Below are 72,089 nucleotides of genomic sequence, written 5' to 3'. Positions count from 1 at the left end.
GATGGGAAGATGAAAACAGGAATGCAGAAGCTCAGGGATTTGGGGGTTTGTTCCTGTGTTGTGTGGCTAGGTCGTGTTGCTACAAAGGGAGTAAAACATCTGAGAAGAGTGAAATGACTGTCTTTAACTCCAAGCTGAATCACAGTGCAAGTGCTCCTACTGCTCATTGCCAGGTGGCTTTAGAAGTCCATCACCAGCGCAAAGGGAATCACAGAAGACAGGTTTACACTGAGTGAAAGATTACTGATGGAAGACTTTGCACATACACTATAAAAATGCTTTCAAAGTGATTTGCAGTAAAGCTTGTGCAGAATCCTGCTGTTGAGTGCAGCTGTCATAGAGAAGGATGATGGTATTGGTTCTGGAGGGGGATAGCTGGACTGCTAAGTGAAATTTAACCAACTGCTGATCTCCCTGGCTGACATGAAGGAAAGTAATTTAGTCTGGAGTCAATGAATCTCATTTACAGCTGGGTGAAGTAAATTAATGCTTTTGAGATTCCTTTCTCTGAATTGTTAAAAAAACTGAACAAAAATAAAACCTTAATTTTTATCACCTTAAGAAGTCCACTGAACTTTGCTTTTCAATTATCCTTTCAGCAAAATGTGATAACTCTGTCTAGTTGCTTCCCTGAACAGTTGTGAGAATAAGTTATTGTTCCTAAACATCTTGCAAGCTGAAAAGGGATGAAAAAGGGAACAGTCAATGTTAACATTTAGGAAAAGGAGAGCAGAAGAGGGAAAAGGTTACAGGTATGCTTTTTACTGTTTCCTCACCCAATATAGCAGTCACTTCAGAACAAAAGAGGCCAGGCACATGAAAACAATTCTGAGACACTTCTGTCAGGATTTGCAGGCCAATACTGCAGCAATATCTGCTCCTGGGTCTTCAGGATCATCTCTCATCATACGGAAAATGCACATGAGAGTGGGGGTTGATTTACAAGTGCAGGAAGAGAAGGCTAATCATTTATTGTTGCTTAACATGGGCTCAGGCAGTATTCTTCCCAGGCCTTCTTGAACACACCCTGGTACCTGGGAACACTTTCATATGGAACAGTTATGAAATACTGTGGCTGATGTAGTTCTGATAAGAAGCTGTAGCAATATTTATAAACTGCTGAGCTCTATAGATAGCAATACACTTGGTAACAGGAAATGGGACATGGTTGCTTCACCTGTGCAATTAGTGAAGCAAGTCTCTGCATGTTCATATACTCTTATACAACATGAACTCAATAGCAAGACCCTATTAGCACTTGGGCTCATCAAAATGCCATGGAGATAGTAAAGTATCAGAAGGCACTGTGCAAAACTAAAGAGCTTAGAAGGCACTGCCTTCTTACAGTAAAATTCTCTAAAACCTGTACTGCTGTGTAAATAATTACAGCACTGAAAATGCTTGACTGTTGGTATGAATGGTATACATTATTCTCAAGTTGGGATTGCTTTTTGCATCCATACAGAAAGGTTTTAATTTTCTAAAATGCCTTTCAAACTAAGGACCTCTGTGAATGCTGGGCCTCTGCCTAAAATCAAAACCAAATAAAGCAAAATAAATATAAAATAATTGAGAGAAATTAAATTAGAGAAATTAGTCACAGCATCTTGTGTCAAAGTTTTGCTCATGTCCCTCAGCAAACAGATTTCATTTACTTTTTCCCAAGCACTAAGTTAAATTGGTTATAAATAGCATTTTCCCAGCTCCCTCTCCCCTAAATTCCAGATCCAAGGAATTTAATCTGATTGGAATCAAAATCCATGGTCTCAGTGGCCATAAACTTCAGATCAATGTGGTCAGGTTTTGTTTAATCATTACCAAATTTCACACCATTTGAATCCATGTGATCTGAAGTGAGTCAAATTAGCTTTTTTCCTGAGAGTTAAGATTTCAAAACATGTTGCATAAATATGATTGTCTTACTTTTAAGAAGTTTTGTCAGAAATCTACTGTGTATATAGAAGGGGAAGGCAATGGAGAGTTAGCACCAGAATATCACTGACCATCTGCTGGCGTGGGGGGGGGGGGGGGGGGGGGGTGCTTAGCACACAGTGGAAGAGGGAGATGGGGGAAAATTTTGATAAGTTTCTAAAATCTTTAAATGTATGACTCTAAAGACACAGAGACCACATAATTGTAGGGTTCATGGTTAACATTAGTAATAGGGAAAAGCTTCTGTAAGATGACAGCAAGTGTGATCTTGGTGATGGAAACTACTGCCCTGACAACATGAATAGAAACAAAGCTCTACTCGTCTCTGTACTGGCTGCAAATAAGTATAGCATTTTAGTCCTGTCTGTTGTGCAGAAAAAAGGAGGTTTTCTAGATCTCATATACCTAAAAATACAGAATAAAAAAAATTAAGAAGTCATGTAAGTGGATATAAGTTGGAAGAAAAAGTTGGGAAAACATGTTGAACCTTGGGAAAGGAGGAAGAGGTTTATTTTCTGTCCTGTGTATTGCTGATGGCATGGTTGGCACTGTGTGCACTGTAATCACAGCCATTAGAGATACACAAGTGTTTGCTGCAGATACTCTCAGTAAAGTTCTTAGCTAGTAATGACTTCTACTAGTGTTTCCCTTTATTACATGTCAGCAGAAATATACTATTCTATGGACCAAACATTCCTGCGCATTGCTGTGCCAGCTGGCCGCTAATTCATTTCAGTGAGAAATCCAACTTGCAAAACATGATCAGGGTGTCTCTCCTTGGTAAGCTGCACACACAGTGCTTATTGCAAGCTGGACACACACATGGGCTTTGACAGAGTGCCACAAAACCACACACCACTTAGGTATGTTTCCAAACACTCTTGCCACCTATTTTTCTGTACTGCATTATTAGAACATATTCTGGTGACTGTCAAGGTTTATGAAGGCCTGCACATCTCTGACTTGATCCCCTTTTTCTGTTGCTGATCCAGGCTGAATTATTTCTTTTTTTTTTTTTCATTTGGTTGGTCTGGGGTTTTTAACCTCAGCTTTTTGTTTTACTTACCACAATACCATTTCATCCTCTTTTTTGTTATGGGGTCCCTCTTCTCAGATATGTGAGATCTTTTCTCCTTTACAGCAGATTTGAAGCAAAAGTGATAATAAAGGGGAAACTGCTGTATCTATCCAGGAGAGAATTTTTTTCCATGCAGGCACCTCAGAAGACAGAGTGTTCTCTGAGCCACAGACCTCCTCAGAAACCTACTTTGTGGGAAACAAAGCTTGGGATGGTGAAGAAGCTGGAACAAGCTGCATGTGCTGAGAAGGGTCTAAGCAGATGTGTAACTTGTAGAAACATGCCAGAAGGCTTTCTGGAGTTCAGCTAGTCCTCCAGGACTAAGTATCTGGAGAGCTTACAGCTACCATGATCATCTTTTTGCATGGCCTACATATATGGTAGACAATCTCAAACCTGTATTTTAAGTATGACTTACCATGTACTTCATTTTACTGTCATTTGTATCACTAAGGCTTGAGTGCCTTAATAGCTCTCTTTAGAAGTCAAGGGTCTGAAAAGACATCTCAAATAGGTAGTAAGAGAGATGAAGTTGGACTGAAATGAAAAAATTACTCATAAAACAAAGTTTAGGCAGTGGAGGCTCCTGACTACTGAACACACAGAGAGCACAAAGCAAGTGGATGGCTGGAAATTTTAGCATCAAGTTATACTGAGTAGTGAGAGCACAAGAATCTATGTGCTGTGTCAGTAAATGCACATAAAAGGTTCTAAAAGTGAGCATTGGAACAAGGGCAATGCTCCGGCAGCTGGGTTGCTGAGAAGACATAGGTATGGAGGTTCTCCAGCCTATGAAGATCAAGATAGCACTTTGAACATCTGGCTCTTCATTCCTTTATCACTGTTCCAGGCATTTACATCAAGCACAGCAAATAAATTATGCCAAGTCTCTTACAGACTTTTAGAGTACTCATTCTCATATTTTAAAGTATGCCTTACCTTCCCTCTTACTTCAAGCCCATTTCAGCCCATTTCTCCAGGAACAGATCTTCAGCTGTATAATGGGAGTGATCTTCTGAAGGGAGAGAAAGAAGGGCAAATTCAGAGCAGAGTGTCCACTACAGATGTGGGGCAGCACAGCCAGGGTGCATGGCAGAGGAAGGCCCTTTGAAGTCAGATGGGCACTCTCCTCTTTCACTCATGTGTGAAAGGATGAGGTTCATAAAAAAGAGAATTACAGGTTCACAGATTCAATTAGAAGTGCATAGCACACAAAAATGCAGAAGGTATTCAGGGAGCATTTACTTTGCTCAGGGACATCCAGATATTAAGTGTATTGAAGCCAAAATTGAATCCACAGACAGTAATCTATATATGGCACAGCAAAAATGTGTGGCATTTGCAGTATCAGTGTCACCTCTCATATTACCTTTTTGCTTTGGAGATGTTCTTATGGAGCCCTTTGCCACCAAATATGAGCCCAGTACTTGGGTGGAAAGGTTTTTTAACATGTTGTTTCCTTTGTGGTTTAAAGAGGATATAACGTATCTCTGAATCTCTGTACAATAGACTGATCTGGGGCTTTACACTGGGAAAATGGATGTTAGAACAGATTCCCATTCAGAAAAAAATGGGTGGATTAGAAAAATAGGAGAAGTGAAGCAAGCTTTGGGACTAAAGGGGGAAAGTGTTTGAGATATGAATATCAGAAAATAATAGTAGTATTTAGATACTAAATAAAGAAACTAAATAAACTTACTAAATAAAGAAATATACTAGAACAAAATTATTCTTCATAATTTATTTATTCTTCATAATTATTCTTCTTTAGTGTCTTGAAAAACAAGCCTTAATTCATTGGAGCTGGCAGAGAGGAACCAGTCTAACGTTACCAACTCTCTTAGAAAGTATAACAAAGAAAGAAAGATTGTCTTTCAATGAAAACCTTTCGCAAAACACTTTGGTAACCTTCAGAATCAGAAAGACTGTTGTAACAAATATTTAGTATTCTTTATGTCCTGAAGCCATTTTTTGCTGTTTACAAAGCTCTCTAAAGTTGCTGAGGATCATTTCACTGTTCTACCAACACATCCACTGAAATTGCCTTTACTTTTAAGTTGATAACAAATAGAAGATCTTGGTAATGTGCCCAATAAGAGGGACACAGAGGTTACTTTCTTAAGGAGAGCATGGTTTAAAATTAAGCCCTAATTTAGGGACATCTTAAAAAGTGATTTTGTACCTTACATAGCAAAATAATTTTGTAATTTTTGAATCATTTTTATTTCTGGGTACATGGCAACTACTTGCATTCTTATATGCCAAAATTATCACAGCAAAATTGATTCAGCTACTGCACTTAAATATGTGCTTTAAGCTCTAGTATTTTATATTTGTTCCATTGCTCAAGAGGGACTATGAATTGGATTTCTATATATGAATGAACATCTTTATACTCCACGGTATTACAATTAAATGTTTTAGCTGTAATCTTAATTTCTCTTATTTATTGCGCCATCTTTGTTTATTGCCTTTGTAGAATCATGACTAAAATCTGACAAGAAGCTGCCTGAGGAACAGTCTGGTCTCTTTGTAGTACTACAGAGTATGCAACTTAGAGCAGAAGTGAAATGAAATTCTACTAAAAAATCTAGAATATTTTGCATATAAGTACCCATAATTTTATTACATTTGCTCACATAGTAAAATGCTCACACAGTGAACATTTTAAAATTGCATTAATTGGAAATTGTAGCATTGGGAATGATTTTCCTAGCTCTCATAAATATGGGTAAAAATTATAAACATATATATAATAATGTTGGTATTCACTGTGTCAAAGGAAATAATCTGTTAGCAAAATTTCAATTTCATAAGTATAGATAAAGTAGGAAAAGATAAATATAAATTAATTTGGCATGATCAGATGTGAAACACCATATATTTCAGATACCACAGTGCGATTCAGGAGAGCAAAAATTGGATTTGTTCTTTTTCAGTCCATGCAAAGTATGGGCACTGAGGTTTCTTTAAAACTTCAGAACATTTCTAGGAGAAATAATGAAAATTTCAATAATTACTTGGACATGCAGCATGGACTTACTTTAATATCTAGAAGTGGGTCTTTTTAATGTTGGGTCAGACTTTAGGCTGGTAGAGGTGAATATAGTTCCATTGCAGTCAGGGTTAAATACTAGGATACCAAAAAAAGCATCCTGGGCTGCATTATGAAGAGCAGTGCCAGCAGGTTGAAGGAGGTGACTCTGCCCCTCTGCTCAGCCCTGGTGAGGCCTCACCTGGAATGCTGTGTCCAGCTCTGGGCTCCTCAGTAAAAAAGAGAGGCATGGAGCTCTTGGAGTGGGTCCAGCAGAGGATATGAAGGTGATTAAGGGACTGGAGCATCTCTCTTATGGGGAAAGGCTAAGAGAGTTGGCCATGTTCAGCTTCAAAAAGAAGTGACTGAGAGAGGGCCCCATCAAGTATTTGAAGGAAAGGTATTAAGAAGCTGGATCCAGGTCCTTCTTAGTGGTGCCATGCAGTAGGACAAGGGGCAGTGGGAATAAATGAGGAATATGAGAAAGGACTTTTTTACTGTGTGGGTGATCTTGCACTGCAACACATTGCCCAGAGAGATTGTGGAGTCTCCCCCACTGGACATTTTCAAGAACCATCTGAATATAATCATATGCCATGTGCTTCGTATGACCCAGCTTGAGCAGGGAGCTTGGAAGAAATGACCCACTGTGGTCCCTTCCAACCTGACGCATTCTGTGATTGCGTGAACTGTTAGTGCATTGCATCAGTGTGGAGTCAGCTTTGGGACACCAATTAGGACAGTTGCTGACATGTTGCTTACTCTTTTGCTTTAGCAATACTTTGTCATGGGCTACATATTTAATGCATAATAGCATGTATGAACATATATTACCAACCTATCCACCCCATAACCCAAGTGCTGATATCTGTCCTTTAAATAAGAGGGTATTTACTAATGTGGTAAAACATAGTGAAGTAATTTCTTTTGCATTTCCCAGAATAAGACAAATGCTATGGAAGTAGTCACAATCATAATTTAACATTCCTTAATTAATTGGCTTTGTCTGTCACATCATTGTCACATTTCCTTGATATTTAACTGTCTCCATACAAGGTGGAATACATGTAGGCAAAGGTACAGAAGAATATTTGGGAGTACTTTTGCTGGAGCCTTAACTCTAATGCAGCTACAACCTTTAAGTACCTAAGTGTAGACTTGTACCACTGTGCCAAACTCTGCCATAGGACTCCAGTGGTCTGTGCTCTCACCCCTTTAAGTTTCCATAAAGTTTCTCAAAGAGGTTGCATTCAGATCCCGTGTGATATGCTTGCTTCCCATGAAAGGTCTGACACCTGCTCCTTATTCCTTAGGGATGAAGAGAAGGACTGCAGTCAATAAATCCCAATTTCTTTGGCACACAGCCCTCTAACCAAAGAGTAATTTGCCATGTAAATGTCTGGATCAGCCAGAGGAGTTTTTTCCTAGCCTTTGGAAAAGCTGATTACTTCATGCCAAGCATAGCTGTATTGCTCAATGAGAGTTTGTTTATCAGCCCCACTCTCTACACAAGTAGCTAACTGTGAAAAGACTCAGTGGTGAATAAGTTCCTGCTGGAAATAGTCTGGAGTTTCTTTCAAAGCCACACCTGTTCATGTGATACAAGCCTCTTAGCTGAGCTGCTTGCTCTCTCATGGCATTGAGAAACAGAATGTCACAGCCCAATGAAAAGCAAATGCATATTGGGCATACAAACACATATGCAAGCAAGGAAATGGCTTTAGCCTGCAGAGAAATATTGCCCATTTAACCATATCTAATGTTTGTACTCTCTCTCACACACAAAACATTTGATGCCAGAGTATTATTTCTACTTGCTTGAGAGGGAAAAGGAATGAAAGGGCAAAGGACAGGTTACTATGAGAGGGTGCATAAAATATTTCTGATTCAACTGTGATGAAGTCAGCTGAAAACAAAACGCCTACTGGTTTTCACAATTGATCAGGACCTCACAGTTGTGATACTCAGAAACAGAATATAGCCTTTCCATATTCAAACTTACAAAAATTACATGCCTGAAAAGAACCTTTAACTGTAATAAAAACCAGAACAAGTCACAAATAAATGGATGAGAATATATATTCTTGTAATAGTCCCTTGGAGTCCTTGGAGGATGCAGTAATTTATAGACTCTTGCTTCCTAGTTATCAAAATCAACTGTCACACCTTGCACTGACACCATGGGTTTGGAATACATGATGCAATGCAACAATGGCTCATGATGACAAGCATGCAGAATTAACCTGTTCCCTGTATTACAGCTGATCCACCCAGTTATGACTCACTGGTAAAGGACTGAACTTTTTGTCCTGAGGCAAAAGGGCACAGCAGCTGTGTCTCCCAGACACAGTGCCAATGCTTTCATGACATCTTCAAGTACACTCAAGATAAGACTGATCCAAGAGCAGGTTTTTTGTACCACAGGGATTTTTGGCACAACAGGCAAGTAGCAGGCTTGCAGACAAACAAGACAGATCAAAACCCCTGTGGCTTTCGCTTTCGCTCTCTGGGCTGAGGTCTCAAACTTAAATGAAACTGGGGCAAATTACCCAATCATTTGTTTGTTCACTTTTGTCAGTATCTGAAACAGATCACGATCCTGAACAAGGTTGTCCTGGTATAGGGCAAAATAGGGAGGAAATTCGGGGTGAAATTTTGATGGATACTGCAGCTGTTCCCACTGTTTCATCCTTGGTGTCCAGATTGATATCAGTAACCCTAACACAAAAACAACCAACTGCTTATACTTCTGTTCCTGGCAAGACTCTACTCTTACAAATATATGCAAGGCTGAAGATAGACACTGGTGGTTGCTAAGACCAGTTGATTCCAGAAGTAGGTGAGTCAATATTCCATTTCAGGGGCATCCTTTTGGAGAGCATTCTACCATTTATCCACACCGAATCATGTTAATTCCGATCCGTACATCTTTATATAACAGTCACTCTCTGGGTCAACATGAAAACCAAACTGAAGTGAACTGCTGAGTAAAACAGAAGTCACTACCTGAAAAGACCATGAGCTCTAGTAAGCCTCTGTCTCTTCTACTGCTGAGCAGTCCCCAGCATGAAACTAGTTCACACAACACCTAACGACTTAGTATTTGCAACAAACTAAAACAGGTTCTGCTTAGAGAAGGGAAAATGTACATAGAATTTGTTAATTCACTATTTAAAAAATAGAGTTATTTTTTCAGAGCTGACTCCATTGTAAAAAATCAAAATAATTTCCTCAGCAGTTTTCCTCACATTTTTAAGGTTTAAGTCCTCTCAAGGACAATGTAACAGCACAAGTAAGGATGATCTTTCCTTTGCAAAGAACAGGAAAATGCTATGGAAATACTGAATGTTTTTAGAAACAGAAATTCAGATAGCATCATTTATATTGGTTATCTAGAGAGAAGCTGAAAACTCAGGTTTCAAACTGTGCCTGTCTAAACTCAATGTATATTAGTCTTCTGAGCCACTTAACAGCTGCTTCACTGTGAAAGTGGTAATTAAATAACCACAGCAAAAATACAAATGAACGACAACAGAGAAAACTTGGCAGACATCTCAGGTCACCCTGATTGCTTCTAACTGGATGCAAATCACTGTGCAAGAGTCTGTAACTGCTGTGGAAAATGGGCAAAGGTCAGAATAGATGATCCCTGTGTGCTGGGTAAGGAACATCCGAGGCACCAATTGCAAACACTCTGCATGAAGGACTGCACTGTTTCAGCTAGTCTTGGCTCACCACACCCTGTGCACTTCCCAGACATGCAGGAGTAGCCACTGAAATTGCGACCTATCAGCCCAGTTCAGCACACAACTGGGAAAATGGCTCTGCAAGTCCTGAGCAAAACAGTTCTTTTATTCTGGAAAAAAACACTTCTCTGTTTGAAATAGCAGGTCTGGACTGTGCTATAAACATGTAACACAATTTGAAACAGTGGAGCTTCTCAGGTCCAGGGGCCTTGCAACTCTTTTAAAGAAATGCAAGTACAGCTTTTGCAGGATGTATACCTGTATTAGACATGGTAAATAAGAGATGTTCCCAAAAAAGAGTTGGGAAAACTTGCTCAATGTGGTTGTGAAATATATTTTCACAGTGGCTTTTATCATGTTCCTGTGACCTCTATTATTGAGCTTAGTTTCACAAAATAAAAGAATTGAAATATCAGAAAGCATTGTGGTAAGATGGAGGAGCAGCAATAACAGCTAAATGAGTAACTCTGAAATCATTCATATCTGATTGAAATATTGTGTTAACAACTATTTAGAAACAACTGTTTATAAACCACTTCAGGAATAGTGTTTGGAATAGCTTTTTAAAATGATGTTTTTAAAATGCCAGACAAACTTTTCCTCTTGACAATTTTAACGGTGCATCTTTGTCTTTAGGTTACGCTATCTTCAAGTTCTTTCAGCAGCAGCCAGGCAGAAATTGAAGAAGATGTCCCTTTCAAACAGTGCTATAAAACTGTGACTCTTTGTGATGAGAACCAAGTACATGGCTAGAACAGATGTCTCAGTGCACTCTGGCTCCTTACACATAACCTTTCTGTCCATCTTCAGTCTGTACCTCCACTCATATTGTGGGAAACTGCATGTAAATACTCACAGATATCAGAAAGCAGATCCAAGCACTCCATAAATGAGTGCAGAGTGATTCCTGGATGCTTGACAATTCTGTAGTGGTTGGGAAAGATTCAAATACAAATCATATCTTCGCAGCCATTTGGGAAAGAGGCATTCCTTAGGGATGCCTCTGACGAAGCTAATGGTGTATGCTGTAATTCCAGCCCTTGAGACATGTGTAGGAAACCCTGTGAGATATCTTGGACTGTATTCAATCACAAGTTATCTTGTCGTCAGTGTGTTAATGTCGACTTGAGAAATTGCCGGGCACTCAGCTTCAAGGCAGGGCTGATCCTGATTTCTAAGACAAATATCTTTCTAAAGCACTTACTCCCTCCGCCGTCTAAGCTTTGATAAGTAATGACCAAAACATCTTTACAATTTTGCTCACCTGTCTGGCCAAGGCAGTTTTGCTTCCAGGCCATCATGGCTGTAGTAGTGAGAAAGGACTATGAGCTTTTCAGCTGCTCCTGGATCTGCTTTGACTGAGCTCAGGAACCAGCTCAGTCATTGGCCACCATTTTTGTACCATGGTGCTAGTGTTGGGGCCCAGGAGTTTCTTAAGGACTAATCTCAGTGTCAGTATCCATAGATCCATTTAAATGTATTATTTGTGCCTATATGTATTCTTGGAGTATCAAATACTTGTTCTTGGAAGCAACAAACATTACCTTTAGATACAGTGTCCCATTCAGTCATGAAAGATCACTATTTCACTCTTTAGCTCACTTCTGTGCTAGATTCTGTTCCCTGGATTTCACCCTTTTTTGGCTTTTACTCTTGGCTTATAAAAACACTCATGTTTTTGATCCCCAAGGGGGCTCTCTGACCACAATTTCTGTTGTCTTGCTCCCTAACCAAATTCTTTCCCCCAGTTCAAGCCCTTGATGTATGTCTTTGGTTCCTAAGCCCCGAAACAACCTGCCCTTCATTGAGTCCACTAAAACTTGGGAGTAGCTCTTGGCTATCCTTGCTTGGGTTAACAAGAATGCAATGGTTTTGCAGTAAAAAGGGTTGAGAGATGCAAAGAACCCTGAGTGTCTGCTTGGGTCCAACAGGTGGAAAAAGAAACTTGATTACTTGTTCCTAATAGTAGTAGTATACCTTTAACTTGCACTCAGCATTTTTAATTTCCAAGAAGGTTTACATTGCTGAAACTCAGAAACTCTTCTGTAGAATGAATGCGTACTCTTCTGAAAATCATGAAATATGTAGCTAGCTAATAAATTTGTAATTTTGCTTGATTTTTTTCCTTATCTTTATAAAACTGAGATATCCATAGAAGATATTGGCCATTATGAGGAGATGTAAATGGCCAGTTGAGTTCCATGAATAAAACCATGAATAACTTATAGTCTGAGTGAAAAGTCCATGCATAGTGGGTATCCAGCTTGACAATTAACAGTAAGTAATTAAGATACTTGTGAAAAAATCCAATTTTATTCTCAAAACTATTAATGAAAAATGTAAATTTAAAATATTACCCAAATAGATAATTACCTTCTTAATTACAGTAAATTACCTTCTTCCCTCTCTGTGCTTGTACTCAGTATTTCTCTAACATGTTTCTTGGTTAAAAACAACAATTATATTTTGATATATATTCTGCTCAGCATGTGAAATTCCATGTACATAGTGTTTTGGACGAAGAATTATTTGCTCAGCTGGTGGGAAAATACAATGGTTTGGTTATGCTGCAAAACCAGTAGCCAATGGAACCAATAAGCCAATGCATATTCTTCAGGATCGTGTTAAATGCTAACCAAGAAGTGCTGCAAAATAACGAAGTTACTTCCATGTTTGGGTAGTAACACCAGTTTATACAGTAGTCAGCTGTAACTTCAGGGTTTATGACGACCAGAGGAAACCCCAGGACATAAAAACATATGTGCAAATGGGAAGGAACCTTTTATAATAATAATTTCAGGGAAATAATTATCACATGTATGCTTATTCCAGGAAAATCAATTAATATTATGTAAAATTCAGTATAAAAGCAAGACCTTTTCTATACTCAGCTCAGCTGGTGGAGATATCCCATGTGCATCCAGTGCCACAATAAAGAATGTCTGCTTCTTAATGCCACATTGGTAATAAGGAGCTTTATTTTACTAATTTTTTTTGGTAATAATATCTGCAACAGATTTTGTTCTTAAAAGAAACCTGTTTGCTTAATATTCCTTAGAGATATGACTTTTAAAACACTAGTGCTGGTGGAGTCACTGTCCTTGGAGGTGTTTAAGGAAACACTGGATGTGGCACTCAGTGCCATGATCTAGTTGACAAGATGGTGTAAGGTCAGAGGTTGGACTCAATAATCTCAAAGGTCTTTTCCAACCAAGCTGATTCTGTGATTCTGTGGAATATATAAAGATATAGATATAGATAGATTTACTGTTTCTTTTTGTACTTCAGACATGAAAAATATCATAACTACCACACTTTTTCAATCAGATGCTCTCACCCCTGGTCACCACCCTCTTTTTCTCATATGACCTCACAGGGAGAGATTCCTGGCCATCCTCCTTCAAAATACTGTGGCCAGGTGGTTTTGTTTTCCAGGAGGTAAGGATAGTATAATATGCCTAACAAGGAGCATGTAATTTGTTTATAAGACTTTTTAAAAAAAATAAAAATACACTGGTGTGTAGATATGACAATTTTGTGACAGCCTGTATATTGAAAAATGTCTTTTCATCTCAGAGGGATAATGCTTGCTCTGAAAATTTCAAAATAAAAGTGGAGAAAAGAGGAGGTAAAGGAATAAAAAAGAAGCAGATAAAAAATGAAAAAATTACCTGTTAACACTTACTTATAATAAAGCCCCATTGTTCTTGTTCATTGATAATTGTAAATTAAAAGGAGACTCTGGAGTATGTAACAGAGGACAAGCCAGAGCAAACATTTGGAGGTGGGTCTTGGAGAACAAACCCTTACAGAATGTGGCTGCTGAAGTGAAGACTAAGAACTCTGAAGGAGAGTCAGGAAAGAGCAGTAAAGAAATGGAAGATATTCAGAGCATATAGAGGAAAAACGTTGAAATGATCTGTATGAATAAGCAAGGTCTCCTCATCAAAATCAAATATATGATGGAATCTTAGAAGCGGTGGGACCAGCAGCTCTGGAGGAATACTCGCACTCTTTCTGACCACAGAGGGAAAGCCACAGTCCATCTGGAGTTGAATCTGATGAAGAATGTGAAGGACAGTGAAGTACCCTGTAGCAAAAGAAAGATCATAGAAAATTTAGGACCACTGCTTAAGCAGGGAGGATACATGGTGACAAAGGACATGGATATCAATGAACTACTCAGTGCCTACCTTCAGTGGAGGAAGATCAGGAGACCATTCCACCTGACAGATGCATATGAGTGCTGAAGCAGCGTGCCTCTTCTGATTGTCTTTGACACATCAGCAGAACATGGGAGGTTGCTGAGCACTAGGAGAAAGCAAATGTCCCTCCTGTTTACCAGCAGGGCCACAAGCTACAGCCATGAAACTACAGGCTGATTGGCCTCACCTCAATCGCTGGGAATGTGATGGATCAACCATCCTGGAAACCATTTCTAAACAAACAAAGAACAACAAAGTGATTGGGAGTAGTTGGCATGGACTTATGCAGTGGGAATCAACCTTCTATGTAGCTTTCTATGACCAGATTACTAGTTTTGTGAATAAGGGGTGGTAACTGGAAGTTGTGAATCTGAACTTCAGGAAGGCTTTTACCACTTGCTCCCACAATATATTCCTAGACAAAATGACAAGGAATAAACCAGATAGGGGTGTGGTGAAATAAACTGAAAGGTGCCTTGGGCAGCCAGGCTCCAAGCCTTGTGATCAGTGGCAAGAACTCCAGGTGGTGGCCAGTCACTATTGGAATGCACCAAGGGTCAATAGGGGAGGCCAGTGCTGTTTGAACCCTCAGAAAGTTTGCAAATGATACAAAACTGGGAGATGTGGCTGATAACATACATGGGTAGATTGGAATTCAGAGGGATTTTGACAGTCTGGATCGATGGGCTGACAAGAACTACATGGAATTCATGTAGAACTCAAGGAAGAACATTACAAGTCCTGCATCTGGGGAGGAAAAACCCAAGGCAGGAGTACACACTGAGGGATAACTGTCTGGAGGGCAGCTTTGCAGAGAAGGACCGGGGGTGCTGGTGGACACAAAGTTGACCATAAGCAGCAATGCACCCTTTAGAAAAGAAGGCAAACATCATCGTGGCTTTCATTGTTATGTGCATTGCCACTGCATGTAGCAGCATGGAAACAGACCAGCTGAGGGTCACAAAGATGACAGATACTGAACCATCTGACATATGAGCAGTGACAGAAGAGTCAGGATTGTTCAACTTGCAGAAGGCCCTGGGGGAATGTTACCAATGCACACAAATACCTGGTTGGGTGGAGTAATGAAGATGGAGACTGACTCCAAACTCAGCAAATAAGTCTCAATGGCGCTGCTCAAGCAGTAAGCTGGAATAGATGATCTCCAGAGGTCTATTCAAAATCCAACTATTCTAAAATTTTGTAGGTGACTCTGCAAAATTATTTACCTTGGTTATCTAAATGTAACTATTCTCCAGGTATTCCACAATTTAATGCTGAGTGCATAAGCCTAGTTATTTCCAACAGCAATACATGGGAGGTGTATAGGCTAATCAGCCTGGATCAACTTGTCAAGAAAAATACATATACCTGAAACACTGTTTAAATTTTTTTTTTTTAAACTGCTTTCATGTTCTATTACAAAATTATTTCTGAAGATCAAAAGTACTGAGGCTTTATTCCTTTCAGACTTCTACTTTGAGGTTTCACTGCAACCTGTAGCTTTAACTTTTTCAACCCTTCGGCTTAAGAGCACTGGTCTCGGTTTTTTCTGGTGTTTAATTTTTTGAGACACAGTAACAGACAAGACAAAGACTGTGTTATGGGCTAGCCTAGAACTACATTTGTTAAACCTCACAAGCCACTTCACACATGCAGATCAGATTGCCTGTTACTGCCAAACAAAGAGGATACTGGCAGAACTGTCTCTTTTTGGTCTCTCTTTCTTGCCCCTACTAGACAGGTTTTTATATACACAAGTGCTCTAGGACTTAAATATAAGTTCTAAACTCACTTAGGCATGGAGGCTAACAAGCAGGAAGCAATTGCATAGATTTCTGTTTCAAATCCAACTAATAATTGCAAACTTCATTCTTAATCGAAACATTTAAGAGGAAGATACAAGGCAGAGTATTTATGTAGTAAAAAACATGCAGAGCTGTAATACACATATTTCTTTGATTTAATTAAAAGGAACAAAAGTGGATTTTTAATAAAAGAAGACAGACATCTCAGAGTTTAAATTACTAGAACCAAGTTTCAAAGACACACAATCCTTACCAATGCATGTTCCCTTTACAATAAGGTATTTTACAAAGCAGTTTCAGAGTGCAGATGCATAAATGGATCAAATCATTAAGCAAAGAGAAAACTTCCACTGTCTGTCCCCTTACTTTAAATTTTCATAAGGAAAATGACACATAAGCAAGAGAAAGCTAATTTATTCTTGCCTTCTATTTGCCCAGAACCGCAGTGTACCATTCTAAATGGAAACAGTAATAGTAAAGTGAACTGGAGAAAGTGTACTTGAAACACTAATAAAAATTCTGAAATAGCATTTCAGCAGATTTTAAATACAATTTTAACTGAAATCCAGGTGACAAGCTGTCTTGCCATCTGAGGATGGAGACTCAATTTTCTGTCTCCAAAGCTTATGTAAGCAATGGTTTTCAACAGAAACTGATGGTTGAGAAGAAAACTGGGAGGTCTGTATAGGGATAAAACCTTTCATAGGTATACCAGTAAGAAAAACTTTAGTGGTTTTGGTTTCCATAGCCTTCTCAGCATTAACACCAGTATCACTACAGGTTAATCCACTATTGTTCCTTTGTTAACTAATTATATTTATCCCTTTTTATCAGTTCAAGATTACGTGTTTCTATTGCATCATTTTTGTTGTGGGAACAAGTCTCATATCTAGGCCACCTAAAATTTTTATGATGAAGATTTGTATTAAATTAATCTTTTTCAGTCTGCAACAAACTACACTCAAATGCTGTTAAAATTAATAAATATGCTGGCAAAATGATGAATGAACCAAGAACAGCAGCTTTATGGGATATGGGAGGGCTAATTTTTGTTTTTATTTTAAACATAGTACACATTTGCATTAAGTCCCAAGCACTTGATTAAACACCAGGGTGTATCATGCCCCAAGGCACAATGAGGCACCTTTGAGTAGGCAGATTTGTCCTGCTTGAAGAGCACTGCTATCCGTGAATTGCTGCCATGCTTACAGAGGGGAGACCAAGTACATGTCCCTTACTACTGAACTGTCACAACTCCAGGTGGCCCCATGCTTCAGGCAATCTTTACTCTTTGCTCCCCACTAATCTTAATTTACTTGCTGAAAGAATCCATGTGGCAGCAAATTTTACTAGAGAAATTGCTCAGGTTGAAGGCTTTACTATACCTGATTTTCCTCCATTACAATTCTGAAAGTATACTGAAGATTCTGGTTTTAAACCTTACATCAACTTGAACATTGAGTGCTGCAGCTTTTTACCTTAAACACCTCATGAGAGAGTTCTTTCTCCCCATACAACCAGAGGGCAGAATGACATCCCAGAGAGCATGACAGAAAGGTGGATCCTTTTCTAGACAAAGTTATTTGTACTACCTTGGTGTTTCCCCATGGAAGACTGCTTGAGGACTGCTCATTCATCAGTATGGCTAGCTGAAGTACAGGAGTCAGTACCTCTATTTATTTTATTTATGAAGAATCCTCAGCAAAGTTTGTTTGCATGGAGTCATTGACCCTCCCTGTTGCACAATAAGCAGCCTCTCAATCTAATCTCCCAGGCAAACACCTTCTAGGACAAAAAAATAAGCTTTACTGCTTCAGTTTAATAAACTCTGATCATTTGCTTTACTGATAACTGGAGACAGGCCCTCAATCTTCTTCAATTCCCTGTACTGTCATATTTTAAGCCAAGAGAATCTTGTGCATAGGCTGTTTCTGCCTTAGAAGAGAGATGCAAGCCAACCAGGTAAGGGTTATACGAGCTGTATTCCAACAATTAATACCTATCAGCTCTGAATTCTCTGACTCAGCTAGTTTTGTGACTGTGCCAACATTGAGCATGGCAATTCAAATCATGGCTAAAAAATGCCTATAAAGCTCATTGAGGCAATTTTAAATTAATATAAATGTGATCATTAGACTCTAAATGAAGGAACAAATAGAAAAAACCCTGCCACTTTCAGTTACAAATGACATACAAACACAATAGGGGAATTTGAAAATTAAGGTAATTTGTTTTCTTGAAAAGCTGTTTTTAAGGAAGTTATAATAAGAAATCACTGAAGCCAGTGAAAAGGCATGTTGCTGGCCCCATGATTTATTTATGCGGAAACTAACATTAACCAGGAACTACAGACTATACAGGCAGTATTCACACTAGAATGGACTGATACCTCACCTGTTTTTACCAGTTACTAGTAGCTTTTCACTTTTAGTTTTAAATTATAATTTGGTCAATTCCACACCAGATGAGATGCCTTTTTAAGTTGCCTTTAAATTACTATATCCTAACTTCTCACATACAACTAGAGCTAACTTGAAACCCAATTCTTTCTATAGTTATTGTGGTGGCTATAATACTTTTCAAAACAACAACTGAGTTCTCAGCAGAATTTATGAACACTCCTGAACCTACATTAATAAGAGAGAGCTGTGGAGGAAAAAAAAAATAGAGAACATACATACATTGCAATGTTCAGCTTGTGTTATTGGTGAAGACTCCTGAGAAAAAGTACACCTTCTAATGTACAGGTAAACATAGTGTCTTATGTAAGGCTATTCTTATTCTGGCAAGCTCAGTATAGTCAAGGAACAGCCAGTCAAGTCATTTTATCCTCCCACAGCATACCCCAGATTAATGGAGTTAAATTTAAAACAGTTAATGCAATGCATGTTTGCCTATTACACAATAAGAAAAAAAAATAAAAAAAAGATAAATTTATATTTCTGACCCCAGATCAAAAATGCTGAACTGTAAAAGAAAGCAGAAGTGTTGGGAGGTTTCTGCATATGAACCCCCTCAGAAATGGAGAATGGAGCCACATCACAGTAATAGTAACTGCCATTAACACTGTAATGAAATAAAGGCAAGAATAGCTGGCTCAGAGGATTAGGAATGAGCAACTGACTCTTTCATTAACTGGATGCTAACTCAAACGTAGCCAAGGCTGGTAGTCACCAGGTTGCATTAGCACTGCTTGGGCTCCACAGATGGCAGTATGACTGCTGAATTGCCCCAGTCCTTGGAGCAGCTGCTCTGACTCAGAGTTCAGTGCTCCCAGCCACTCACAGGTGCACACCTATGCTAGAAATAGCAATCCTGTCCTACAGCATTCAACATCACCAAGAAAGTGTTTGGACTCAAAAGCAATAAAGAAAAATAACAAAGGCCATGCAGCCCTATATCAGCCCCCCTGTACTAGATCTCCGAATCAGAAAGCAGTTTGTGTTGGAAAACACCTCTGGAGATCATCCCGTCCAACACCCCTGCCAAGGCAGGGTCACCTAGAACAGGTGAACCAGGAACAAGTGGAGGTGGGTTTAGAATGTCTTGGGACAAGGAGACTCCACGACCTCCTTGCATAGACTGTTCCAGTGCTCTACCTGTGTAAAGAAGTTCTTTCTCACGTTGAGATGAACTTCTTGGTGAAACTTCTGATTTAGTTTATGGCCACTGTTCCCTGTCCTGTCACTGGGCCTCGCTGAAAAGACTGGCACCTTGGTGTTGGCACTCCCTTTTGAGATATTTATATCCATTAATGAGATTCCCTCTCAGTCTTGTCTTTTCCAGACTGAACAGCTCCAGCTCCCACAGCCTCTGCTCAGAGATGCTCGGCAACACCGACAATATCTGTCTGCCCCCGATCCCCGCCTCTGTGCGCAAAGGGCTACCATCTCCTCAGCGGCCAACACCAAAGTTGGACGATACGGAACCAGCGCCTCCGCCGCGCCCGCACCCCTGCCCGGCGGCCGGAGCGGGTGGGGCGGGACACCGCCGCCCTTCGCCTGCGGCCGCGGCCCCGCACCTCCCTCGGCGGCCCGAGGGGGACGGGCTCGAGGGGGACGGACCCAAGGTCAGGCGGCAGCGGCGGCGGGCGGGGGCCGGTAACGGATGTGCCCGCCCGCCCCGCCTCCTGCGCTGACAGAAAGGCGGCGGCGGCGGCTCTCGGTGCGCCAGTGGCTGCCGCGCGCAGGCCGGTGCGGAGCAGCAGCGGCGCCCCCAGAGCCCGCCCGCAGCAACCGCCGCCCCCGGGCTGCCCGCGCCCCCGCCTCGCTCCGCTCCGCCGCCGGCTCCTGTCCGGGCCGCCGTGCCCCCCGGGGATGGCGGTGCTGGCCCTGGCCTCGGAGGGACTCGCCATCTTCGGGCTCATCCTCTTCGTCGTGCTCTGGCTCATGCACTTCATGTCCATCATCTACACGTAAGCGCTGGGGTGCGGGGGGATGGCGCTGGCGTTGTTCTGTCACCCACCCGCCATCGTGCCCGGAGCGCCCGGGGAGCGGGCCCCGTCCGCCGCGCCGCCTCCGCCCCGGGCTGGCGGCTCCCCTGCCCCCGGTGTCAGCCGGGGACCCGCCTGCCTGCGGTGTGGCCCCCGCAGACCCCGTCGAGAGACCCGGGGGTCGGGATGGCCGTGCTTAGGGCACGGCTGTGTCCCTGCCGTCGGTCTTCGGGTAGAAACCGTCCTCTGGTTTTCTGCCTCTTGCGCTGTGCGGTGATCTTTGCTCCGTAGCCCTCAGTGCTGCTGGGGAAGGCTTAGTGTTTGTCGTATTCTGATATACACTTGTAAAGTGTGGCTTTCCCGGTGGTAGTGGGTGACTAGGGTGCACAGGACTTACAGAATGTATGATGTTTGACTGCAAAGGCTGTACGGCAGAACAACTAAAAGAGCACAGTACTCTGTGCCAGCCATAAGCACACTTCTTTTTGTATTGAGAAATAATGATAGTGCTAGTAAAACAAGTATACGTAGTGAGTCAGATCCTTCTTGGATAAGTCCAAGTAAAAATGCCTTTAGAGTTTGTGAGCAGTGTTTGCATTTTAGTAACTGACAAAGCAGATAGAACCTGGCAGAGGAATTTTCTATGGGCATGTGGGGAAAGGATTAAGAATGCATCTCTTTCTAGATAGTTGTTTTGCTCTCTTAAGTAAAAGACCATTCTTGCATCACTACTAGGATTAGAAAATACCTGAATTTCTGTTTGCTTTCTTTATGCTTATCTGTTCTCCTTTCTTGCTGCTCTACTGCATCTGATAGGTACCTGTGATAAACCTCAGCCCTTACTGAAAGCAAAGCTCACAGAATGGGTCAGGTTGGAAAAGACCACAGTGGATAATCTGTTTATCTTAAAGTACATAGCACAGGACGGTGTCCAGATGATTCTTGAATATCTCCAGTGGGGGAGACTCCACAAACTCTCTGGGCAGCCTGTTCCAGTGCTCAGTCACCTGCGCAATAAAGAAGCCCTTTCTAATAGGTGGAACTTCCTGTGCACTAGTTTCTGCCTTTTGTCCTATTGCTTGGTACCACTGAGAAGGGCCTGGCTCCGTCTTCTTGCCACCCTCCCTTCAGATGCTCATAGACACTGATTGGGTCCCCTTTCAGTCATCTCTTTTCGACATTGAACAGCCCCAGCTCTCTCAGCCTTTCCTTATATGAGGGATGCTCCAGTCCCTTAATCATCTTCAGAGTTCTGTGCTGGACACTCTCTATTGTCTCTTTTACTGAGGATCCCAGAATTGGACACAGCATTCCAGGTGAGGCCTCACCAAGGCTGAGACAAGGGGCAGGGTTCATCTCCCTTGACTTGCTGGCACTGCTCTTCATGATGCAGCCCAGGATGTCACCACCTTCTTGGCCACCAGGGCACTGCTGGCTCACGGAGAGCTTGTTGTCCACAGGACCCCCAGCTCCTTCTCCACAGAGCTGCTTCCCAGCAGGTCACCCCCAGGCTGTGCTGGTGCCTGGGGTTGTTCCTCCCCAGCTGTGGGACCCTGCCCTTGCCTTGGCTGAATTTCAGAAGGTTCCTCTGTGCCCATCTCTCCAGGCTCTGAGGTCCTTCTGAAGGGCTGCACAGCCCTCTGGGCCATCGGCCACTGCTGCCAGCTTTGTGTTGTCAGTGAAATTGCTGAGGAGGCCTCTGCCCTTCATCCAAGCCATTGATGGATAAATTAAGCAAGACTGGGCCCTCTATTGGACCTTGGGGGTCATCATGAGTGACAGGCCTCCAGCCAGAGCCTGTGCCACTGATTGTGACTCTGGGATCTGCTGTTCAGCCAGTTCTCAATCCACTTCACTCTTCACTCATGCAATCCACACTTTCTGAGTTGAACTTATGGATACCAAAGATTTGCTTCTGCTTCCTTTTCGCTTCTTCTGTGGTTTTGTTGTTGGTTTTTTGTTTGGTTTTTTTGGGGGGGTGTTTGTTTTTTTAAATGTCAAGTCACTAATAAGCTCTAATTAGTTTTATTTTCTTCTACTGTAGTTCAGTTATCCTTAGATCTTATATTCACTTGGACAATTAACTTCTTTCTTGAAAAATACCTGTATGGGTTACCTTGGACCCAAATGGCAGGATTTCACTGGGGGGCAGAAAGGGTGCTTAGTGGGCAAAGAGACTACTTTGGGCATGGCTGATTTTGGTCAGCTTTAAAGATGATTAAAACTGTCCCTTGCATGCTTAAATCTTAACCTGTCAAGTGAGCATGTGTGGTGCTACTGCTCAGAACTCTTTTATTAATAAGTGACAACTGAAATGGGCGGGAGACACAAATGGGGAAGACGTGCAAGAGGATAAACAAGAGGCAGAAGGATGAGATATGCTAAGAGATGTGAGAAGAAAGAACAGGGAAGAGCTAGAGGAAAGAGTACACTTTTGGGCAGACAATGCCACAGGAGCTATGCCCTCAAAGGGACTGCCTCCTGTGGAGGCAGTACTGGAGCAGGGGCACTCCTGAGTGCACTGTGGGCTGCAGGTAAGGCATTCCTGAAGGGACTGTAACCTGTGGGCAACCCATGCTGCTGGAGAGATGCCCTGAGGGGCTACAGCCCCATGGTTGACTCTCCCCTGAGGAGACTGCAGCCTGTGGCAGGCCCATACTGAGGCACAGACTCTGCCAAAGGGATTGCAACCTGTACAGCAGTCACTCGTGAGCAGTCACACCTGCTAGAGCAGAGTAACAGTTTAAGAAAAACCAGTAGTGGAAGAAAACGAGTAAGAAGTAAGGCATGGCAAGAAAAACCATTATGTGCTGACCCTTGCCTCCTGTGTCATCTTGCTGAAGGGCTGGGGAGGGACTGAGGGTAAGGAACCATGCAAATGAGCAGTTCAGATAGAAGGGTGAGGGGGAAATGTTTCTTACTGAAGCAGAGCCTGGGGAAGGAGGACAAAAGGTACTTCCCTAAAAGTTAGGTTGTCTTTTTTTCCTCAATACCCAAATTGATAATTAGTTGCCTGATGATTGCCGGTAGTTTAAATTGAATTGCCTGAGTTGAGGCAGTTTTGCCTGTGGCAGTAATTGGTGGGGCATCCAAGCAGTAGCTGGACCTGGTATGGCCTGCATCTAGAGTATTTGCAGTGGTATGAAATCTGGAAGGATTTATGTTTTTTGTTAATGGGAATTACAAGTGCATAAATTGTATGTTAATAGGTGGAAAACTTGTCAGTTGTGGATGGAGTGGGTAAGAACTGGGGTGATCCAGTCTCAGCCTCTGAGGCCCGTAGTCTGCTTTCTAATAATTCCAGATGGCTCTGGAATTGCCATCTCAGTAGGGCCAGAGTCAGAAGCTGTCTTTGACAGAGTAATGGGCTGATGGCAATGGGGATATTTAGAGTTCAGTTCAGCAAAACAGTGTCCAGTGGTTGGAAGTGAGCAGCTGGTAGCACTGAGGTGACCAAATTGCAAACTGTTCTGGGTTCACAGGCAGCTGTGGAGGAGCTGTCCTGGTTACAGTGATTTGGCAGATCTGAAGAAAAAGGACCGCAGCTTCCCACAGTGTGACCACACAGCTGCCCTCTGAAGTGAAAATAAAGAAGTGGGGGACACCATCCCAAGCAACTGTCCTTGCAGCATCTGTGGTGGTGCTGGGAAACAGTAGGTGGTGGGATTTTGCCGATGGCTGGGGAGGGCACTGTGCTTTTGGAGCGTGTGCCACTTGTTAGCATTGCCCTGTGTGAGGGAGGATGGCTGGGAGGTTGTCTGATGGAGCCGTGCATGAAGGAATTGTCTGCTCCTGCAAGCAAGGTAGTCCTGTGAAGGGAAGGTGAAGGAGGTGATCAGTGGTATTTGCTTTGAATGCTGAAGCGTGTTTAGGGGGAAAGGGCTCCAGATAAATGATGATTGCTGGTGTTATGGCTGAAAATGCTGGTCGCTGGGCACTGTTACTAGTGCCCTCCATCTCATAGAGAGTAGTTTTATTCTGGATGGCAGACACAGCACACTGCACCTCTTCTGAGACCCCTGAGGTAAGAAAGGATCTTCACTTATGGACAGAAACTGCTTTTTATGTTGGAAGATGCTGTATTAAAATAGAATTAGATGATATTTGGCATATAGTGAATAACACATTGTTCCTATTACAGGCAGTAAAGAAGAAGGATGAAAGTAGTCTTCCTGTTTTCTCCTTACAGACAGTATTGTTGGTTTAATTTTTTTGAAGTCATTGAGGTACTGCTTGTACTCAGTCTGCACTGTGTGTAGCCATGCTCTATTGGAGAGTTGGAAGGTCTCATATGTGCCACTGGAGTATTAAGATAATGTTGTAACATGTCAGTAAAGCTGTTGTGGACTAGACAGTCATCCTTCTGTGGTTTCCCACTGGTATTTAGGAAGTTTGATTTAGTAAAGCACTTAGAATGTGTGACTTAAGTAGGTAAATGGAGTTGTTCGAGAAAGTAAGCTTTTTTGTCTTGAAATGCTCTCAGCAGTTGTTGAGATTAAGATCAAGACAATATTTCTTCTGCATTGGTTTATACTGTACTTGCATTCAAAGTTGTAGGCTTTGGATATCTAAGGAATGTTCTTCCATTCTGTATTTGCGAAATCTGATTCTTGCCACCTCCTTCCTCTACTTTGAATGGGTTTGAAACACAGAAACACCTGGGTTAGAAAAGACCTTCAAGATCATTGATTCCAACCTTTGACTGATCACCATCTCATCAATTAAGCCTTAGCACCAAGTGCTATGTCCATTTCTTGAATATCCCTGGGAAAGGTGACACTGCAACCTCCCTGGGCAGTCCATTCCAATGCTTGACAACCCTTTCTGTGAAGAAGTTCTTCCTGATATCCAATCTGAACTTCCTCTGACAAAGCCTAAGGCCATGTCCACTTGTCCTGTCAGTAGTTGCCTAGAAGACACCAACCCCCACCTGGCTATATACCCTGCTTTCAGAGTTGTAAAGAGCAATAAGATGTCCCTGAACCTCCTCTTCTCCACTCTGAACAACCCCGGCTCCCTCAGCTGCTTCTCACAAGACTTACTCTCCAGACCCTTCTTTGGCTTTGTTGCCTGTCTCTAGACAAGCTCCAGCACCTCAGTGTCTTCCTTGTGGGAGGCCCAAAACTGAACACAGGGTACAAGGTGTGGCCTCACCAGTGCCAAGAGGGACAGTCACTCTTGGCAGCCCTGGTCAGCCCTGGTCCTGCTGACCACACTATTTCTGATATAAGCCAGGATTCCATTGGCTTTCTTGGCCTCCTGGACACATATCTGGCTCATGTGCAGGCAGGTGTTGATCAGGACCTCCCAGTCCCTTTCTACTGGGCAGCTTTCCAGCTACTCAGCATGTAGCACTGCATGGGGTTGTCTGACTCCTGAGTATGACCCAGCAGTTCACCTTGTTGAACCACTGCCATGGCTTAAGCCCAGTAGAAATTAAGCACCTGCAGCAGCTCACTCACACCCCCCACTATTTCCACCTTGGTGGAACACCACCTCACAATTGATCCTGGCCTATTGATCCAGATCCCTCTCCAGAGTCTTCTTACCCTCCAGCAAATCAACACTCCTGGCCTATTTAGTCATTGTGAACATACTGTGCACTTGATCGCATTGTCTGGGTCCTCACTAATGATATTAAAGATGTTACATAATGTTTGTCAACTCTCTAAAGCTATTTATCTTTTTGTCTTTATTTTTCTGGTAAAAAAACCTGTACTAATGTGAAGTCATGTTCTGGCTTTGAGTCTTCATTGTTCTTGTCCCACTTGTCAGTGGCAATTCTAATTACAGCACTTAATGGAAATCACTTTTAGGCAGCCACAGTCAGTTGATATTGAGATTGCTCATTTTCTTGGTTCATAGGTGTAAGTGGGAAGGGTAATGCATGACACTTAATTGATAAACATACTGCTGGTTTTAGACAAATTATTTTAAAAAGCATTTAGTTACAGTAGTCAATGGACAAATAATGAATTCTGCATTTATGTGGCATTTTGGATGTAACTTGGCCTTGTCTGCTGAGTGAAAATCAAGACTTTTCAGAAACATATACAGATAATAAAAAACCCAGACGTAACTAAAAGTAATTAATATTGTGTGTATGGACACTAGGAGGAAATTCAGTTTGCACAGATGCATAAAGCTCAAGTTTCCTGAGGTACTTCTGCAATATTGAAAGGCTTAAACATGGCTTCCAAACCGAAGCAAAAACCTCCACATAGCTGATGTTTAACTGCTGCTTTTTTTTAATGTGAAGTTAATACTTTGGTTAATAATTCGTCATTGCATAGTAATTGTGATACTTAATTCTTAAGAAAAAAATAATTTATTTCTCTTGGCCCTGTTTGTCTTGTCAGCCCTTTCTTTTTACACTTTGACCATCTCTCGCTGCTCAGTCTGTAATTTGTGTCCAGGTTTATCCTACTCTAATCTCTCTGCTTCTCATTGTCATCTCACTTTCAACTTTTTGTGTGTTGGTGGGACTGTCTCCTCTTTTAAACTTTCTTGTATTTTCCATTGTCTGGCAATAGACTGGGTAAGATAGCTTTTAAGAGCAGCACTAGTTGCACAATTAGCCATGATCAAGTTGCATTTTCTTTGATTTGTGGAACTGCTGCAGACACATCTTGTTGCAGATAGGAACTAGGTAGGTTGTAGTGTAAATCTAATTTAAAAGGCAGTGTTTAGAGAACTTTCCTGTTACTATCAAGTGTTACCAGGCATAAGTGAACACACACTTTGATAGACTCTAATGGAGATAATCCAGCTACTCCTTTATAAGGTGAGAGGTACCCTTGCCTCCTGATAATAACCAAACTCGGAAAACTGCAAAGTGTGATTGTACTGGAGCTTCTCCAGGAAGTGGCTGGAATATGTCTAGCACATGCAGAATGCTATGTCTGTTTTTGGGTCTGTGACTTAAATGAACTTTTATTCAACTTGAACAACTTGAGCTTAAATGTCTTATGCAGGTTATCTTCCTCAAGGTACGTAGTTTTTCCGGTTATGTAGCTGATGACAATGATGCAGAGTGTTGGTGACTCTAACAACAGATTGTTGTCTGTGATGTTGTATGTATGGAACAGGGAATGAAGCAAATTCATGACCCGATTAGCAGTGTCTTTTTGCAAAAATTCTTTGAGGGTTAAAAGCAAGCAAAAGACATACTTCAGTGTTTGACCATAAACTGGGACATTGGAGAGGCAGGAAAAATTGGAAAGTTATCTGAGGCTTATGTCTGATCTCAGGTGACATTTCATCTTCCTGATTATTCCCTGAGTAACCCTTATCTCCCATAATCTGTGCATTGATGGTGAGCCCTATTTTATGTGGAAATCCCAAGGTGTTTGTGGCAAGTGTTACATCCATAAAACTTCATGTTGTATGGGTTTTCAGCAAGTGGATAACAGCATTGTAGCGACCAAATCTGAAAGATAGCAATGCAAAGATTGGAAGTCAAGTACAGTTACTGGGGAGGAACACAAGAAATTCATAGGGTATGGAAACACAGAAGTCAGAATAAACAGAATATCCTGAGTTGGAAGGGACCCACAAGGATCATAGAAGTTTAGCTCTTCTTCTTGCACAGGACCAGCTTTGAGAGTCACAACGACATGCCTGAGAGTGTTGTGCAAGCACTTCTTTAGCTCCAGCAGACTTGATGCTTTGACTGTGTCCTTGCAGAGGAATCTTTTTCTAATATCCAGCCTAAACCTTCTTTGACCTTCATGCCATTTCCTCAGGTCCTGTCACTGGTAACCACTGAAGTAAGATCAGTGCCTGCCCCTCATCTTCCCCTCAGGAGGAAGTTGTAACTGCAGTGAGGTCTGCCCTCAGTCTCCTCTTCTCCAGGCTGAACAGACCAAGTGACCTCAGCCAGTCCTCAAAAGGCTTCCCCTCCAGACCCTTCATCTTCTTTGTTGCCCTCCAATAGCTTTATATCTTTTTTTTTTTGTATTGTTATGCCCAAAACTGAACACAGGACTTGAGGTGAGGCTGCACCAGTGCAGAGCAGAGTGGGACAATCTCTAACAACTTAGAGGTGAAAGCCATTTTTTCAACACTGAAGGAAAGTGGAGTGCTTTAGTTGGGAAATGCCAGTTGAAGGTTAAGTTCCATCTCTTGCTTGAAGCTGAAACAAATTTTCATAGTTTGCTGTATACATGTTGCATTGAATGTGATATTATATATAATATATATATTATTATATTATAATAATAGCTTGTGATAGAAGATGGAAACTGTTGAAGGAATGTTTAGTTTGAGATGCACAAAATGATCAGGTGTCAATGATTGCTGGAGCCATTTGTCATCTTCATTAATGATGTGGACTATGTGACATGATCATCAAGTTTGCTGATGGTAGAGAACTGGAGAGAGTGGCTAATACACCAGATGAGTTCAGAGAGACCCAGACTAGCTGGAGAAATGGTCTGACAGGAAGCTTATGAAGCTCAACAAGGGAAAATGCCATGTCCTGCACCGGCAGAAATAACTCCATGCATCAGCACAAGCTAGGGACTGAGAGGCTTGAGAACAGCTTGGCAGAGAAGGACATGGGAGTGCTGATTTGTGCCAATCAGCCTACCAAACATCAGTTTGATTGTGAGCAGTGACATGCTTTTGGTGGAGAAAGCCATTGCTGCACTGTTAGCAGGTTGAGGAAGGTGATCCTTCTCTTCTACACAGCACCAGAAAGGCTGTCTGGAGTGCAGAGCACAATTTTGGTCTCTCCAGTATAAGTCATGGGTATGCTAGAGCAAGTCTGGCTTAGAGCTACAGGGATGATGGTGGGACTGCAGCATCCTTCACTCAAGGAGGCACTGAGAGCTGCAAATGTGCCTGGAGAAGGCTCTGAGGGATCCCGTTAATGTGTGTGAGTACCTGATTGTTTGGGGGAGTGAAGGGTGTGAGGTCCAGGACTCATCTCAGTGGTGCTGTGTGACAAGATGAAAAGCAGCAAGGACAAATTCAAGTGAAAGACTGTAATTTTAAAGCAAATAAGACTCTCATGGCTGAATATTGAAACAGGCATTCTGGAGAGTTTGTGGAAGCTCTGTCCTTGGAGACAGGAAAAACTGGCTGGTCCTTAGCAACCTAATCGAGTTACCCCACTTTGAGCCAGGCATTTGGAGTAGCTGACCTCCAGAGGTGCCTTCCAATCTTTGCTAAATGATGATTTTTTTTGTGTGTGAAAGATGACACTGAGGCAGCTGTTTGGACTATTACAGAGCAATAAACTAAGAAAGGTTGCGTGGAGCTGTAAGTTTTGTGTGTTGCTTGTTTTAAACAAGCTGAAATTTACCTGATACCATGTAAGCATAAGGCTTAAATTTAGATAATCCTTAGGGGAAGTAATATTAAAAAAAAAACAGGAGGTGATTTTTTTATATACTAAGATTGTGGTTGGATGAGTTTCTGTATTACAGGCTTGATAAATGGGGAAAGCAAAACAGTGCAGGACCAGAAATCTGAGAGTGGTAACAGTTTGGGAGAAAACCAATAATGTTGAAGGCAATTAAGGCAGGTCAATTCTTTAATAGGGGAGTTAGGAGGATGAGACGCAGACTATTTGGGGTAAACATTAAGGTATTAGTGTCCCTGAATGATTTACCAGAATGCAAGAAACCTAAGCCTAAAGACTGTCTAGTGTTCATTTAAAGGAGGGAAATCATGGCAGTGGTGGATGATGTACTTATGTTGAGAAGAGGGAAGATAGTACAATAGATGCATTTTGATTTTAAAGCCCACTTGTCACATCTCTTGGAGTGGTTTGTGTGGAAGGGGAAGATAGAAGGCTCTAAGATTTGGAGTGTGTAATATGGAAATTAAATGGGTTGGGTTAGTGGAGCTCTTACAGGGCAAAAAAGCATCCTGCTTTGTATGTGAGCTGGAGTGGAAGATGATTAGTGGGGTGTGGAAAAATATCTTTCGGTCAGCTTTTGTCAGGATACAAAGATTTTAAAGAAGTTGATGTTTTACATGAATTGTTTCCATAAAAGAACAAATTTTAATTAAGGTAGATGAGTAGAATGTGATGATAAATTACTCTAAAAATTGGAATCTAAAAAATTCTATCCTAGCTGCTCTATGACATGCTGAGCATATAACTAGTTTTACTGGCTTACTAGAGCACCCTTCAGTATTTCTGTCCATCACCCCCTGAGAATGGTGTAATGGTAAATAGTGGTGTCACAATTCATTAGGATTTTTAAATTGCTTTTTAACTGAAATAAAATACCATAATTTTGACACATTTAATACTGGTTTTACATTTTACTGAAGACTACTGTTTAAAATAAATTATTGATTACTTTATTGTGAGAGATGTTTTCCTATAGACTAAAAAAAATTCATTTTGCTAATTGCAAGGTGACTTGTTCTGCATTTTCTTACATACATTACTTTTAATAGTAGGTGTGAGGTACATATTGAAGACTATGTCTTCTCATAAGTAGTCTGGGTGAATTCATACCTTGAATCAAATTATTTCAGTTTCAGCATGTAGAAAGAAAGTCTTATACTATCCTTTGGACAACTAAGGTAAAAAACATTCTTACAAGTGTAAACTTGTAAGATAGAAAGCTGATGGGATGCATTTTACTAAGTGAAAGATTAGGACTTGCCAGTGCTACTTTCCTGAGGAATTGCTTTATTTCTTATGGCAGTTTTTTGAACACCTGGTGCTTCCAGTGGACTAGTCTTTTTTCATTAAAGTAGTAGGATAACTAACAACCTATCTTTGCCCATTTGTGCTGGTAGCTGATCTGATCAGGTTCGACCACTTGAGTTCCAGTCTTAAAAATACCACTTTGCAGACTAAAGATTGTTTTGTTTTCTTCCCCCTCGGTTGATAGGGCTCATCTTGGATTTAGTCCGTGACAAGGAAATCTGTAAATGAAGTTAACGATTCACTTTTATGTTCGCAGCTGTCCTATTCTTGTTAAGCACTTGCCTTGATCTTGATTCAATTTGCCCATGTTGTAGTGATTTCCCAGATGACTGCTGCTTTGGTTTAATAATAGGTAGTATGCTGCACCTTATTTTATGAAGCGGAAGTGTCTCTTGTCTGGTCATATGCATACATTGTTAAAATATTCAAGCTGATGAAAACCAGGTATTGGTCCATGTACTGCGCTGTTATGGAGCAAATATCCCATGTTTTATATTGAAATACTTGGAGTTAAAAATTGGATCTAAATTGAGTTCAAAGTTGTTACTTCACACTTCCTTTTAAGCATTTTTAAGAGATAATACACATGTTTTATGCCTACATTTCTGAGAAGATTCTTTTGTGCAGATTGTGTAGTGGTAAGGGCAGTAAACTTTTTGACAGTACAAACCAAGTATTGTGGGGTTTTTGTAGACGTAAGACAGATAAAATTTGTGAAGTTAGTTTTTCTGGTTTGTACTGTCAGAAATGTAAAAAAAAATTACCCTTCCGAAATGCAGTCAAACATAATGTTGAGTGTAGAAGTGTTATTTTAGCTTAACATTTTCTTTCAAAGCATTTTTGTTTTTATGTAATTGCTTCCTTCAGTTTCTGATGTTTCATACGGGAGACTTATTCAATCTTTCCAAGGTATTTGCAGAATGAGGGCAGTGACCTTCTCACTGACAATTGTGTAGTGCAGACAAGATGTACAGCTTTTTTATTATCCCAGCTGTGGGTAATGTGGTCCCAGACTGTGTGTTCAAACTTGTGTGAATTGGTATTTTAGTGTCTTTTTCAGCAGTATGCTGTTTTGTACTCTGGAAACACTTGTTGCTGAGTTAATGAAATAAAAATCAGACTGTCATACACTGGAAATAAAGAAAAAATGTTGGCATGGAACCCTGCAGTATGGTTGTTAATATGGTTCCTGATGAGCCCTTAACATAATTCTGCTACTGGCAGTTAATTGTTTTGGAAGTTTTGAGGGAGAAGAAACTGGAAAAAGCTGTGCAAAAGGAGCAGCCTGGGGTTTGTAGGATGCACAGGATGTAATGTTTAGCAAATCATGTTGTCATTTAAACTTGTGCCTTATGAAATAATTGAGGCTGAACTAGTTTAATCTTAACAGGTTTTCAAAATAAAAGTCAGAAAACCAAATTGAATAGTCTCAAAATAAAATGGTTCTAAAGCTTTGTGTTTTAGAAGCTCCCAAACACTGATGGGTTGATCCTGTACTAAAAGCTGTCGTCTGTGGTTGGTTTTTTCTGGCCCAGAGTTATGGCCATCCCCTGGAGATGCTTTCATAAACAAAATACGAATTGTGTTGGATGCAGCAGTTCTCTAAACTTGCACAGTACTTGCTGCAAGGAGTTCCAAAAACATATCTGTTTCTATGCCTTAGTGAATCTTGATTTGATGCTCCAGGGGATAATCCAAATCCCTTCCTTCTATTATACCTTTCTAAACATTTCTGCCATTCTAATCTGCCTTTAGTGAGCATGCGGCTATGTGGTGACTCAGATCAGCAAGCAAGTTTTTTCTGTGGGGTAGTTCCCTGTTTGATCAGCAGGCTGGTCCAATTTGTCTTGTGGTGCTGCCTGTTTTATAGCCACAAGTGGGCTGAGGGTGTGGGAAAGCAGAATCAGGGAATAAACTGCTATTTTGATGGCAGACTGCAGATAGACTACAAGGAAAAACAGTGTGTTTATTTTAATGTTTAGCATGGTGCAGTAATGGATGTGTTGTAGGCATCTTGCTATGTCTTTGTTAACTCTATTCAACTTGATGAATTGTGAACAAAGATTTGGTCAGTAAAAGGGTTCCTATTGCTTCAGGTTCAGGCACAGCCTATTGTATGGCTGTTTGTTTCTCACTTTATCCTGAGGGAGTGGGAGGGGAGCTGGAGAGGAAGTGTGTTTGCTGGCTTTAAGCTGAGGTCTCTAGTGTTTGCTCTTTCTTACTCCTAAAAGATAAGGTCAGGGTTTTTTCTACTTGAAACTGTTTAACAGATTCAAAAGCATTTTCAATTCCCCCCATTCAATTCTCCCCTGTTTTAGAAAAGACTGTATCAAGTTGTGGGTTGCAGGTACTGAATGTGGCTTAATGGTAATACTTGGAAAATGCTGGCTAAAGAATTTCAGTAGTGCATGGAGTTTTTAAGTTTGAAATGGCAAATAGCACTAGATAGGACTTAACTGTTCTATATTTCATGATTTTTGTCCTTATTCTTAGCCACTGATTGAATGACTCCAAAATTGAAAAAGCAAATTGGTATTTGGTTTTTGAGAACACTTGCCTTCTGAAAAATAACAATGGTCACAATCTAGGTTTGTTCTTGATCAATTCCAGTTCAAGGCCTCTAATTTGACCCTTTCTTTTTTTTTTTTTTTTTGAAAAGTTTTGAGCTTCTTTGAGCTTAACGTTTTTTTCTAATTTCCTCTCCACTACCTATTGTGATTTCAGTGCATTACATTGTAAGGTCCCTTTCATTTTGTCTGTGGAGGTTATGTGTAGGACAGGAGAAAATATGCATTGGAATTGAATGAAATGTTTTATTTGCCTTGTACACTCAACTGGCATGTGATGAAGCTCAACTGTAACATGCTTTTCAACATAAACCCCTAGCATGCAAAAGGCAGGTTTGCATTTTTTGTTTTCAGTTTTTTTCAGGTTTTGCAGGCATGCACAAACCTATGACTGTTTTTCTGCTGGCAGACAGCCACAAGAAGTCTCTGCTACAAAATGCATACCTGAATCACACCTGCCATGTTTTTCTTTCAGACTCCTAAACTTCCCCCTATCTCTGAACATTTTATCCAGGCCAACTGACTTGTTACATGTTTTTAATTACATTAGAGTTTCCCCTTAAGTCCTTTTCTTGTTGTCCGCAGCTCCCTGTTTCTGCTCCTCCCTCTTGTTGGATCTGAAGGTTGTGTAGCCATGAGGCTGGTGAGTGGGTGGATTGACTTGCCATGTGTCCATGTGGCTGTTGAATTGGATGTGAGCAGATGACAAAAGTGGAGGATGGGAAAGAATGCCTCTCTGAGAGCAGTGACTGTCTGGTGCAATGGTTTGACCCAGGCCAGCAGCTGAGCAAGGGTGCCTGGCACTGGCATATTTCTATAAGCTGATGTCTTCCTTTCAGTCAAGAAAGGTCAAAGAGGGATATGCCTCAAGTATTACTGCAAGAGTCACTTTTGAACACTGGCATTGTTTTCTGTTACTGATTAACTGAAGTTAGCTTTTTCTGGCAGATAAGGAGCAACCTCTAATGGAGTGAGTGCTGTGAGGGAAAACTGTGATGTGGAGTTGGTTGTGGGACAGTTTTAGGGGCCTCACCCAAATTTGTGGTCAGCTCAGCTCTTCTGGAATCCTGCTGAAGCATGAGGTGGAGGGAGACCCTATTCCTGCTCTTCTCCTGTGATCTTGGCAGCACATTCAGAGCCTTCTTGAACATACTCCAGTGCTTTGTGCAGCCTTCCATAGGATGCCTGAACTTCAATTTGGCAGAAGACAATCTGAAGTGGAAGAAAACAAAATCCAGATTTAGCTTTCAGTTGGCTGAGTGATTTGAAGCAGTATTGTGTGTGCATCAATACTGGCACAATGTCTTGCTTGGCTGGTATTGATGGCAGCACAGCAGAAGGATTACTGGGGGACCTTTGCTGCCTGTGAAGCAGCTTGATTATCTTGCTGCATCCTTTCAAGCTTGCTAGGTTGAACTGATGAAATTCTATAATTACATATTGAGTAATAGTTATGTGGTAGTTTATGAATCTCAGCTAGTTCACTGTGGGATCAGACAGTTGTCAGCACAGGACATCCCAGAAAAAGAGGAGAAAGGAGGAAAGAGGGAGTGCCTCTGAGCAGTAGCCTGCAGTTAAACTGGTTCAGCTACATTATAAAGCTCCTCTCAAGGGGAAGAAAGGTTTAAAACAAGACCAAGGTGTTTAATTCTTGCTTTAACAATAATTCTTTCAGTTTACTAAGAGACTAGTGGCCACAGGTGATTCTGGGTTTTCTGTTTGTTCTGTCTTTCAGTTTTTAAAGCTCTCTGATGTCTATGAGGTTCGTAAAAAGAGTAATAGTGTAGTAGGCCTCCACAGTAATGCAGCAGTAGTATTTCTGTGGGCTTAAATCTGGACAGAGAAGTATAAGAAATAGATACTTGATAATAGTATGTTACTTGTATCATTGCAGAGTCCTCTTGTGTTTCTCTGCCTCCATGTTTTGCTTCCTGATGGGATCTACTAGAGCCAATCCCTCCCACCTTCACATGCAGACAAAAACCTGCACATATATATTTATTATACAAAATGTAATTATAGTCATAGATATTTATTATATAATACTATATATAGAAAAAATATTATTCACATAGGAAACATAGCAACATATGGAGTCATAGAATAGTTTAGGTTGGAAAAGCTCTCCAAGATCATCAAGTCCAACTGTTAACTGAACACTGCCATGTCCACCACTAAACCGTGTCCATAAGTCCCATATCTACACGCCTTTTAACTATCTCCAAGTTTGGTAACTCCGCCACTTCCTTGGACAGCCCATTCCAATGCTTGCTAAGCCTTTTAATGAAGAAATTTTTCCTAATATTTGATGTAAACTTAGCCCAGTGCTGCAACTTGAGGCCCTTCCTCTTGTCTTGTCACTTGTTGCTGGGACCAGAGACTGACCCCCATGTCACTACATTCTCCTTTCAGGGACTTGTAGAGAATGATAAAGTCACCTCTAAGTTTCCTTTTCTCCAGGATGAACACCCCCACCTCCCTCAGTCTCTTCTCATCAGACTTGTGTTCCAAGCCGTTCTCCAGCTCCTTTGCCCTTCTCTGGACACACTCTGGCACCTCAGTGTACTTCTTGTAGTGAGGGACCCAGAACTGAACACAGCACTCATGGCACATCCTCACCACCGTACAGGGGGACAATCACTGACCTGGTCCTGCTGGCCGCACTATTGCTGGTGCAGGCCAGGACACCACTGGCCTTCTTGGCCCCCATGGACACACTGCTGGCTCATGATCAGCCACTGTCGATCAGCACTCCCAGATCCTTCACCTCTGGGCTGATTTCCAGCCCCTCCCTCCCCAGCCTGCAGCTCTGCAGGGGTTGTTGTCACCCAAGTGCAGGACCTCATACAATTGGCCTTGGCCAATCAATCCAGGCTGTCCAGATCCCTCCAGCAGATCAGCTTGGTGTCATCTGCAAACTTACCGACAGTGCACTCAATCCCCTCATCCTGATAATTGATAGAGATATTAGGACTCAAGCTGATACTGAGCCCTGGGGAACACCACTGATGACTGGACGCTAATTGGATTTAACTGCATTCCCCACCATTCTCTGGCCTGGCCATCTAACCAGTTGTTAACCCAGCAAAGAGTGCATCTGTCCAAGACATGGGGAGCCAGTTTCTGCCGGGAGAATGCTGTGGGAAATGGTTTCAGTGGCCTTACTGAGCCAAGGTATACAGTATCCATGGCTCTTCCCTCATGTACCAAGTGGGTCACTTTGTCACAGAAGGTGATGAGGTTGGTCAAATAGGACCTGCCTTTCCTAAACCTATGCTGATCCTCAGGTTGTCCTGTATATGCCATATGATGGCACTCATAATCTGCATCAGAACCTTCCCTGGTGCTGAGGTCAGGCTGACAAGCCTGAAGTTAGTTCCCCGGATCCTCCTTCCAACCTTTCTTGCAGATGGCTGTCAGTTAGGTAGCCTCCAGTAAACTGGGGCTTCCCTCATGAGCCAGGACTGCTGGTAAGTGATCGAAAGAGGCTTGGTGTGCACTTCTTGAGCTCCCTCTGTTGCCTTGCATGGATCCCATCTGGCCCCAGACACTTGTACGTCTAAGGTTTGTCCCAGGTTATGAGGCCTTCATTCTGCTCCCTATTCCTTTCTTTTCACTCAGGGACCTTGTTACCTGGAGAATAACTGGTTTCACTATTAGAAACTGAAATGAAGAAGACAGTATCTGAGCCTTTCCATATAATTTCCCAGTACGTTTCCTCTGCATCCAGTAAAGGATGGAGGTTCTCCTCAGCTCTCCTCTTGTTGCTAATGTGTTTATGTGTACATTTTATTGTCTTCTATGGCAGTAGCAAGATCAAGTTCTAGTTGTGTTCTGGCCCATCTAGTTTTCTCTGTCCATAACTTAATGACACCAGAGCTGCTTGCATTGTTTTTCAAAGGTCATAAACTCTCCTTTTCATCCTGAGTTCCAGCCAAAGCTCCTTCTTTAGCCAGGTCGTTCATCTTCTTTGCCTTGTCTTTTGGCACATGGGGATAGCCTGCTGGCTGTGCCTTTAGGATTTCCTTCTTGAATGTGAGGATAGCCTCCCAAGGTACTCTGTTGAGCAATCTCCTAAACAGGCCAAAATCTGCCCTCTGGAAGTGGCAGCTTTGCTGACCCTTCCTACTTTTCCAAGAATTAGAAACTCCATCATTTTGTGATTCCTGAGCTGCAGCCAGCCTCCAATCACCCCAGCATCCACCAGTCCTCAGATCACAAACAAAAGATCCAGTGGGGGGGGCCCCCCAATGGGCTCATTCAGCTTCCTGACACCATCGGTATCTTCTGCACCCTCCAGGAACCTCCTAGACTGTTTCTTCTTTGCTCTACTGTATTCCCAGCAGACATCTGAGAAATTGAAGTCCCCATGAGAAAAAGGGCTAATGATTATGAGACTTCTCCCAGCTGCTTGTAGAATGATAATCTGTCTCTTTTTCCTGGTTGGGTGGTCTATAGCTAACTCCCACCTGGGTTTCTGCCTTTTTGGCCTATTACCTTGATTACTGCCCCATAAACACTTAACCCTATCATCACCATCATTAAACTCTAGACAACCAAAACAGTCTCTAACATACTGGCTACCCCACCATCTCTCTATTCCTCCTTATCCCTTGTGAAGGGTTTATAGCCAGCTATTGTAGCACTTGAGTTGTTCCACCGTCCTTCCATGGTGATGGCTATGTCATAGTATTCCAGCTGCGCAGTGGCTTCCAGCTCCTCCTGTTTGTGGCCTATGCTGCATGCATTGGTGTAGATGCACTTCAGGTGGACAATTAGTTCTGCCACCTTTTTTTGGAGGTTTGTGACAGTTTTCAAAGACTTCTGTTGTTTCTAGGACATCAGTAACTCTTGTGTCTTTGCTGCAACAAAGATCTCAATCCCCCACCTCCACTGAGATGGCCAGCTGACAGACCTCACTAGCACACTGTCCCTTAAATACTGACAGTGTCCCCAAGCTTTTTTCTACCATGCCTGATATTTATCCCTTTCCCCTTTAAATTATTTTAAAGCTCCTACAATGAGCTGTGATAATACCATGCAAAAATCCTTTCCCCCTCTTTGAGACAGGTATACCCCATCTGTTGCCAGTAGCCCATGGTGTCACATAAACCAATCGTGGATGAAGAAACCCAATGACACCAGCTGATGACACCAGTTACAGAGCCAGGTATTATATTCTGCTTGATCTTCCTGTGATTTCTTCTCTCATGCTTCTTTGCAACTGGAAGGATATAGGAGAAACTGTTTGTGTTCTGATCCCATAACCAGTTGTCCCAAGGACATTATTCTGCGTACATTATTTTCCATATAGAAGTCCTATTTCTGTATAAAAAAGATTCTTGGTTACCTAATTTTAAAAGGATCAGATGTCTGTATAAAAAGTTACTGCTGTGAGATACTTTTTTGTTAGCTGTCTATGACTTCTTATATGGAACTGTCTTTATAATATTACATTAAGGGTAGGATTTTATGTCTGCTAATATTAGTCTTGGTGAAGCAATGATGCTGTTAACACTGTCATGAATTTAGGGGTCATCTGTAATACTTTTTGAAATCTTCCAGTCTTTTTCAGTTTTATTTAATGTACTGACCAGTGTGGTATACCAGTAGCAAATGTCATTGTTTTTTCGTTTGTGGATAAAGGTACCAACTTTTGGGAGTGTTTTAATTATATATATATGGTTAAATGTATAGCTATATAGATAGGTGTATTTCATTATATATATATAATATGTGAAGTGAAGAAGATAAGAGGAGCTCGTCCTTTTTACCTTTCTGTTACCAAAAGGAGAATAATCTCACATTTTCTTATTCCTGTTTAGGATGAGACCTTATGCCCTCTATTCCATAGCAGACCAACACTCCACAAAGACCTGTTTGAGGTGTTTCAGATCACTAAAAATTCAGAAGTAGAAGCAGGAAAAAAGTCCCTTTCAGAAGTAGTAATCTGCTACCTTATCTTGATGGTCTGTGAAACCACAGTCTTCAAAGAATGTCATAAGTGCTTTCTGCATCTTGTTTTGCTGTCTGGCAATATTTAAGTATCTGTTACAAATTTCTCACCAAGATTTACTTATCTCCCTCCAGCAGGATAGTTCTTTAGTTAAACTAGCTGCTGAGGGAAGGTTGACATGAGGGAATAAAGACTATTGAGCTTTTTTCAGCTGTGTTTAAAATGTGTATATCTGAGAGACCCAGCAGCTTGTCTGCTGTAGCAAGGTTTTTAGTTGTGCTAGAAGATATGGTGAGGGACTTTTTACAAGGTCACGTAGCGATAAGAGAAGGGGGAGTAGCTTCAAACTGGTGGAGTAGGTTAGATTAGATATTGAGAAGAAATTCTTTACTGTGAGGGAAGTGAGGCACTGGAACGGGTTGCCCAGAGAAGCTGTGGATGCCACATCCCTGGAAATGTTCAAGGCCAGGTTGAGCAGGGCTGTTGGCCACCTAATTTAGTGGAAGATGTCCCTGCCCATGACAGAGCATTGGAACTAGATGGCCCTAAGGTCCCTTACAGCCCCAGTCATTCTGTGATAATACTCTTCTGCCCTTTATGAGCTGGGAGAGGAAGTGTTGTCTTGGCTTTTTTCTTTTGGTTGCATAATTTGGTACAGATTAACAAGAATTCATTCTGAACAGTGATAACTTGTCAGGATTTTGTGTTTGGAGACTTTTTTCCCCTCTGCTGAGAGGAAATCTGGGGTGCGGGCTTCTGTGGGTTAATTATTATTGTGATAAGCAACCAAGTTAGAGAAGATTTTGCTTGTGCTTTTTCCATGATGCTGGATAGTGAAACTACAGCTCTTGGCATGATTCCCATATGGCTGCTTTTTCTTTTTTCTTTCCTCATCTATGTATGCCAGTACCAGACTGTATAAAAAATTTCAGTTTCACTACCTAGGGACTTCAGGCTGATTAATTTAATAAATGTGGGTGCCAAAGTGCTTAAATATAACCTGGCTACGTTTGCACATGTTATCTGTAAGTGATTACGAACACTGCTCTGCCAGCAGCTGTTTCAGAGTTCAGAGGTCATTGGAGATTTTGACTGCTTTGAACTAATATCAGTGCAAAATAACATATATTGAGAAAGGATTGCTTGGCCTTATGATTTTGAACTGTGTGTGTTATACATGCAGAGTAATGTAGAAATTAAGATCTTTGCAATCACAATGTATGCCTGAGAGAACTGAACCAGCATAAGCACAAGTTAGTGCTCAAAACCACCAACTTCATCTTACTTCTCTTGGAGACTTTGGTACATATACTGTAGCAGATTTACTTAAAATGTACTTGAATCAACAGTGTTAATGAATCTTAAATTTAGTCTATTATTTTGACTTTCATGTTACATGTTAGCCTGAATTTCAATACTGTAACTTTTTTAATGGTTGGCTTGTTTCTCTGGTAGGTTGTCAATTTAATTCTTTCTCAGAATATTCCACTTCACAAATAGTCCCCAGTGTAAAATGAGCTGGTTTACTAATAATTTGCTGTTTGGTACATGGACTCTAGCAGAGCACCATAGTTACTTTAGTGTCATAATACCTCAGTGCTTTCAAAAGGGCAGGCTGCCCCTTTTGTGCAGTGTTATGAATAGCACATGAACTGAAGTCTTACTTAAGATAGAATGTTAGGGACAGACTTCCAGTTGCTGTCAAAACTGTATGGTGCTTCAGAGCTGAATGGATTGTGATACTGCATCTTATTTGTGTGTTTTGCAAGGTTTCTCTCTCTCTCTTTCTGTCTTTTACTGTAATTCAGTCGCCCTCATAATACTGTGTCCGCATTGTTTGTAATAGGTTGCCTTGCAAGAGTCTGCAGTTTTTTCACTTCATGCTTATTCACCACAGTCCTGCCTCAGAGTTGTCTTTGCAGCTTAGTACACTGACACTTCCTTATAGTATTTCCTGTTCGTCATGGCTTTTGTTGCTGTACAAAGCTCTATGCATTGATAGTTTTTTTTTTAGTCCCTTGCATTACCTACTTTTTGACCCTCCTGGTCAAAGATGCATTCTTGACACTCTCCCTTTTTATTGGCACCAAAGGCCTTATTTCCTATTTTGTTTTTGAACATTGCAAGGAAAATTTCTGCCTGGGGTAGCTATCTGAATTACTGCTTTTTTTACCCCTTTGGTCTGACCATCCCTTGTCAGTTAAACGGTCAGCAAGACTATTTCAATTTACCTCCAAAGAGCCTAGGCCTGGACTCAAAAACAGCACTAGGACATAATCTGCTTTGTTCTTCTGTCTTCTTGGTCAACCCACTGTTTATTTTCTGTAACATTATGCTCATGATGTCTAGCCAGTCACCTGCCTAAAGGCAAACATGCTGGCTGGGGCTGATTAGGTATCAAATGCCACTGTCCCACATCAGGGGGAAAAAGAAAAAATCGAGAGATCTACTGGAATCTTGTCTCTTACTGGATCTTCTTCATAGTTCAGTAATTTTACTTGGTAAAGATGAGAATTGATATCATTAGATACATATTGCAAGAAAATAGTCTTTCAGTCTGACTGCTCTGCATGGTAGAGAATTGCAGTATGCAGTAGATATGTTAATTTGCAAATTTTGTTTCTGCGGACATTTGTCCTTCAGTTATTTGTGTATACGTATTTTCTTGATGCAAATTCGATTGTATACTGGCCCATTGTTACAAGGTAGTTTACCACAGAAAACCAAAGGAAATGAAGCCTCTGTGAATAAAAGAAATTGGACCCAGAAAGATTTGAAATATACCCAAAAAATGTGATTAAAACACATTAGGTTAGATATTGGTACCAAAAAAAAGATGTATTTTATATGTAATAGTAAAAGAGGCAAAGAGAAAGGAAGAGGAAAGAAAGAAAAAGAAGTGTGTATGTGGGGTGGGGGGACAGGGGGGGAGTGACAGGGGTTAGGTGGAAGCATGTCACCCATCTGAGGGTCCCAAAGACATCCCATTGCTCCCCTCTTTCTGATCTTCTTGGCATGAGGGTCCCCCGTTGCCGCCACCACACACCCAAGAGTTCAGAATTCCGTGGGTTCATCCCCGCTTTGGGCAGGTGGGAGCGCCCAGGTGCCCCCCTGGCAGGGGCCCAGTTTGACACTGCCCCTTGCAACACTGAGGGTCTGTGGCATCGCCTGCAGTGCTCTGGTGCAGGGTCTGGGACCCCTTTGTTGGGGCCTTTGATGGCCGTGACGCCCCCTCTGCTGTGGAGAAGCTTTTCCCAGGGTGAAGGGACCCCTCAGGTATCGCCTCTGCCCAGCGGAGGGTGGGCGGTCACTGCCTCTCACCAGAGGGTTCCAACAGGCACCCAAAACCTCTCCTTCCCCCACCCTTTGGTGCCAGGGTCTGTGGGGGCTTGGGGGCTGCCATCTCCTCCCTGAAGGTGCTAAGCTTGATTGCTGTGTGAATGTATTCTTCTCTCCGTAGACCTGAACTTACTGTGTTTTATCTCCATCAGCGAGCAGTTGGCTGCCTCGGTCAGAAGCTGTGTTCAGGGTGTGGTGGTCTTCTCTGCAGTTTTTGTAACACAGTTTCACTATATAAGTGAAAGTCCTTCATGAAGATATTTAGGCCATAAATTAAAACATTTAGTCTCCAATATCCATCAATCTTTTGGAATTAAATTTTGTGTACATTTACCCAGGAGTGTAGGATTAAACATTCATTTTAGTGAGTTTGTGATGTTATTGCCAACACATTTTAATATTCATTGTGGCAGTTAGGGACATGGTTTAGCTGTGGACTTGGTGTAGTGCTGGGTTTACAGTGTGACTTGATGATCTTAAATGTCTTTTTCAAAACCTAAATGATTCTGATTCATTGCTGAAATACCGGAAACTATTTGAAATTGTGTGTAGAAGTTTATCTATGGTTCTGACCTAGCCTGGTGTCAGGATTTTTATCCTACAGTGAATTGATCCTTAATCTTTTCTTGAAGTTGTTAACAAACTGATCAGTAGGATCAACTATTACCACTGTTTCAGTTTGCTCTGAATTTTGCATAACTTGATGCAGGAAAAAGCACCTGAGCCTTTCACTTGTTTTTTATTCTTATTTTGTTATAATACTATATTATAAATGACAATACTATATTGGCTTTTGCATTTATATATTAGCTTTTGCATGTTGCTATTAATCAGAACGAACTATTTTGATATAGTACAATATATACTTACTTTTAACTGCTTTTGGCATAGTATAATCTCTGTTTATGTAGGCACCATATAGCTTCTTTAAATAGTAGTGTTATATACATATATATATATATATACACACACATATGTATATATATGTGTGTATATAAAATTTCTTAGACCATAGCCTAATAGAGGCTGTAGGATGTTAAAGTGCTTTTTCATGTAACTAACTCAGCAAATGATCTAAAATAATGAATTTCCCACGTTCAGGGCCTATCTTATCTGAAAGACAACATAACTCAGGCAAAAGCCAGAACACCGAGAAAAGAGTTATCAGGGAATAAAACCACCAGAAGAAATAAAATATATTGATCTAATCAACAGGATGGCACGCAGACAAGTCAAAGGTTAAAAACTGAGCAGGAAAATCCCTGAAACATCTAAAATCACAAGAATGTTTGAATAATGAATGAAACTCATTATTAATGTATACATTACATCATGAATATGTATGTAATGTAACAGTATATAGAGAACATTGTTTTACACTAACTGGTGTGTTTTCTGGCCCATCGCCAAAAACACCCTAGCTCTGGTAATTTGTACTTTTTTTTTTATCCCGTATTAAACTTTTAAAAATTCTCAAGTGTGAACTTCGTTTTTCACATACTGTGAGTTTTAATGCTGTGAAGGAATAAAAATCTTATCTCCGCTGCAGTTTGAAAAAAGGTCGTATTCCTATTGCTCAAAATGCATAGTGTAAAATGCATTAATCTGAAATATCTATTAAGTTAAATAAAGCTGAAGGGAAACTACATGTCATGCTAAGGCTTTTTTAGGTTGCCTTTGACATCAGCTGTTGACATCAACTTTGACATCAACTATTGGATAGAAAAACAGCTGTTTTTTCAACAACTAGATTTAATTCTTTTTGCAGCAATTTTAACTCCAAAGCTCTCTTAGTTCTGACTGTATTTTGAATGGTTTTCTCTAGCATATTTTCCTAAGCGGTGTTATGTGCTGTTTCTCATTACAGACGCCTCCACCTCAATAAGAAAGCCACGGACAAACAGCCATATAGCAAGCTTCCTGGTGTTTCACTTCTAAAGCCGTTAAAAGGCGTGGATCCTAACCTGATCAATAACCTAGAAACCTTCTTTGAGCTGGATTATCCTAAAGTATGTATATTATTTAGTGTAGTTTTTTTTCCTCCTATGTCTCAAAAAGTCACATGATGAACTTGGATGGTATACTGCTTGGTTGTCTTGGGTTGTTCTTCCTTCTGTAGAAAATGTATCATTACGTATTTTACATGTTGCAAACAAACTTACTCCTTTTTAAAAAGCTGTCTATTGAGGACCATGTCCAAGGCTTAAGGGTGAAACATACTCTACATTCCACTAAGATTTGCTTAATCGATGTTGCTGTATTGTGGTGTTTATAGATTTAAGTGTTTCATACTGCTGCAAGAGCTTACTTGAGAGACAGGAAATTCTCCTCAGTTTACTTGAGAGGCAAGAAATTCTCCTCAGCTGACTACTTTTCTGTAAGAGATCCTCCAATAGAGAGCACTTTAACTGATAACCTGAAACTTTTTGGTGGTTCTTACTGATGGCTCATCCAATGAAGAGCTGCTCAGTGATGAGATAGTGTACCTCACCACTTGTTGGTAGGTAGGGTAGTCTCTAAGCCATGTGTTAGTGTTGAGAAACAAATAGTTCAGAAAAGCTCACATTTGCTGTAACACTGTTTGAATGTGTAATACAAGCAATAAGCAATGTAATTGATAAGTGTGTCAGATGCTCTCCTTGCTCTAAACAGCTTAAAAGAAGTAAATGTTTGCTGTATCATTCAATATTTGAAGTATGCTCCTGTGGATGGGAAAAAGTACATTTTTTACTGAATTTGTGTCTGCTGAAATTTGAAATTTAGCTTTAACATAAAAACTGCTCTTTTCTCAGTTCTTCTCAAAACTGTATCTGACGCTGCTTCTCCAATTGTAGAAGGTCAAAGGTTTGTGTGAGCTGTACAGTCAGTGTTTGTGTATTCTGAGAGCCTTAAACTGGCACCTGAGTAGGCAGGGTAAAACAAATAAAAATCCCTATCACTTGGAACTAATCAGAAATTGGAAATTTTTTCTGTAATGAAGCTTTGAGTCTTTTGAAAAGCTTCAGACATGAACATACAAATTCTTTCAGCTCAACAAAGTGCAATAAAGTGTGGCCAAGCACATTTTAAAGCATACTTAAGGCAAGCTGCATATGCCAATATTGCAAACAGTGCAAAGAATCTTCAGCAATATCATAAGCTGTTATATGACCTATAATGAGCATCCAAACATTATGCAGCTGATACATTTGGTTACAAATAAAATTTGTTTAATAATTAAAAAAAATAATGTTGGATCTTGCTTTACAAAAGGTAGTCTTGGTCCTTAGTTCTGAAAACATATGGATAATAATTTTAAAATGTTGCTACTACACACAAATCTGAGTTTCAGGTAACAGTAGATAATCATGTTTTTTCCAAGGAGAGTGAAAATGCATGTGTGGATGCTTCAGTTTGCTACAGCACAGATTAGACAGTATGAGCAAGGTCCCCAAACTGTCTGAAAAAACTTTTTATAGTTACTGTCCAGAGCTACTTTAAGAGATGACCACAAAAATTAGAGCAACAGTATTGCCTGGTATTCAAAATTCAGCTGTGCAGTGAAAAATCATTTTGGAAGATTAATCTGAAACTTTTTCCAGTGAAGCTGAATTCAAACTGTGGTGATAATTATTCTCTTCTGTGATACACGGTGTGAAATACTCTTCTCTTGAATGGAATCCAGTTATGCTGTCTCAAAACTACAGGACTTAAACATAATATTTTTATAAGTGAAGAGTTCTCACCTACTGTGCATATTGTAATTGTGCAAAAGTTTCTCTATTCATGTTAAATTCAAATGAACCGGATAGTAATGCTTGTGTCAATAAGCCTTTTTTTTTTTTTTTTACTTTGCTACTGCATAGAAAGCCCATTTGTTTTGAATTTTTCTCTTCTCAAGTATTGGAGTGTGAAATATCTGGCTTACTTCTGGTTGAATTTCTTGGAGAATATGGACATAGAAGTGTCATTGCTGCTGTGGATTGAAGATTGATTATATAATGACTTGGAAAACCAGTTTTATTGTACACAATTTTAATGTGCCGTAAAAAAATAATTTCTTCAGTTATTTATTTCTATGGTGTTCATGCTGTCAAGATTCTGTTGTGATGAGAGGACCTGTCTGCTTAATGAGACAACTCTTAAAATCCATTCTCCATGCTGTAAGATGGTAGAAGTCAAACACTGCATGCTCCTTAACAAAATTGACTTTAAGTTTGCATTCTGAGAGGTAAAGATATTTGCATGATGGTTTGTAGTGCTAGAACAGATTTAAACTCCCATTTAAATTATGTTAAATTTCCTCAGTATTCTGAATGGAGTTAGAGTAGATCAGGCTTCTGTGTAAAACAATACCATTTATTGATTTTCTACAGCAGCTGCTGCAAATGTCTGAGAAAATTGGTTCTTGTTGGATTGAATTTTTCAGTCTTAGATTGTCAAAATGGCTTTTGGGTATCTTGATCAGAAATTTGCATTTTTTATATTTTATTCTATCTATTGGAACTTCTAATAGCTCTAATTTTAACAGGGTAGAAAAAAAAAAGTTGTATCAGGTAAGAAGTATTCGCTTCATTGCCAAAGCAGAAGTACCTTTATCGAAGCTGCCTCAATGCTGAATGATTTATTTCTTTGCCCACTATCATTAGCTTGTATAAGCATATAGCATCTACAGCTTTCCCTTAACACTTGCTTTTCAGCCATTACTCTATTAATAAGAAAATACACATATGTTACATATACATATTCCTGAGCTTTGTTGTACAACTAAGTATACATATGTATATATACTGGTCTCTGTGGGTTGTCTTCCAACTCTGTTCTGCATACGTATCTATAAAGTAAAGGAATGGAAGATGTAGTTCAGAGGTATGCAGTCGTAGTGTGTCATAACCTCATTTTTTAATATTGCAGGTGCTGTCATTTCATTGAATATAATATTTGATTTAAGATTTCGTATGTGAGCAAAAATGGAAGTGGAAACAAAAATTTAACCTTGTACACCAGAACATCTTATTTCATGACTAACAGAAACCCTTCAATAACAGAAGTAGTAATGTTCATCAGTAGAAGAGTTCATTGAGACACAGCCTTAGTTGTTTTTTCAGAAGTACTTGGCTGTGCATTAAAAAACTAGACTCATTTAGCTGTAAAACAACCCCTTTGTTTTTAATTCTATAACAGCACTCTTTATTTTTTTAGCTTACTACGCTCTTAAGCTTTATTTCATAGACCATATGGATATTAGCTGTATGTATGTAAATATATATGTGAGTGTATACATTTTTGTTTTTACTAGTATGAAGTACTACTCTGTGTACAAGATCATGATGATCCAGCTATTGATGTGTGCAAAAAGCTCCTTGGCAAATACCCAAATGTTGATGCTAGACTGTTTATAGGTAAGCAGTGCAACTTGAAGGTGGGACTCTGACTTGTAAAATGATAGGTCTTCAGCTCCATATGGAGTACTCTGCATTGGAGTTGTAGACTCCATATGTATATGGACTTAAATAAATAGTTGTCTTGTTCAGCCCGTGTTGCTTCTGTAGCTTAATCACTGATTTGCAGTAAAAAGTAAGTTTGTAGTCAGCCTGTGACAAAAGTCCAAGAAAACTTAAGAAGGAATGGTTTGGGTAACTCCCTGCAATTTTATCTCCTAATTCCAAAACAACAGTTTAAATCCTGTCTTTGCACTGAACTAAATGTGCAGGAAGTGACTCAGAGTTGTGGCTGTATTTGAGCTTGAGGTCCTGCAGCAGTCCTTTTTAATCTGCTTAGGCTGCGTGGCTCTTTCTTCACTTTGAATTAGTGGAGGAAAGGGGTATTAGAACAAGGTAGTAAAATGTAATTGTTTTTTTTTTTCTCTGATATAAAAAGAACTTTACCATGTCTGTCAGCTGGATGTAAAGGAGTGTGTCTCACTTTATTCTGCTCCTTTTTAATTTTTCTGCTGAAATTACTGTAGAATACAATCTTCATAATGATAGTCTCAAAGAATAAGAGATGAATAATGTTTACCTTACAAGAATGTAGTAATAAGCTTTATAGTTCTACTGCTCCTTTAATTACATTAATCTCGCTACACTGCCATTTTAAGGAAGCATTTGAATATTTTTTCTTTTTATTTTTCCAAGTATAAAATATAGAAGTGAAGGTATACATAAAATATAGACATTTTGTATAAAAGTGGACTTTAAGAATTAGTGGGTAAATATTTACTCTACTTCAGTCCATATATTTAAATATTTTGGATATTGAGTCTCAATTCTAAAAACTCCCCATACATTAGTTTTTATGATGTTTGTATTTTTTAGGTGGCAAGAAGGTTGGCATCAACCCCAAGATTAATAACTTAATGCCTGGCTATGAAGTTGCCAAATATGATCTCATATGGATTTGTGATAGTGGAATCAGAGGTAGGTGTGTATGTGCTAACTGTTAAACTGTGCTTATTCACCATAAGCAAGCAGATTTTGGAGACTAATTTAACTGAGACTATAAGCAGAAATTAAAGTTAAAAGTCTGGAAAGAAATGTTTTTGTGAAATAAAAGATTAGCCTCTAATTAGAGGAGAAAATACCTTTAAAAATACAATTCAGGCTGTTTCCATTTTATTTGTTGTTGATCATAACAATTGTTAATCGCTAATATTTTTTTGTGAAACCATTTTTATAATATAGGATGCATCAAAGCACATCTACTCTTGATGCTGGTAATAAAATGAGAATCAGTGTCTCGCTGCAGTAGTCTGCTAATGACAGAGTTGCTCCATCAAGTGTCATTTTTTAATTTGTCACTTAGTAACACCAGACACGCTGACAGATATGGCCAATCAAATGACTGAAAAAGTGGGCTTGGTCCATGGGCTTCCCTATGTTGCAGACAGACAGGGGTTTGCTGCTACTCTTGAACAGGTGAGTGCAGTGTTGTGGGGGGGCGGATCTTGTTTTATTCTTTTTTACTTACAAAGCCTTGCTGAGTGAAAGCTGTATTGTGCCTCTTGTACTTTTTGAGTGACGAAATGGTTATTTTTTAGCTGCAGTCACACTTCCAACTCAGGGTAACTAGGACAATTTCTAAGTACTTCAAAATTCTTCTGTGGTGCTCTGTCTGTTGATTCAGTATTTAGGTTTACAATATGAGCAGTAAAGATTACAAGATACACGTTTTGCAGTTTATATTTAAAATTATTAAAAAACTGAAGAATTGAACTGATGAATGCTTTCTAGTGCTTAGCAGAAAGGACTAATTAATTTTATTTGGATATCTGAAAAAGCACACAAAAATGGCCATGACAAGTCTAAGTGAAGTCTAACTCACACAGTATCTTACTTCCAGCAGGATTTACAAGCAGAGTCTTTATGGAAAGTAGAATAAAAGCAAGGCTTATATCCTATTTTCCTGTAATACTGCCTCAATGTTCTGTAATTTTCAGCTGAGAGACTACCTGAGCAGGAGCCAGACTTGTATGTTTACTAATCCTTAATATAAAAGCATTTTAGTAAGAACAGATTTCTTAAATTAGCTTTTCCATTTTTTTGAGTCCATATAAATCTTTAACATCTGTAACTTTCTATACCAGGAAGTTGCATCGATCTATTTGTTACAGGATCTATATCTGGTTTACTCTGACCCTTGTTCTATAGTGCTATTTCATGTCTCATAATAATTGTGTTGTGAAAGAGAAAGTGAAGGTTTGATTCCTATTCACCATCTTCATATTATTCATTCTGTTCTATTCTTCCCTGTCCTCTTTCTCAGTAAGTTCTCTTTGGTAGAATGAAGAGCTTGAGTTTGGTTTTTTGTTCCTTGTGTCTCAAGGCATGTAATCTAATCCATTTTTATTTGGAGCTGGCATGCATAAGGCATTTTGGCCCCAAGGCTAACTGGTAGGGGGAGGAAAGAGAGAAATGTGAGAGATGAAAGTGTGGTGAAATTCAGTACTCTGACATTGCTCTAAGTGAGAGATGCTTTTGTGCTGATTTTTTTTCTTCCTTTTCTTCCTTTTTTTTTAAATGATGCAAAGTCTGAATTTTTTCTTACAAGAGAAAAGCAGAGGTCTATAGCACAAATTTCCTAGTATTGCTACTTGTTAAAGCAAGAATTACAACTCCTGCTCCTGTATTCCTGGAAGAGCTTTTTGCCTGCTGATCCAGGATACTGCAAGATGAGCACACCTTTTCTTGAATAAGTTTACTGTACCAGTGTGAAGGCAGTCTACACTAAGTAATAATGAGAGGCACTAGCACTCATTCCCTCTGTTTTGTAGGTTATTCCTAGTCTTCAAGTACTGAATCTTGTAAAAAGTTTTTCTCACAATCTGAGTTTTTTCTTCATTGTTTTTGTTTGCAAGCATGCTAAGTAAACAAATCTCTCATGCTTCTGTAGAATCATATAGTAAGTTTCTAAGAACATGTATGCAGGAATGCAGTTAATTTTCACATGTCTGTCAGTTATCACCACATAATACATTAATCTTAGTGATTAGTCAGTTACTTAATGGATTTTTAACACATATATTCCCTGAGAAAAACTTCAGTAAGTTAGAAATTAAATACAAAATGAACTGCAGTAGTTCAATATGTGAATTTAAAACCTGCTTATAGATTTGCAAAAATACAGCCAATATCACCAATAGATTTCTCAGATCTGGTGATACTGTAGGTTTTTTTAAATGGTACTAAAGGTCTTTCCAAATACACCATTGTAATTGGCCACACCTAGTGTATTCTACCCTCCTTATGTTTCCAGAGGACAAAGTTGTCATTGTTGTACTTAAATACAGAGTTTTAAATGCCTTTTGTTCTTTTCACAGGTCTATTTTGGTACTTCACATCCAAGGTCATATATTTCAGCCAACTTAACTGGCTTTAAGTGTGTAACAGGAATGTCATGCTTGATGAGGAAGGATGTCTTGGACCAGGCTGGAGGACTGATAGCTTTTGCACAGTATATTGCTGAAGATTACTTTATGGCCAAAGCGATAGCTGACCGGTAAGATGACTCTGAAATAAGCTTATTGCTTTAGGTGTAGTTTAAATCTTTCTTTTTGTTTGCTTTTTGGGTTTTTTTAAACACATAGCACATACTGTAAGTATCGGTGTTCATATCAGCTTCACATATATATAGCAAGCATATTAATGACATGTGCTTTGTCCTATCACTATAAGGCTTTAGGAATAATTAAGCCATATCACTATTAATTCCTTTAGAGAAAAGTTTCAGAACTTGGTTTAAGTTCTGAGTTTAAGTTCTTGGCTTAAGTTTTTTTTTTTTTCCAAAGAAGAGTCTTGTTGAAATATGGTTTTAGTTTTTTTTGCCTACACCCATTGTAATAGTAGGACACATGCCAAAGAAACTTCTCAAGCCTAATAAAATTGCGGTTTTTATCTAGTTGGTTTTTGCATCTGTTATTTACACATTTTTATTATAACAAATTCCTTTTTCAGGGGCTGGAAATTTGCAATGGCCACGCAAGTTGCAATGCAAAACTCTGGTTCATATTCTATTTCTCAGTTTCAGTCCAGAATGATCAGGTAAGATTTTGATCTTTATTTCCTCTCCCATCCATCCCTGCTCCCTTCTTTTGGTGGGGACAGCCTGATGAGAGGGAACACATTTTCCAAGTGAATTTGATCTAATGCCCAGTGTGCTAAAGTTCAGTGCACAGCTTGATGCATGCTTCTTCATTAGTGTTGGGAGAGAGGCACTGACTTTCCACAGAAGAATGACTGTTACAAGTATTAAGAAAAATTAACACACCCCTGTCCTTAGTACCTTTTAAATGCTATCCATAGCATCTTTTAAAAGGAGGTTTTTTGCAGTATTTTATTTGGAGGTGTTAATTAAATTACACTAGCGTTTTAGAAAATACTATGATGGCTCATTTGGTGGGGCACAGGAGGAGGATTAATGAATAATGCAAAGTCAAAACTGATTTGTTTTTCTTTTCTAGGTGGGCCAAACTACGAATTAATATGTTGCCTGCCACAATAATTTGCGAGCCAATCTCAGAGTGCTTCGTTGCCAGTCTAGTTATTGGATGGGCAGCTCATCATGTGTTTAGATGGGATATAATGGTATTTTTCATGTGTCACTGCTTGGCATGGTTTATATTTGACTACATTCAACTAAAAGGTGTTCAGGTATGTAATTTTATTTTCCAACGGGTTACTAAAATTACTTACTGCCATTAATTTCAGCAAAAAGCTAAGCTTAATTACAACCATAAATAACTCTATTGACATGCAGGAAATAACAGATCTAATCCTGTTACTTCTCAGTCTTCCAGCTTCAGTTACAGTGTCATGAAAAGGAAGAAGTAGTTTTAGTTTTTGTATTCTACAAAATAAAATGTTGTAATTTTGTGTTCTACAAAATTCTGCTCTTGCCTCTGACAGAAAGTTTGTCTGTCCCCTTAATTAATATTCATGTTCCAAATCTGCTCTACAAGGGCATATGCAGAAATTTTAAGCTCATTTGACAGTACAAGAGCAGAAGCTTTGTGGGACTTCATTTTTGGGGGGGGAGGAGGTTTTATTTTATTTTATTTTAGTTGTCACTTTGTCTTATATTTGTTGAGGTGTATGTGTACTCATACCTACATTTTTAAATTCATTTTGTTAATAATGGGCAAGGAGAAAGGCCTTATAAAACTTTTAACATAGCAAGATGCCACAAATGTGAACAGCATTTGTTCTTCTAATGCTATAGAAAATATTTAATATGGGTAATTGTATCTTGAACAAGAAAATATTCTTGGGTTTTAATGAAGGATGTTATTGATACATAAATCTGCCTAGTAAGCTTTATAAAACATTATTAAAAGGTTTTAAGTTACTTTAAAATTTCTCTTGAATTATCAGTATGATTAAATACCTTGCTTTTTATTGTTTCTAGGGTGGTGCTCTGTGTTTTTCAAAACTTGATTATGCAGTAGCTTGGTTCATCAGAGAATCCATGACAATTTATATTTTCCTATCTGCTTTGTGGGACCCCACCATTAGCTGGAGGACAGGGCGCTACAGGTTACGTTGTGGAGGCACTGCAGAAGAAATTATTGATGTATAGCCACACATTTGTAGCTGTGAATGTCAAAAAGTGAAGGGGGAAAGAAAAGTATTATAAGTTGTTTATATACTTCCAAGAAGATCTACCTTCAGTAGTTTTATTACTTGTATGTTTGGTATCTGTTCTTCAATTTATTTTTGCATGGCACTTGCATCTGTGAAAATACATCTGTAGTCTTGGCCAAATGGTACCTTCCTTCTATGTACAAATAAAAATAGGGAGAATTGGTCCTGACATCTGCTTTCTATTTAAATGCTCTGCAGTAGACTTTTTTTAAAAAATATCCTCTGGGATATGAACAGCTTCTTACTCCTTGGTGTGCTAGGCTAGCAAATCTAGGGTTCACATAGCTATTTTCCAGCTGGATTGCACAAGACTGTACCTAGTAAAATCACAGAGGTATAGCTCATTTTTGTTTTATCCCACTAAATTGAGCTAGTAATGGGACCTTGGGAAAGAAGCTCTGAAATGTTTTATGCCTACCTCTTACAGCTGCTGCAGAACAATATGAATAGAAAGACTAAACTGCTTTGCAAAAACAAACTAAAGTAAACCTGTAGTCTTGTGTTTATATGTATATAGGGAATATTTTAATCATTGCAGTAACCAAAAGTGGACTGAGTTGGATAAGAATGAGTTGGAAGGATTTACTGGTCAAGCATGTATTATGGGCATCTTTTGGCCAAGTCTGATCTGGTTCTGTCTCTTGAACCTTGTTAAGCACTGTGCTGTAACTAGCCAAGGTGATCCCCTCAGTACTTCCATCCTTTTTTAAGGGGTGTTTGTTTTTCCCTGTGAGTGAATGCTTTTGTGGTGGGGGGAGGGTGTTGGGGGTGTGTGTGGTACATAGTAGGGAGCAGAAATACATTTCAGAAACATTTCACACATGAGCTATTTTCTTACACAATGTCTTAAGAATGTAATTTCATGATGCAGGTATTTAATATCTTTGTAAAGTGAACATACATACCTATACTAGTCATAATTAAGTATTCAATTGGAGTAGATATTGTGAATATATTAAAGGGCCGGGTGAGTTTGCTGTTACTGATTAAAACTGTAGTCTTAATTTAGATATCAAACTAAGTTTACTCTTGGCTGTTTGCCTGTTAGTCTAGCCTTTAAATTGGACTTCTGTATTCCAGTGGTATGACTAAAAGGACTAGATTATAATGCATGCCATGGTTTTCCTCTCTCTGTTCCCTGTAACTTGGTTTTCAACCTCATTGTGATATTTTCTAATTTGTGGTGAACTGGACTTGTTTTCTTTGAACATTTTTAATTAAAAAAAAAAACAACATAGCAAAGCTAGAGAAGACTGTTGCATAAGCCTTTTGTTTTCATAATTGTATTTATGCTGCTTTACTTCATATGGAATAGCATATTGTCACCATGAAAGTGAACTGCTAATTACAAAGTTATGTCAACAAAGCAGCTTTAAAAGTTGGATGATGATGTGTAGCATATTAGCAATAATGACATGTATTTATAAAAAATGGACTTTTTACCTTACTGAGCCAATCCCTTACCCATCATATGCTACACAAGTGTAATGTGTAGGTATTTGTTGTAAAACATACTCTGGGCCAAGATGCTTCATCCACCTTAATATCTCTTTGCCTTGTTCCTATGATAACATGGAACTTTTTTAATGGGCATTTCTGTATGAACAAAGGCTTGTGATGCATGCTTTATTCTTTTCATGTGAATCAGGAAGAAGCACTTTTCCTGAGGAAAGATTTACACTGAAACCTAGTCTAGTTGTGACCCACAAAAACATTCTTTTTTTAATACTGTTTTTGACATAGTTTAGTTTTACTGACAATGTTTGTATCTTCATTTGTTTCATGAAGTTTGATGCCATTCATTGCACTGCTGAAGTGAAGCTTAGCTTGCTACTTAGCTTTATGCTGATTTCTATGCAGGCAATGGAACAGAACCAAAAAAAAAAGGCTGAACAGACTTCCGTTTAAAAAACTAGGTGGGGATAATTGTTTAACAGGTGCTTTGGTATTAGTAGAGCCATCTTTGGCTGTGAAAAATAAAGCTTCACTTAAGCAAATGGTTTCATTTGGGTATTGTTTGGTTGATGATGAAATGGAAACCAACAGTGTCAAATGTTGTAGACAATGCTGCAACAGAACTTTTAAAAGTTATAAACAGCTTATGTAAAAGTTATGTTGATTTACAGCTGTGTAGAATACACCTTGTTTATTTAAAATAATTGTATTGTTTTTTTGTTTATTTAAAAATAAATTTTGAATACAATCTATATGGAGTACTTTTTTTTCCTTTCTTCCATGCTGTAATGGGACAGATTTAAGTGTTTATGGCAGTTTTGTTAGATTATATTTCTAATTAATCTTCACAGCAGTAAAGGGATGTGTCTTTAAAGGTTTTTGCAACTACACCATCTCTTTTGGATTTTATACTGGACTGAAATTAACTCAAATGGGCTAAACTGATTTTGAGTTATTCTTAATTTTTTAGAGTAGCTTCAGTGTACAAAAATTTTACAAGTGAACAGCATAGTTCCATATCTATTGTAACTAGCTTAGATTCAGATTTTAGAGGTCATAGCTTTGGTCACAGAACATGTTGACATTGAGAAATAATGTTGATCCTTTGCTTTCAGGTACACTAACTTGAAAGCACTCTGAACTTGCTCTGCCATCCAACTTGGCTTTTTTTGTCTCTTCCCTACCATTTATGAACATCATGTGAAACTTAGTAAGAGACTGTGTTTATGAAAGGGTTGTTGGAATCCTGCATGCATGGTGTAAACAAACACTGCTGGAATCACTTGAAAACTATTTATAGAAACTTTAATGTTCCCAAGTGCATTTTGTGCTCAGTACATTTGCAGCCACAGAGCACAATACTTAAATCCTCTTCCCTCAGTCATTTCATTACTTTCCTGCCTACTGTTAAAATAATGTTGTTGTTTTATTCTGTACTTTCAGTTGAAGTCTTTCTCCCTTGAATTCCTTTTGCCACTCTCCTGTTTCCTGCTGAATGCTGCCTACCTACATTTCCTCTCAAGTCTGTTTTGACAGCTGGAAAAGCTTGTCTCTAACCACCTGTTTTCACAAATCACTTCTGGAAGCTGTTTCATTCATCTTAAAAGCTTTTAAGCCTCACACCTAATTTCTGATCATCTAAATTTAGGGTGGGTTTGAGCTCCAGGTGTTCTTGGATTCAACTGGTTCCCCAACAGCACTGATACTGATGATAGCTGTTGAGGCTGAGGAAGATTAAAATTTAATATAGCAATAGATATACTTTTAATAGTGTTTAATAGTTACACAAAAACATTTCTGCTTTTACAGTGTCTATGCTTGCATAAATAACACCTAGAAGAGAGAATGGCACTGTATAGAATAGCAATAATTTCAAATTTAATCCATCTTTTGAGTCTGAGAATGTTACTTTTGAACTTATGATCAGATTATTCTGAATGGTTTACTACTTGGATATTCAGAGTGAATGCACAGGTTTACATAAAGTTTTTTCTTATCTCCTAAACTAAATCTGTGTCAAAGGCAGTACGTAGTGTTATAATGCAGTTATCTGGGCAGATGAGAATTTCCCTCCACAAAGTCATCTCTGCCTTTATGTTGGTTTTGGAGACTATAGAAAGATTCTTATGTTAGTGTTGTAAAAATGCACTGTAATTGAAATCGGGGTCCTGAGATGTACTTCAACAAAAAAAAAATCATAAAAACAAACCAACCAAAACCACAACAGACAAACAAGAAACTCCCACAAACAAAACCAAACCAAAAACCACCACAACCAAGGAAACCACCAACCACAGAGCCAAATCCTGCTGACTTTGTGCATCGTATTGATTCTGAGCCTTTAGACTTGGACTGCTTAAAAGGTTGTTAGCTGTTCTGCACTGCACAAACCAATTTCAATTGTCAGCTATCACACAATTGAGAACAAATGATAATTCTTATGGCTAAATTCACCACATTCTGCTTTTGTTTATTTGGCAGGTCCCTAAATGTTTCTTTGTAGCAGTTTCTAAGGACTGGTGGCTGTGTTTTCAATTTTAAGTCTTACCTGTGATAAGTGTCCAGTTTTCCCTACAAATCCAACATTAAGTGTAAGCATACCAACCAGTCTTGTGGATCCTTAGGCTTTGCTGATGTCCAGCTATAATCTTGCAAGGTTGTGACCAGTGGGCTTCCTTTTCAATGGCAGTTCTAGATTAGTGTCCTGTAGAAGTTCTAACTATGCTGAAGCCCTGCAGGGTCCATCTGAAAGGACAAGTGTCTAACGACCCTTTTAAGTGGAAGATGTTTGTGCTGCCCATCTTTACACTTGGCCGAGGTTAAAATAACTAGCCAGCTTGATCCTGTAACCTAAGAGACTGCACAAAGTAAGGTATTTTCAATGCTTTCCAACAAAGCATTTTGAATGCTTTATTTCTTGAATTCTCATCAGATCAAGAGTGGACTTCTGCTTATGTGTGGTTTGTGCTTCTGGGGAGAATATGCTTTTTTTTTATGAGCTGAATCAGATCTAATGATTTTTTTCCCTAATTGTTGGTGTGACTGCAGAGGCTCAATTAAGAAATGCAGACCAGGGAGAAGTTAATGGATTGCTGCTTCTTACTGTCTCATCCCTCCCACACATTCCCCCAACACTTTTTTTCCCAGTTTCAGACAGGAAGGAAGGGCCTCAGCCAAAAGCCCATGTGCCAGCTGGAATTAACAGCCATTTTATATGTAGCCAGTTTGTGGGTGAATGGGAGAGGTCAGGCTCATATCCCTGTGCAGGAAGCCAGTAAATTCACAGGGAGCACAAAGCAGGAACTGTCAAAAGAAATCTCTTCACTGGGCTTTGGCATGAAGTGAATTATTATTCTTGACTTTGTCTTTGCATCCTCTGGGCCTGTGTTAAACTTAGATCTGCTCACAGGGTGGAAGTGAGCTCAAGCCAATTTAAAGCTCTGCTAGCCCTCCCCCTGCCTTTACTGTATGATGAATTGCTTTTCTTCTTTCAAGGCTTGCCTGATGCCTGGAAGAGTGTATTTTTATATGTTGAACAGTAACTTATTTTTGGTGGTAATAACTTCACCTGTTCTCTGATACCAAAACACTGGAAGAAGTGATGAGACAAACACAGGCCTGTAAAGTACATATGTAAAATACAGTAAGACATTCAAAAGTGACTCCCTAACCCTATAGAAATGAGAAAATAGAAACTATGAAGCCTTTGGGGGAATCTGTACATACAATTTTTGTTTTTCTATTGCATGTATACACATTACATACATGAAGGTATAGGCGCATGTATGTTTAAGTATGAACTTTATATATAGATAGGTACTAATGCCAAAATAAAACCTTGTAAGAAGTCTTGAATTTGACAAACCTATTCTTTCTGTAAGTGGACCATGCAGGTAAATTAATGATTTGCTAGTATAAAAGGCCAGCAGCACAAAGTTAAATAAATCATGAGCCAATGGGTCTAATATCCAGTTCCATTTCACGTCTCAGTAAGCAGACAGAGGAAAGCTCAAAACCTGTAATTTTCTTCCTGGACTTTTTTACTTATAAGCCTGAACAATATTTTATCCATCTAGGCTTTTGCATCTTCCACTAAGAATTCAGAAACTCTGCTTCCTTAGCTGGCAGCCCCCAAATCTGAGCAAGGCAAGGCACATACTTTTGTCACTTGCCTCCTTTTTGTTCAGTTTTATTGGCTTCCTCCCTTTTGGGGCAACTGTTGTTCCTGAGGGTCTTTATAAAAGAGTTTTCCCAAGGAGAGAAACATATGGGAAGGAGAAATAACAGCAATAAGAGGTGGAACTGGTGAATGCAGTGTTAAATTTGCTTGTGATTAATGCTCCAGAATGAAGAACGGGCGAATCTGGCGACCTTTGCAACATACTAGATAACAAGGAAGAATAAAAGAGGTGAAACTTTAGAAAGATTCTTAAATTTTAAGAGTTCTTGCTCAGACAGAGGCTGGAGACCTCTGAGATATTCCTGAAGGCTAGATATCTAGAATAAGCCTGTTTCCATGAATTTTATGGGGCTTTCAGCGTGATCTGTTTAAGGGTTATGTTGTATGGCTGGAAAAGGAGGAAAGCATTTCAGCAGGGATTGCAGTTCACTCTGCAAGACAGAGCAACTTACACCTGTTATCTCTGGATTACAAACCTCTCAAAGGCTGCTTTATTTTGGCTTCCCATGTCTTGAGGCATTCAGCTTGCCCTCCTACAGATGATTTGCAGGGAGGATAGGGACAACTGGTCACTGTTGGGCCATTGGCTGAGCAGCGAGGGAGCTCCAGCTGGAGCAGGTAGGTTTGGATTTTCCCCATGTTTGGGAATGTCTGCAGCCACTGACTTTATTTGAGATTAAAATATTAACTCCATGGTATGGTGATGACTGTACCATGAAGGGTCTTTGCTGATGCTGTGGGACTGGGGTTTCTAAAAGCAGACTGTGTGTCTAGTAGGGAGAAGACAGATGTTGGAAGGAGTGTAGTTCTGTGAGTACTACAGTGGTGGTGGAACTAAGAACCCTCTTACTAGAGTTTAAAATCTCAGGCTTAAAATGTTGGTGTGGTTCAGACATCCTCCCGCAGTGATAAATGCACTGGTGAAGGTGAAGCAAGTCTTGCCTGTATGCAGACTGAAAGAATGATCTCATCAGTGCGTCAGCAACACGCTGGCTCTGCTGGAAGACAACAGTCACATTTGGCATTCATATTTTTATGTGTGTACATAAAAACAGTCTTTCTGCAGCCAGAATATAACTGCATAATATTTTCGTGCTTTTCCTGTCAAACAGATTGCTTTTGTATGCAACAGGTGATGATTAAAGAGATTATTTCATTTAGTTTAAAAACATAGCTGAAATGAACATCAGAAGTAAAATTTGGCATTTCCAGCTCTCTGTCCAGTGATTAAAAGAGAATCTGGTGCAGTTTTTCCTCAGGCAGAATGTTACTGTCAGTGAACAGTGGAGTCATTCTTTATGAACATACATAGAAAGTCATAAACCAAGTCTGTGCAGCAGGAAGGACTGCACTTGTCTGTACATTCTGTCTCAAGGCTGATTTTTGTGGCGTCACAGCAAAGTAGCCAGCTTTACTTTCCTTGACTTAGGCCAGGAAGCCACGCACTCCATTGGGTTTTCAATGTCAAAATGCTACAAATATCCAGAGGAAATTGCCCTTCAAGTTCTTCAAATGGGTGGTGATAGCTGATTTGCAGGATCACAGAAGCCGGGATTCTAGCCACAAAATTATGCTGTTCTGCATTGCATGAGTAAGGTAGCATTTCCTGCTATTGTTTCAAGCCTAAACACAGATTATATCCTAAAGGAAAGTATCTTAGAGAATAAAGGTGTCCTTTTTACTAAAGATTGTTTCCTCCTCCAAAATCCAGTAGAATTCCCTCTAAAAAACCCCATGAACTTTGTCTAATTTATAACTCCCAACATCATGGGGTCTTTTTCCCCTTGTGGGCTGTGAAATGTTTTGAGTTTCTCATCCCCAGGAAGCTGATAGTGTCTTGAATAGGCTGGACACAGTTTTCTTCAGTTTTCTAAGTGGGAGATGGCAAGTGTCTGAAGGGAGAGAAGCTCTACCATTTCAGTGCTCTGCTGCCTTCATCTGGTTTGCACTGCAGCCACTTCTGATCTCTGCTGCACCTGTGAGAGCCATTAGCTCCCACTGCAATACTGCAATCAGTGGATAAATCTGTTTCCTCCTGTCAAGGGAATTTTACCATCTCCTTCCTGCTGCTAGCAAAGTGTGAAAACCAGAGAGCACTAAAGGGCATACTGAGTTCCAGGCTGGAGAACCTTATCTCCATGTACGACTGTGTGCAGATGCTGTAAGTCTGATACACTGATGCTTGGCAGTTGGCTTTTGGGAACTGGTTGCTGCCAAGGTGGTAATAAAAGGAGGAGGGGATGGTATGGTATTTGTTTAGCATTTATTTAGAGAAAAAGGCATTGTTTGAAAAGTCTTGCTGTGGTATTCCCATGAAAAAAAATGGTCCTTGCTACACATCTCCTAAACCTTGTTTCCAATTTCTGGGCTGTTCTCCATACTTAGCTGAAACCTGTTATTTTGCAGGGAGAAAGGTGCATCATTACCCACTTGAGTTTGATCAGATCAACCCAAATGTCCATTTTCCTTTATGTGCCCAGCTGAGAGATCCTTAAGGATTTTTTTCCTGTATGGTATGTTTAAGTCCTTTCGTGATGAGCTCACTTTGTTTAGTTTACTGTGTCCTCTAGAAGTACTCTACAGCTATCCACAAGTGCACAGGCAACAAATCAGAAGACACTACTCTAAAAAAACTTTATGTGACAAAAAAATTTCTGCCTCCAGCCAGAGGGTGTCTGTGTTACCACAAGGATCTCCTCAGTAAAAATTGGTATTGGATTTTCAGTAGAAGATTGGTAATCACTGCTGCTTCAAACAGCACCAAACAGCCCACCAAAAGCCTTCTTGCAGCACAGGAGCTTCTTGCCCCCTGATCCATTCAAGACTGGATGTGTGAGCTGGTTGCTTAGGACTGGGTCCAGGTGGATTTTGAGCATGCAGACAAAAACTCTCTGGCCATCCTGTGCATTCACTCTCACAGCAAAAGTGTTTCAGAAAGTCCAAAAGCAATATCCTGTGTTTCAGTTTGGGCCCACCGTCTCTAATCCTGGCACTGTGCACCACTGAGAAAAAAGTGGGTCTCCTTCTCCTTCACCCTCATCAGGTATTTGTACATGCAGATAAGATGCTCTTGAGCTTTCTCTTCTCCACACTGAGCAGTCTTAGCTCTCTCAGTTTCTCCTCATTTGTCAGATTCTTCACCTCCTTCATTGTGCTTGTGGCATTCCCATGTTCTTGCTTGAGTTGTGACCTCACCAGTGCCAAGTATTGGGAAGGATCCCACTCCTCAACCAGTGGTCATCACTCCTTTCTGTGCAGCCCAAGACACCATTTGCCTTCTCTGTGGAAAGGGCACACTGCTGGCTAAAGTTCAACTTGGTGTCCACCAGACCTTCATTTCCTTTTCTCCCAAGCTGCTTTCCAGACTGTCAGCCCCCAGGCTCTGGCTGCTCCCTTCTGGGCTCAGGATTTAAAACTCCTCCTTGCTGAACTTCATGATGTTCCTGTTGGGCCATTTCTCCAGCCAGACCAGGTCCATATAGATGACAGCATGACCTCCTGGCTGCCACACGTACCTCAGCATGATGTGAAAAGGGAGCATGAATCTGATGTTATTTTACTTCAGTATAAATATGGAAAAAAAATGTATTAGTCTAAACCAAAAGCAAAATATATCCTTCTTGGTCTGAAATAGAAACAATGCAAATGGATTGCTGATGGTAATCACTGGCTGTGACTACTGGCTGCATCACTAATTCCTGAAATAACTGGGTGAAAAAGAGAATAAATGGGTTTTGTTAATCCTTGATATATCCAAGCAGAGACTCTGAGTGCCTTCATCGCATATTGGATATGAGTCATCTTGTCTGGGTGAGGGAATCAACATCTTGTCCTTCACAATAACAATTCCTCTTTGCCTCCAGTCTCTCTGCTAGGCTTCCCCTTCACCTGCCCAATGTTTCCAGGGCCAGTACCTTACTTCTAGGTTTCCTATTGCTGTTTTCTCTGCCTCTAGGTTTGCTTTCTCTGCTCTTCCTTCCTATTTCTTTTCTCCCAGCCAAGTACAGGCACAGGTTGCCGCTCCCTGTCCAACCACATATCCATGGGATTGAGGTGCATTTCCTCATTTCTGGGCCTCTCTCATGCTCATGCACCAAAAATTAGGTATAGGGTCCCAATATCTTTGTGATTAGTTGAGAATAATCATTGGTTAATGTATGTCACAGGTAAGATGGCTGACTGTGTTAGCGTTAGGCTATAGTCCTTTTTACAGAGGTTCAATTCCTCTTCTTATTGGCTCTGTAGTGAAGTTCTCTCCACCTTTGCTCTTCTCCATTTCTAGGAGGTACCAGTTCACACAGAAGCCACCCATGTGTTGCTGATGTGCACCTTCCTGGAGGACTTGCATGTGGCATGAACCTGCTCCTTGCTGGAGGAGATGCAGGAGCAGCCTTGGTGCCTTGATTGTCATCATCCTGCTGACGGCCCATCGGTCTGTCCCACTGCCTCCATGCCTGGGGGGATGGTAAACAGTGGGCAGCACATGTGGTGGGTGTAGCATGGCTTTCAGCTGAGCTTAGGGTGCCTCCAGCCTCTGTGCCCATTGAACCCATTGCTGAAAACCTAGTAAGTGTGGTCAGGGACTGCTGGAATGGAGTCCTGGATGCTCCAGAGATGCTTTGAAAAAGTGATGAAGCCAAGTTGGAGGATAAAACAAAGGATTGTAGGATTGTCTTCTGTGTTGTGCTTTTGCCTGGCTATCCTGGAACCCAGAAAGATGGTGCAAGGAGATGCAGTGTCCAGCATCTGTGTCCCTGAGAAGTGCAACTCTCCTGGCTTAGACAAACAAACATGCTGCCTGTCCAGTGGCCACGGGCTCTTGAGCTTGAGAAGGCACTGCAAATTGTAAGCCTTGAAGCACATCCTTCACAGCAGAAATATGAGCCTCTGCCACCGTCCAGGCACAGGTACATTTGGGCACAGGTACATTGGGCACCGGTACATTGGGCACAGGAACATTTGGGCACAGGTACATTTGGGCACAGGAACATTTGGGCACAGGAACATTTGGGCACAGGAACATTTGGGTACAGGTACATTTGGGCACAGGAACATTTGGGCACAGGAACATTTGGGCACAGGAACATTTGGGTACAGGTACATTTGGGCACAGGAACATTTGGGCACAGGAACATTTGGGTACAGGTACATTTGGGCACAGGAACATTTGGGCACAGGAACATTTGGGCACAGGTACATTTGGGCACAAGTACATTTGGGCACAGGAACATTTGGGTACAGGAACATTTGGGCACAGGAACATTTAGGCACAGGAACATTTGGGTACAGGTACATTTGGGCACAGGCTGAAGAGGTCAGACGTTACTGAATGCCACTCCATTGTGCTGGTTGCAGGGATTAATAAACCCTTGGCAAGTCCATTTCAGCAAACGAAATCCAGTTGCAAATGAAGGGAAGGAGTCAGGTTTGGGAGTTTTGGGCTTGATTTTTCTGTTTGGGTATTTGTTGCTTTAAGGTTGGAAGACCTCAGTGGAGGGTCTGGTGGCTGGCAGAGGGAAGCAACTGCAGTGATCAACACCAGTATAAGCTGCAGTAGGCTCATAGTCTCAGACAGCAATGCCTTTAATGGCTTAGCACAGATTTCAGTGCACATGCTGGGCTTTGCGTGTTGGGTTAAGTGATTTAGATTTTATGACTGGCCATTAAAGCAGCAGCTTAGTCATAAAATGTATTAAGCTGTGGGAATTTGAGTTGTGTATTGGATTAGTTTTAGCTTTAAGCTAGCTAAGCAACATTAACCCTGTGCATATTTTGTTTATACACAATATATACACTTTCAAACTAAATATATTTACCTTCATATTAATAATTAGTTTTTATTCTTTAGGAGGATATATTTTAAATAAATTTAAATAAACATTAGATGTGATTGCTATATCATAGGTCTTGCTTGTAAATAGAAAAAAAAGAAAATGTGGTTTTGATTAATTTCTTCCCCTTTATTTTATATTAAAATATGACATTTTTATGTTAGTAAATGAAAAAATTGTAGATTTCCATGCTTACCTGAGTGCTGTCTGTTGTGTTTGTATTCCTACTTGCTAAATAGACCTTTTGTTCGAACACAATAATGTTTCAACTGGGTACCAGTTTTTAGCTTTGATTTTTTCCACCAGGTGAATCATCCTATTTCTGAGAAGCTTCTTTATTTATCTGGCAGCTACAGGGTTGGATTCCTCATTGTCTTCATTTGTTCCAGTGTGAAAGAGAGGGAAAGAGTATAGAATGCTGCCATTTTAAAATCTAGTACCTTCCATCCTCTTTATTTTGGTTTGACTGACATAATGGTGCATAAGGCAGTGGATGTGTTCTCTTTGTGTCTTCTTTGAATGGCTGTAGTGGTATTTGCAGCAGTGTTACTTGGAATTAGTCTTTTTTGTCTATTACTGCTTTTTCCGAACTGATATCTTATTGAAACTTGCCTTTCTAGGGTGTCTTCTTTTGCAAATGCATCCTCTAGACTTACATCACCCTGTGTGTGTACCTTAGACTCGCTCTCTCAGGCTATGTTCCCTGCTCAGGAAAGAGGATAACATTTTGTGTCTGTTTGACAAAGCAATGCATATAACATAACATATGCTGATGAAGTCAGACAAAGCCTCTGGACATTGCCACAGGAGGAGATGAACATTTTTTTCTTGGAAACACATCTGTCAAAATCCTACACACCTCTCATGGCACTGCATTCATGCCTGGGACAAAGGGCAGTGAGAAAACCTTGCTGTGGTATTTGCTGCATACCTGAGGAGGTGGCAGCACCCTGCAAGAGCAGGGACCAGGCTCAGGAGCTTGAGGCTTCAGTGATGTCTAAGTAAATGCTGTGAAGACCCAGAGCCCCTGCTGTGCATGATCACAACCCATGAACTTCCTCCTAATCTCCAATCTCAGAACCATAACCTGAGCCAATACATACTGAAGGTGAGTGCTTTTAACCCATGCCATGTACTAAGCTGTTTTTCTTCTAGGCTGTTTCTAATATTATTTTTTTCTCAGTATTTAGTCATGATGACCCATGAATGATATTTAATTAGCTTTTGGACTTAGATGTACTTTGCGAATAGCACTGTTCTCTTTCCTATTTCTTGCATTGTTTCTCTGGTGGCTGAACAACTCTTGTGATGTAAGCTTTTTGGAAAGCCTGCTCCAGTATCACTGCATGCTGTTGTTTTTCTCATTAGCAGCCCTTTCCCCATTCAGCCAAGAGCACAGCCCTGATGCTATGTATGTGCTTTTGCTCTGCTTTTGGGAAGTGGAGCCTGTGGGACATGTGGTGCCATGGCCGCTGTGGTTCTGGGGGCAAGGGAGTTGCTGAGCAGGTGACAGCATATTTTGGGCAGCCCAGGGTAAACAGCCATTCCTCAGGTGTCCTGCTTCCACGTTAACTAACTACAGGTAAACCTTGAGCAATCTAAAAATGAAAACTCATGACTACAGATTGTGCAAACCTGTAATCAGTGCCAATTATATTGGGCCAGAGGCAGGTCTGAGGATGTCTTCAGCTGGTTTTAAGTTACTCATCCTTCCCAACTTCCTTTGCTAGGAGATGGCTGTCCCAGAGTGTGGTTCCTTCTGCTGCCAACAGACAGCCTTGACTTGGCACCAGGATCAGGTCTCAGCTGAGTAAATAACTCTTTCACTTAGAGGGAATGCAGCTATCTGGACCACTTCTGCCTGAGCCAGGATGGATGGAACAACATTATGCACAGTTAGCTGTGAGCTTCCTACTATGGCAGCCAGGAGGCTTCTGTGGGCAGAAGCTGGAGGAAAAAGCTTTAAGGCAAATTCAGAGAAAGACAAGGAGGGCAGACGGAGATGTGAAGGCCCTCTTTTAACTCCTTAAAGCATGGGTTCCTCATCTCCTTCCTGGGGCTGGGAGGAAGTAATTTGGAATGATATTCTTATGAGTCCTCCTTCAACCCTGCTGGAGTTATCACTGCACAGGGAAGCAGAATTAAGTGGCATCCCTCTCCATCAGCAATGCCACTGAAATCAGGTATAATCCATTTTCCCTCATGGCACTGCATGGGATGAGCCTCTGCTGTGGCCCATGAGTGGATTTTGCTACTCTGCTCTCATGCTGGAGGAGGGAGTACAAAGAGGCAGAAGTGCAGAGTTGGCACAATCACCATGTGCAGCTGGTGCTGCCAGTGCAAGAGGTGCTGCCAGCCCTGTTGGGCCCTCGGGAACCAGTGTCAGTGTTGTATAATTAGGTTTCTATTTCTCCAAGGAGCTGACCCTGTTGAAGGAAGTCTCTCTGCTACCCAAGAGGTGCCAGTTCAGTTCCAGGTCCCCCCAGCCTGTGCAGCACCAGCACTCTGAGATGCATCACAGGGTCCTGCGTGTCCCTGCAGGATCCAAGCATCACCTTCAGGATATGTAGGGCAGCCTGCAGGAGGTGTGGGCAACACTTGTGAGATGAGTTGTTGCCTAAAAATTTTGCTGAATCTGGAGTTCAGATGGAGCCAACTGTCTTGTATTCACACAGAGGGCAGGACCCTGGTGGGTAAAGGCTGGGAGCAACTAGTATCCTTTAATCAGAGAGTACCCTGTTCCTTATTCTGCCCTATGGCCAGCTCTGATCATCTGGGGACATGAAACAGGGACTTCTGCAGCCTTCATATCTGCCAGTGGTGCTGCACTGCTCATTTGTGGTGCAGCATGCTCCCAAAAACAGGTACCCACTCTCTAGACACCTTGGTGAATGGGTCTCTCCTACCAAGGGGAGTAAATCTGTTCGTGACTCTCACAAAAGCTCCCTTTACTTTTTCGTGCTCTTGGAGGTCAGGTAGGAAAAACCAGCAACCTCTCCTCACAGCAAATGGTGCTGTGTCATTGCACAGCAGTACTGGTTATTCAATTGGCACATGCTGAATACCACAGAGGTTCGTTTTTCTTGTTGTTTTTTTTTCTTTCCACAAAGGATGAAAGTAATGCAGTTTCCAGAATGTGGGGAAACATAATGAAGCATACTGAACAGAGTTATGCTTGTAGCAGTAATCCAAGATTTGTCAGTGCTGCCACTTAGGAGAAGCACATGAAAAACATCCTCTGCCCAGCTGCTCTTGTTGTGTACACATTACTCATCCCCTTGCCGTCTGGATAGGAAATAGCAATACTTAGCAGCTTAATCCAACCCACTGCCAGATAACACTGCATCTGTTTTTTGCAAGTCCAGTTCCTTTAAAGCTTAGTATGTCTCCGGAGAAATGGCAAGAACTTGTAATCCCTGGTGCTGGAGGGAAGGTTCACACCTCTCTGGAGCTGCTGACCAGCTTGCAGGCTTTCTCAGACATTTTAGACTTGCTTTTTGGAGGATGAAAACTGTTTGCAAGTGCCAGAACAAACAGCAAATTATCAGCACCAGGAGAGACAGTGTTCAATCACAGACTGGATCTCAGGTGTAGCTGTTGAAGCAAATATTTCCCATGTGTGTTATCCCAAGATATCAATGGGACTGGCACCTGGAGGGCAACACCTCACATCCCAGGAAATTGCTGATTATCAGAAGAGAGTTAATGACCAGTAAACTCACATGCACATGAGCAATGTCCCAGAGCCATCTGCACTCACAGATAGCAATGCTGTTAGATAGACCTTCTGTCAGTGCGCAAACGTGTTGCTGGCCCATCTCAGATTTACCTTCTGAACACTAGCCAAAGGGTCGAGCAATAAGTTTTACAACCCCCACAACAGTCAGCCAGGACAAACAGGCTAATATTTGCTCAATATCAGAGATTTCTACTGTCACTGTTTTAGCTGCAAAGCAAGGCAAATGGCTAATCTCCCCTCCATTGTAAGGCCTGATAAAGGAGTGGGAGGTGAGATCTGAGACTCCAGTATGAAGTAAAATAACTCTCTGACTCATGTAAATTGGTGCAAGTCTTTTGTTGGTCATCACTGCTGCCAGTTGGGTTTTTGTTTCACCAGCTGCACTGATTGTCTTCACCCTGCTGAGTAGAACAGAAAGGAAAATAAGAGAGAAGAGCAACAACATAGTCTTTCTGAGAAAGAAAGCAGCCTGAACAGGCATATCTTTGGTGCTATTTTTCCTGAAACAGTCCTTGGCCTCTTTCTACCACAGCTTTACAGTGTGATGAGTCATAAATTAAAGCTTTATGCAAGGAATAAAAGCAGTATGTGTGTGGAATATGCAGGCATAGAAGCTACCTGCAGCATGATTCCTCAAGCTGAGATAATTTTAGAAGGAAATTGTTTCAAAGAAATGTTTCTATTTATGCACCGAAAAAAAAAAGAAGCAGAAAGTAAAGAGAAAAAAATCCCCAAACTTCCAAATTCTGGAAACTTCTGCCTGAAATCAGATCTGCATGAAATCAGTCAAAAAACTTTGGACTGCGGCCCAAAAGGAAACTCTTATAATGCATAGCAATGGCCTGGGACAGACCTGTGGAATAAGGCTTAACAATTCTGCCTGGTAGAGGGGCCTCTCATTAAAAAAACTTCTTGAGAAAAGTCATGTGCCAAGCCAAAATATCCCTGGCTGTGGCTGTACGGTGAGTTTTGTTCAGCATTTACTATCAGAAAAACCTGGGCACGTTGCAAGCAGACCTTGGGACATCTTGTCCTATCTCTTCCACAGTCTATGACAATAGTGACACTGTTGACAGTTTTAGCTGTCACCATGAGAAAACTGGCCCTGGAGTTTGTGCTGCAAATGGTGACATATGGGTTGTTGTCTCTTGATGGACAAGACCACTTCAGGCAGACATAGCTAGGCTCCATCAAACAGCCCAGTTTTTGTTTGCAGAAGGGCCTGTGTGGCACCAAATGTGTTGTGTGGGGACAAGCTTGCCTTTATGCATCAGCACATCTTTGCAAACTGCTCTCATACATTCATATGCCATAGTTGCTTGCCGGAAATGGCTACGGAAAAAAACTGTAGGTGGTACAGTTTTCTAATGGTGCAACCATCGTAACACTGGTGGCCTGAGAGGCCTTAGTATAGAAATGGAATGTTACTATTTTTATCCTGCATGTCATATCATGGTTGTGTTTTTGCTGGTTTGTAGGAGAGGAAATGCTTTTGCTTCCTTGCAGTTTTTCTTCCTGAGATTTCTTCCTGTGATGTAATGAGCATGCATAAAAATCAATGCAGTAAGTAATTTAGCAAATGTTTTCACTTTAAAAGAGAAACAAAAGCATATCTATTTTGGAGAGGAATTGGTAAAGCTGCTATTTTCTAGAAGTCCTGAAATTTTCTATTTTCCTCACCTCCCTCCAAAAGTCCAAGTAAAGACAAAGCACCAAAGGAAAACTTTCTGGCCCTGAGGAGTTACAAAAGTGTATCTGGAAATGTCTAGATAGAATTTTGACTTGGTGCAGAAAATAAAGTGCAGAAAATTGCATTTCTAGAGATCTTGGAGACAGATCCTGAATCTGCTGGCCAGTGGCTGAGGCTGACCAGTGTGAGGGGTAGGAGTAATATGGGGAGGGTGGATCTTGCAGAATGGGCAAAACCAGTAGGAGAAAGCACTGGCATGGGAAGCACTTCTCGCAGTGCAGCTGGCACTGTGCTTTCCCAAGAGGAAGAAGGGCTCCAGCCCTCAAACCCAAGTTGCAAACACCATTGATCCCTTTGACTACCAGCTTCCAGATCTCCTGTCTAGGAGTCATTGTGGTCTTCTGGTAAATGCTGAAAAAAGGGCTTGGTTTTTGTTTTCTTTTGTATTTTTCTCTACAAGGTTTTCTGAGGCTGTTCAGAGGCCTCTGTGCTGTGGGGCCAGGATGGTTGGAAGTCACTGCTCAGTGGGACCAGTGCCCCACTGAGTGCATGTGCATGCCCCAAGGCATTAGGGGCACCATGCACAGCAGGTACTGACCCTCCTATAGAGAGAGAGTAAGGGCTGTCAGCTTTGGCACCTTTGGCTCATGGCCAGTCTCATACAGAGGTCCAGAGTGTATGACGCTGCATGTTGGCACATTTTGTCTTGTGGCATGTGCTAGAGGAAGGTAACTAGAACATGCATATTGGTCTTGAACTCCATAACATTGTGGATCTACTGGGAGTTTATGCTGGTTTCACAGTTTAAATTGAATAAGAATACTAGGGCAAATTACAAATTATGTGGTGTTTGGTAATTGCAAATAGGACAAGCTAGTTGTCCCTCGGCTTGGCCTTCAGAGGGTGGTCCTTGCCTATGTCCAGCATGCTCTCAAATTTACTGATTTTTCTGCAGAGAAGTGCCAGGAATGCTTGGAAATGGAGCTCCAGGCCCTTTGTCATCTTTCTGTACTTAGTCTAGTATATCCATGTCTCTCACACAGGAAGCCCAGAAAGAAAAGGTAAAGAATCCATCAAAAGCATGAAGCAACTGAGAGAGCAGCTGGATTGGATGTGGCCCTTGATGCCATGGTTTAGTTGAGGTGTTAGGGCTGATCTTAAAGGTCTCTTCCAACCTAATGATTCTGAGATTTTTCTCCTTTTAATTCAGTGAGAGGGATTCAGCTGAGTTTTTCATTTTCGTTTCAATCTGCCTCTCTGCTGAACTCAGCTGAACATTGCATGTTTAGAGAGTTTCATTTTCAG

The 72,089-nt window shown here is 40.6% G+C and overlaps 1 protein-coding gene across 1 annotated transcript; it reads left to right on the top strand.

Annotated features, from left to right (window-relative positions):
* Window positions 1–19,877: 19,877 nt before the first annotated feature.
* Window positions 19,878–56,096, top strand: UGCG (UDP-glucose ceramide glucosyltransferase). The gene is made up of 9 exons (XM_071424458.1): window positions 19,878–20,217; window positions 44,640–44,781; window positions 48,051–48,153; window positions 49,069–49,170; window positions 49,556–49,668; window positions 51,570–51,748; window positions 52,204–52,290; window positions 52,710–52,899; window positions 53,654–56,096. Exons 1-9 carry the CDS (start codon window positions 20,120–20,122, stop codon window positions 53,822–53,824), a joined length of 1,185 nt encoding a protein of 394 aa, XP_071280559.1. The 5' UTR covers window positions 19,878–20,119; the 3' UTR covers window positions 53,825–56,096.
* Window positions 56,097–72,089: the final 15,993 nt, after the last annotated feature.

This window comes from Agelaius tricolor, unplaced genomic scaffold (genome assembly GCF_023055355.1).
Source record: "Agelaius tricolor isolate 1412-34295 unplaced genomic scaffold, bAgeTri1.0.p SCAF_4, whole genome shotgun sequence".
Classification (NCBI taxonomy): domain Eukaryota; kingdom Metazoa; phylum Chordata; class Aves; order Passeriformes; family Icteridae; genus Agelaius; species Agelaius tricolor.
The sequence above is the reverse complement of the archived record's forward strand: the minus strand, read 5'-3'. Positions and strand labels throughout refer to the sequence as shown.

Bases quoted from the DNA above. Each gene is read 5' to 3' on its own strand.
- UGCG (XM_071424458.1), top strand. From the start codon at position 20,120: ATGGCGGTGCTGGCCCTGGCCTCGGAGGGACTCGCCATCTTCGGGCTC. The intron at 48,154-49,068 runs GTAAGCAGTGCA...TGTATTTTTTAG, and splicing joins TGATGCTAGACTGTTTATAG to GTGGCAAGAAGGTTGGCATC. The intron at 52,291-52,709 runs GTAAGATTTTGA...TTTCTTTTCTAG, and splicing joins TTTCAGTCCAGAATGATCAG to GTGGGCCAAACTACGAATTA.